This window comes from Sciurus carolinensis, chromosome 11, assembly GCF_902686445.1.
Source record: "Sciurus carolinensis chromosome 11, mSciCar1.2, whole genome shotgun sequence".
In the NCBI taxonomy this organism is placed as follows: domain Eukaryota; kingdom Metazoa; phylum Chordata; class Mammalia; order Rodentia; family Sciuridae; genus Sciurus; species Sciurus carolinensis.
This window is the reverse complement of record NC_062223.1, coordinates 118,575,835-118,647,211: the sequence shown is the minus strand read 5'-3', so window position 1 is coordinate 118,647,211 and position 71,377 is coordinate 118,575,835. Positions and strand designations below refer to the sequence as shown.

The window sequence follows — 71,377 nt, the reverse complement described above, 5'->3', positions numbered from 1 at the left end:
TGGCCAGCACGCCCAGCCCTCTGGGTCCTAGAGCCAGTGGAAAGCAGAGGGGAGGGAGCCAGGAGCTGGCAGGCTAAGCAAGATGAAATATTGATGCTCGTGTCCTGGTAAAGCGGAGAACGCTGCTTGTCCATGAATAAAAGATAAGTCGGAGGAGCAGCCTGGGCAGCAGATTAATTAATCTAAGTGAGCGCGCGCTCGCGCCGTGGGGGAGGGGCGCGGCTGGAGCAGACAGACTGTCCCAGCCCAAGGACCCAGATGCAGAAAAGCCAGCAGAGTCTTCAGTGCCAGGCAGACAGCTGGGGAAGGCTGTGGGCAGGGCAACGGGGAGAGGGACAGAGGTGGCCAGCCTTCCAGGACCAGCCTGGGCCACTGCCCAGTGCCTGAGGGGACCACCCAAGATGACAGCATCCCTGGCAGATGGGGACCACAGAGGCCAGCTGCTCTGGGAATGATCCTTGCCAGGGCCAGAGTCCCTCGTCCTTTCCTGATGCGTTGCCTTCCTCAGAGAGCGTGAGAGAACCAGGATAAGAGGGGGACAGTGGGGAGACAGTCGCGGGCAGCAGGTCAAAGATGGGCGTAGAAAGTTGACCCTGAGCCAATCACTGCTCCCGTGTGGACAGGACGCTGGGCTTTGTTCCTGAGGAGCGGAGCGATGGCCACTCGGGCCCTCTCCACGCTCAGCCTGAGGCAACCCAGGACCGACCTGAAGGTCTTGCCTCAGGACAACATGGAAACCCATTGGTGGAGGCGAGCTGGCTGAGGCTTCTTGGAAGCGGTAGTGGAGGTCTCACCAGGAGATGGGTCACTGCCTGTTTATTTGTCATCCACTGGCTGTAGGGGCTTCACAGGTTCTTATGTTTTCTAAGGGTGACATTAGGACAGAGTGACAAGACCTGTCCTCATGCTCCCCATCCACAGGGTCCTGAAGGAGGGCGTCAGCTCCAGGCGCTGCAGTGTCCTGAGCCCCAGGGCGAGAGCCTCCTCCCCAACCACCCTCAGCAGCACCAGGCACCCTCTGCACCCGGGGCACTTCTGCCCTGTGTCCATGGACGTAGACCCACCTCTGCAACTGTTCCCTGGGCCAGGGCCAGGTCAGACTCCAGGTGGCCTCAGCTGGTGCCAGGCACATCCCCAGCCAGATGGCAGGACACCTCCAGCTGGTCCCTTTGCTCCATTCTGAACCACAGTTCATGGTCAGGAGCAGCTTCTGGAAATCAGCCCAAGAGCAGGCCAAGGGAGAAGATGCCGGGCAGTGGGCATCCGCCCAGACTGGTTCCCTCCACAGCCACAGCCATGACCTCAGCCTGCCTCCTGCTCCAGGAAGCCGCCTGCCACGTCCCTGGACCCCACAACCCCTGCTCCTCTGGCCAGCTCTCGGCGTTTCCCGTCTGTCCTGCTCACTGGACCGTTCACCACAAGCAGCCTGCTGACCTCTCTTGTACTTTGTCTCATATTTTTTTATTTCATTTTGTTTCATGTAGGTTAGTCTTGCCTCTTCCGTTAATTCTTAGCTTCTTGAACGCAGGAGCAATCTTTCTGTCCCTACAGTCCCCTGAAGCCCTGCCTGTGGGAGACGTGCTGCACAGATGTCTAAGTAAGCCAGTGAGCGAGAGCAAGACAGGACCCAAGACTGAAGCAGAGGAGGCAGGACTATCCCAGGGTTCCAGGAAAGATTCCAGAATCCTCACTGTCACTTAGACCTGGAGCTGGCCAGGGTGGGAGCTAGGGTGGGTGACCTTCACCAGTCCAGAAGTAATCACAGGTTCTCTGGAGTCTTTCCAGGAGATGAGGAACGGTCAGGAGGCTGACCCGGGAGGCACATACATTGTCACACGCACATCCCAGCCTTTCACCTCCGAAGCAGGAATTTCTACCGGGGTGGATTTCTGAGAAAAGTGGCTGGGAGCCCAGGACCTCTCATTGCTGTAGTCACAGTGCCACCTGCTGGCCATCTGTGGCATAGCCGCGGGGCTGCTCCGCAGCAACTACTGACTTCTGTACATTCATCCAACAAATATTTATTCTGTGCTTACTGAGTAGCAGGCAGCATTTTAAGTGTTGGGTTAACAGTAATGAGCAAAACAGGCTGAGAGCCCTTCCCAGAGCCCCCATTCTAGCAGGGGACACGGTAATAAACAAGGCCAACACTAAAGCACACGGCAGGTCAGAGGCTGAAGCACCAAGGAGAAAAACAAAGCAAGAAGCAGGTGGGGAGTCCTGGCCCAAGCGGTGACTTTTGGGAAACATCTGGAAGGAGATGAGGAGAGAGTCCTGCAGACTTCTGAGCAAGAGCAGCCCAGACAGGGGGAACAGTGAGCTCGAAGACCAAGTCACACCTGGTGTGTCTGGGGACAGAGAGGAGTGCGTGGGGATTACGAGGGAAGGAGCCAGAACCTGCAGCGTGACCCCGAAGCCCATGGCAAGGGTTTTGCCTCCTGACACGGAGCTTTGCTGCCAGGCTCTGAGCAGAGGAACACCATTGACTCGCTGGCCTTTTAAAAGGACCTCTCTGCTCTGTGCTGAGAACAGACTGGAGTCAAGGTAGACACAGGGACACCTCCACAACTCCCCAGCAGAAGGTGGCTTGGCCCCAGGGGAGCGGAGTGGTGGGGGGAAGTGACAGGGCTTTCTGGGTTAGGAGAGAAAGACGAGAGAGAATGACCGCAAGGCCTCAGGCACAGAAAGAATGTGTCCCCTCAGCTGAGACCTGGGACTGGCAACTGGATGGGATTTAGGATTTGTCAGGTCAGAGTCGCCTCTCAGAAGAGCAGGGGAAATGCCCAGGGGCTAGCAGGGTACCGGAGTCTGGAGCTCAGTGGGGAGGCCCTGCCTGGAGCCACACTCTGAGAGTCATTGGCACTTGGGTGACATTTAAAGTCATGAGACTGGCCAGGCACGGTGGCACATATCCGTGATCCCAGCAACTCAGGAGGCTGAGGCAGGAGGATTGCAAATTCAAAGCCAGCTTGGGCAATTTAACGAGAGCCTTTCTCAAAATAAAAAGGGCTGGAGGGGTAGCTCAGTGGGTTCCATCCCCAGCACCAAAAAAATAAAAATAAAAAAATAAAGTTGTGCGCCTGGAGGAGATCCCCAATACCCCAAGGGACCAAGGACAAAACCCTGAAGCTCTCTGACATCTCAAGGTCAGGAAGATGTCAGGAACAGCGAAGGAGAGTGAAAAGAAGGGAGAGGAAGGAGAGGAAGCCAGGACAGTTCCGGACCCCAAGTCAGAGAGAAGGGAGTGATTAACTGCTAATCCTCAGTCAGGCTGAGAAAGGCCTCCTGGGGTTAGCCATGTAGAAGTCACCAACCTTGACCAGTTTGGGTGCCACAGTGGGGATAAAAGCCTGACAGGAGTAAGTTCAAAAGAAAATGAGAGAAGAGAAATTGAAAACCAGCTGAAAAAATTATTTTGTGAAGTTTGCTATAAAAGGGAGGAGGGAGATGGTGAAGGGGGAGGGGCAGAGGGTCAAGGCAGCTCTTTTTCTTTTGTTTCATGGCAGGGGTTGTGGTTTGTTTTAAAGTGGGGAAAATAAGAGCCTCCCAGCATTAGGCAGGGTGACTAGGGGAGGGGAAGCTGCTAGTGGGGAGCAGGGGAGAACACTGAGCCCGCTGTCCTCCAGCCAGAGAGAAGATGGGACCATGTTTCCAGGTAATGCGCACCTCACACCTCAAGGATGGCTACAATGGAAAGCTGGTAATAAGCTGGGCGTCATGGTGCGCACCTGTTATCCCAGCATCTTGGGAGGCTGAGGCAGGAGGACTGCAAGTTTAAGGAGGCCAGCCTCAGTTGCCCTGAGCAACTTAGTAGTGTCTCAAAATTCAAAAATAAATAAATAAATAAAAGAACTAGGGATATAGCTCAGTGGTAGAGCATCCCTGGGTTCCATCCCTAGTCCTAAAATATACATAAATAAATAGGCAGATAATAACAAGCACCGTTGAGGAGGTGGAGAAATCCCAACCTGCCTGCTGGAGGGAATGTAAAAGGTGACAAGCACTTCTGAGGACAGTGGCAGCTCTTCAGACCTGCAGTCACCACAGGGCCCGCAGTTCCGCTCCTGGATACTGACCCGAGAGCAACAAAAACATAAGCCACCAAAAGCAGAAATGGAAGGAAGCCCTGAATAACCCACCTGCTCCCAGTTCTTGGCTGAAGCCTCCAGTTGCGCCATTTCTGCACCTCGCCCACCGGCCTGCTCATAGTTACTTGCTTTTATTTGACTACACCTAACACCTCCGGTGCGGGGGTCCTCCGATCACCTTCCCTCACGCCTGGATCCATAAAAATCCCCAAGCCCCATCCTTGGGGCAGCTGATTAGAGGCTTGGGTCTCGGTCTCCTCACCCTTGGCTGCCTCCTGACAGAACTCTCTTTTGCAGAACTCATGCTTACTGCGATTGGCACACTGTGGGGCAGACAAAACAAGTCTCACTTGGTAACAAAATTGCACACAACTATTTGTCAAAGCACTATTTATAATAGCCAAAAAGTGAAAACAATCCAAATGTCCATCAACCAATGAATGAATAAGCAAAATGCTGTCTATTCCTATTCCTACAGTGGAATATTATGCAGCCATAATAAAGGAGTGGAGTACTGACTCATGCTACAACATGCGTGAGCCTTTGGAACCATATGCCAGTGAAAGAAGTTGGTCACAAGAGACTGCATGTTCTGTGATTTATATGAAATATCCAGAATAGGTGAACCTATAGGGACTAGACTTCTCCATAGAGAGAGTAAATTCATGGTTGCCAGGGACTGGAAGAGGGAGAATGGGGAGTGACTGCTGATGAGAGCGGGGTTTCATTCTGGGTGAATATTTTCTGCAATTTGGGAGTGTCAAAGGTTCCACAACTCTATGAAAATACTAAAAACTACTGGATTGTGCACTTTTTCTTTTTGTTTTTACAATCCTAGCAATTGAACCCAGGGGTGCTCTGCCTCTGAGCTATATCCCCAGCCCTGTTTACTTTTTTATTTTGAGACAGGGTTTCCCTAAGTTGCTGAGGCTGGCCTCGAATTTACAATCCTCTTGCCTCAGCCTCCTGAGTTGCTGAGATTACAGGCATGTGCCGTCACGCCCTGCTGAATTGTACACTCTTGAAGGTAAATTTTATGGAGTGTAAGTTATAACCCTATAATCCATGTTTTTAAAGATTTAATTGTGGACGTAAAGGGGTAGCCCCAGCCCAGAAAGCAGACAGACCGTGGGGTGGGTTCGTGGCAGAACGGTGGACATCCATTCCTGGTAGCTTCCAGGTTCTCAGTGAAATGGGAAGTGAGGTCATCAGCAGGGAGGATGGGGGCTTTAGGGGAGAGCAAAGATGCAAAATGTTATCTAACAGCAAGAGGACATGAAGAGGACTGGGGAGGTTTGCTGGTCCAGCCACGGGAACAAAGGGGAGGGGCGGCTGCCGAATACTAGCGGTTCGCACAGCGCCTGCGCGGACCAGGCATGCTCCTCAACACTTCCCATAAGTGAATCACCAACCCCATGAGTTCTAAACCATTACCGTCCTCGTTTTATAATGCAGTAAAAGCACAAACAAACAGAAGGCACAAAAGGCTCAGTCATTTGCCTGTGATGCTACCGACCATAGATGGAACCGCAGGCCAGGCACAGATCCGCGCTGACTCTGAGCCGCTGCCGGAGGGAGCGGCTCCCTCCCCCAGCTCTGCTCTCTGCAGCTCGGGGTCAGGTGACCTCTGACAGGCCCCTCCAGGGTCAGGCTGTGGCATCCCCAGCCCAGGACCCCAGCCCCAGACATGCCTGGCACCCAGGGAGTGCCCGACACGGACTTGTTAAGTTGACCATTCTGTCACCTCTGCCCCCAACGGCAGTGTCCCCTTGGGCTGTGCTTTCCCCGCTTGGGTTTGGTTTCCACATCTGTGAAATGCAGGGTGCGCTCCAGCATGACTGACAACCATGTCAGGACCAGCACTAATGCGTTGCGGCCGGAGGAACGCAGATCCCCAGGGGGCCTCGGGCAGGGCGGGGCGGGAGAGGCAGGGCGGCTTTCCTCCTGGGCTTTCAGACCCACTGCGAAAGCAGGCCGCCCGCCTCCCCTGACTCCACGCCACAGGCCTTGCCCATGCACTACTCTGGGCTCCACAGTGGATGCCCCTGTCCAGCTGGGTGTCTGGGGGCCTAGGAATCTGCTCCTGTCCCCAAGTCAAAAGTGCTGTCACAGGGACTGTGCAGGTGAGATGAGCATCCACGTGGCTCCAAGAGGCTCCCTGAGGAGCAGCCTGCTAGGTGAGCCTGCCTGTAGGTGAGAGGAGGGGCCAGGAAGGCCCTGGAAGTGTCCCCAGGAGTCCCCATGCCTGGGCCAGACAGAGGGCAGCCCTCCTCTGGTCCTCATTTGCCCAGCCTGGAAACATCCAGGACAGTATGAAGGCAAAGAGTAAGGGGAGGAAGGAGGGGGCGGGGGAAGAAAGGGGGAGGGGAGCAGAGGGCCACCCTGCCCTCCAGAGCTGGCTGCGTGCCAAGCACTTCCACACCCTTGCCTAGCAGGACCCACAAAGTACCATTATCCCTGTTCTTTACAGATGGGGAGACTGAGGCCCAGAGAGGCCAGTGACAGAGCCAAAGGCCACCAGCAAGGACCTGAGCTCACTCCCCAAGCCCACAACCCATGCCCCTCCCCCTGCAGAGAGTCCTGAGCTGGGACTCAGATGAGCCCCCAGCCCTCCTGTCCCCTGCCTGGCTTCCCAGCCACCATCTCAGAGCTGACCCTCAATCCTGAGGCAACAGCCTCCGTTCTGTGATCCCAGGGGTTTGGACCTGGACCCGCTGGCAGGCTCACCGTCAGCTCCTGAGCTTCCACCAACTGGCACGCCCTCCCCGCAAGCAGAGCCCCTTGTCCTTTACAACATGCCCCCACCCCGCCCCATAGTGCCATCATCCACGGTTCAGCCTTAAAAGGAGTCTGCCACCCACAGTAAGGAGGCGGGCGGGGCCTCTTCCCTCCCATGTGCCAGAGGTTACCTTTCGCATCCCATTTCCCCTGGGGACACATTTGTGTCTCTTGGTCGTGAGTTCCTGGGCCTGGACCCCCTAGCAAAGTGCTGGGTATTCCATGGCTCTTGGAACACCTCCTGACCACCAGCAGACCCAGAGCCACCTGAGCAGCTCCGAAGGCTGCCCCCAGCCACTTCAAGACACATGCACCCTCCAAAGAGGGCTCAGGCTACAAGCACCCCCAAACCCAGCCCCCACTCCTCAGGCCCGGGCTGCCAGCACGGGACAGACAGAAAAGATGATGAGCAGACAGTCCTTCCCCCTCGGCCTCCTGGGGCCTGTCCCTGGGCCAGAGGCCAGGCAGAGAATTTTCCAGGAACTTATAGGGCCTCTGGCACAAAGATGCTGAGAAACCAGGGAGAGGGGAGATCAGGAAAGGAATGGGGGGGCGGGTGGGGGGGTGGCCTGACCCACGTCTCACTGACAACTCCCAGCCCACCCCTCACCCCTGGCCCCTGAAAGCCACCCAGATTCCAAAGCCTGACTCAGTTCTGTCCCTCAGAGCCTCCTGGGCCCACCACAGATGAACAGGGACCTCCCCTCACTTCTACAGCCATCCTGGGCTTCAAAGCCCGGCATTGAGCTGCTGGCTGGTTCTTTACTTGGGTGTGGGTCAGATGTGGGTGCAGGGTCCCCAGCCCATTCTGTCTCCTTTAATTCACTCCCAACTTTCCCAACAAAGGCACAGATCAGTCAGGGAACACAAGGAGTCACATTGTGGGGAGGGCGTGTGTGCATCTGTGCGCGCGCATGGGAGAGTGTAAGCCCCTGTGCTTCTATATGTGCCTGTTTGAAAGTGCATGTGAGTGCATTTGAGAGTGACGCCATATAAGTGTATACTATGTGTTCATGCATGTGTGCAAATGTTTGTGAATGTGTGTGTGTGTGTACGTGTGTGTGCGTGTGTGTGCACACGCACACTCGGGGGTGGGCAGGTCACTGTCCCCTCAGTGCAGGCCTAACAGGTAGGACAGTTGCCAGGGGACTCTTGGGTACTGAGAGGAAGCAATCCCTGGGGACAGAACCCCTGAGCTCTTGCTTCTGCAGGATCCAGCCCCCTGCCCTGACCCACCCACCCTGGCTGTCCCGGCCCAGCTGCTGGGAAGGGTTTGCGTTGGGAGCGGGGCTTCTGCCCTGCAGTGGGCTGGACTTCAGTTTTTAGCCTTGCGACTGCCCCACCCCTCTCCCAGTGTCTTGGATTCTGCAATTTTTATTTCAGTGCTGGGGATTGAACCCAGGAGTGCTCTGTCAGTGAGTTACGTCCCCTGTCCTTTTTATTTTACCTTACTATGTTGCCTCGGCTGACCTCAAACTTGTCTTCCTCCTGCCTCAGCCTCCCTAGTCCTGGGATTACCCAAGCGCACCATCGCACCTGGCTTAAGTCTGACCCATGACCGGTCCCTGTGGCAGGGAACCCGTTTCCCCTTCCCCAGCTTACCCACTGCCAGCCATCTTGGACACAGATGGGCTTGCATTCCATGAAGCACAAGGTCTCCAAGGCTGGCCCTTCGGTCCATCACCTTATCTTCAGGGACCCCCAGCTTCTTGTATTCCCAAGTCCCCTGATGGTCAACATAGGTTCAAGTTTTTACACTGAAGCCCTCTGATCATTTTCAGAGTCTAGAGCAGAAAAACATCTCCACCAACCAGCAAGAGAGCTCACCCAGCCAGCTCAGGCAATGCTACAGTCTTCCTGACCCACCCTGGGACTCCCACGGGACAGATGTTTCAGAAAGGCAGATTTCCATCTACGAATTTATCCATACATACAACAAATGAACATTACCCATACGCTGGGCCCTGGGGATCCTGAGATGGATACACCATGCTCGCTCTGAGGATAGGAAAGGATCTGAGGAATGGAATGTTTCCCAAAGATTGTTGTAAGATAGAACTGATGGATGGAACTTGTGATGAAGCTGATGTCCTGTGTCCGCACTGTTCACTAGAGCCATAGTCACCAACCACCTGGGACATTGAGCATCTGAAATGCAGCTTGTGTGACTGAGGAACAGTTCCTGTAAATCAGGGAAGACTTCCTAAAAGAGGGACTTTTTAAGGTGAGGCATCAGGAGGAAAACTGTTCCAGGAAGGAAATGTGTATATGCAAAGGCCCTGAGGCAACAGAAGGCCCAGTAAGGACCCAGGAGAGTAAAAAGGCCAAGCCCTATCCACAAGCAGTAACTACAACAGCCCAGTCCCCTCCCAGCTGGTGGCTGCTGAGCCCTCCCCAGAGGAGGCAGGACAGGCAGCTTGGGGCCTACAGTACAGCACAACCCAGGGGACAGCCAGTCTGCTCATTCTTCTCCCCTGACACCCACTGGAATGCCTCTGCTAGTCCCATAAACATAATTTGGAAAATCTTCCCAGTCCCCAGCTCTGCGGAATCCTCTGCCCCGTGCACCCTCTCTAAGGTCACTGCTGGGTGGAACCCAAGCCCTCATCCCTCCAGGAGCTCCTGACTCATTCTGGAATGAGCAGTAAAGCCCGTCTTTCTCAAGAACGAGATCCAACACTGGGGGAGGGCAAATGTAACCCCTGCTCAGGGACACTGGGACAGGGAGTGGGGCAGGGAGCAAGTCAGACAGACAGAAAAACAGAAATAGAGAACCAGGCACAGTGAGGTGGAGACTGACGAGGAGAGGCAGGAGACAGCCAAGCCAGCAGGACAGATGGACGGATTCACCAGGGAGAACAGCTAACACCAGCCAGAAACAAAGGCACACGCCCAGGTACACACAGCTGCGGCAGGCTGACAGGTAGCCAAGGACAGCTCTGGACACGCAGGACCTGGAAAACAGACGACTGAAAGGCAACCTGAGACACCACCTCTATCCCGGGCAGAGGTGGGGTGGGGTCCCCCAGGGCAGCTCTCAGCTGTGGGGCTCATCCACCGACTGCACTTGCAGAAAGGAACACAAGGGGGCGGCATTACTCCAACCAACGCCGCGAGCCAGGAGTCGTTTCCCAAAGAGGATGGAGCTGGACTCTCCTCACTGGCAGCAGACATGGTCTCATTGAAAGGTGTAAGAGACTTGAATGGTGGCCCCGGAGCTTCCACAGTCCCTCTCTCCTGATTCCAAGATCTCAGATTTTTCCCTTCCCTCCACATCCCCAATCCCAGACTTGTTCCCTTTCCTGATGCCCACCTGGGACCCCAGAGCACTGCCTGACCTTAATTCCCAAATTAAGTCACAGATCTTTCTCCTGGCTTCCAAACCCTCCATCCGCCTGCCTTCTCCTGATTTCCATTTCCATGCCTATTCATGATCTTCCCACCAAGGAAAATGCCGGGAGGGACCACAGCAGGCCCGGGGTACCTCAGCTTCAGCACTCCCAACCCGGTCACCTCCTCATCCTGTCCCCTCTGCCTGCACCAGGGACCTCACCTCCCAGCCTTACTCTTCAGCCCACCCCCTCTCCCCAGGCCATGCCACCACCATCCTTCACCTCTACCGATGACAAACTCTCCTGTTGCTGCTGATGTCCGGGACACCACCACCGGAGTTGTCTTTCCAAAACATAAATGTGATTGTGCCATCCCCTGCCTAGACCTTCTGGCAGCTTTGTATTGCTCCTGGGACAAAACCGAAGGTCCTCGCTGTGGCCTCTGCAGCCTGGTAACCAGCTTCCTGCTTCACTTAGCTTCCTGCCTTCTGCCACCTGCCAAGAAACCTCTTTAAGAATTTATCAGCAGGCTGGGGATGTAGCTCAGTGGCAGAGGGTTTGCCCAGCATGTGTGAGGCCCTGGTTCCACCCCCATTAAAAGAAGCATATATACACATATGGGGGATCATTGAAAAGGAGAACAGTGAATAAAGTTCCATTTGGATGCTTTAGGGCTTTTCTCTCTCACACTGGATCTTGATTTCAGTGGAGTGTCTCTGGTGGGGCCCCTAAAAAGCAACACCTCATCTGGTTTATGAAATGACTTGAATAATAAAATAAGAATTAAAAAAAAAAAAAAAAAAAAAAAAAAAAAAACACCAAGATATAACAACAGGAACCTGTCCTAACAGAAGAGGGCCCGGAGACCTTGTGTTGCTGCTGGAGCCAGGGAGGAGTCCAGGGGAACAGCCGAAGGAGGCCAGCCTTCAGGCGGGCCTCTGTAACATCCTTCATGGGCCCATCTGACGTCTGAGGTACTTGTCCTTTGGGACCTCCAAAGTGAAGCTCCATTCCAGGGACCGGAGAGTTGGAGAAAGGCGACTTCAGCCTCAGCTGGAGAGGAAGCTGTCCTTGAACCTGGCACCAGGCTGCTTTGTGCCACTTTCTGTGTTTACTTCCCTTTGTCATCCTGAACGTATTTTGTTAAACACCTCATTCTTGATTCAGCTGTGTTTAGGGAAACCAAGGCCATGATCCTCGTCCAGCCACCTGAAGCCAGCGGGGAGTGGACCCAGGGCTCTGTGGGGAGACAGCCAAGGGAGCCATGTCCAAGCTGAAGAGGACAGTGCCCGCCCTGGGAAACTGGGATGGGGCTGGACTCTGAGTCAGCAGCTCCTGTGCAGGGAGCCTCCAAAGTCCCCGTCTGCTCCCTGGCTTCCCCCCAAGAGGGCTCCCAAAGGCCATGTCACTCACAGCCTCCTTCCTTCCAAACTCCCAGTGGAGGCAGGCACTCTGCCCGCCCCCAATTCCATTGTCAGGAAAATCCTCCCTTCCTCCCTCCAACTCCGCGCCGCACTGTGCCCGGGAGCCAGCCTGCGGTCAGCCATACAGGACCATAAATGAATGCATTCCTCTCCCAAAGCTTTCCCACCCTGGAATGGGCTTGTGCCCAAAAGGTTCTATGGGGAGTGTGAACTGGATTTTCCAGCTGACTTCCATCAGGCAGGCAGAGATGTGCTTCTCTCCAAGAGAGGAGGGCAGAGGAGCAGAGTCTGGCAGTGGGAAAAAGGAAGCGAGCTCTGTGAAGATCTCATTCCCCCAGGATGTGGTTTTAATTCCGTCCTTCCCTTCACAGCCTCTACCCCACCCTTTTTGTGAAAGGCACCAAATTAAAAACACAAGATGCAATGGCAACATGGAGAGAGGCTCAGACTCAGTATCCAGAGACTGTCGGGGATAAAAAACAACATAGACAACCGGGCACAGTGGTGCACGCCTGTAATCCCAGAAGCTCGGGAGGCTGAGGCAGGAGGATCGAGAGTTCGAAGCCAGCCTCAGCAACTTAGTGAGGCCCTAAGCAACTCGGGGAGACCCTGCCTCTAAATAAGAATGTAAAAAAGGGCTGGGGATGTGCTCAGTGGTTAAGGGTCGCTGGGTTCAATCCCCAATACCAACCAACCAACCAACAAACCAGGGCACAAATCCAGGAGGAAAGAAGCAGAGTCAGTGCCCCTCAGTGCCTCTTTGAACAACTCAGTCCCTGCCTCCTGAAACCTCCCTGCCTCTCTCCAGCCCACAGAGCCACCAGCAGCCCCAGGTGCAGGGCCGTTCATGAGCTTCCTCCTTCACTGCACGGAAGTCCTGCGCTGCCGGGTTGTCTCTCTGCAACTCAGTCTCTCTTCTTCTAAGGAAAGACTTTCCTCTTCCTGATGGACCGCCAGGCCCAGGCCCAGGCCCACCTCGACACCTTTGCTCCGGATTCTCCTTCCTCATCCTGATCCAGACGCCCTCCAGCCCATCTGTTTGATACTCTGCTCTCCCTCAGCACGTCAGGCCCTGCGACACCTCAGGAGCGCCCTCTGAGCCCTCACGCTGTCTTCTGCTCCCGGCTCCGCCTCCTCTTGCCCCACTTCCACGAAGCCGCTTTCAGACCAAAGGCTCTGTCCCCTCTGCATGGAACCCGCACACCCCGAACCTGCTCAACAACCTACCCAGCATCCTCCAGGCCCTTCCTTCCCCAGCTGCACTGTGAAGAGCACCTTGACCTTCCGGTATCTGGTCCCCGGCACCCTCAGCACCACCTTGCCACTCCCTCTTGACTTCATGAAGTGGCCTCTGGTCTCCTGCTTCTCTCCACATTCCTTCTCTGACTTCCTTTCAGACTTTCTCCTCAGTCAATCCCTCAAATATGTTGTTCTCCAGAAATCTGTCCTAGACCCTCTTGCCTTCTATGCCCCAGGTCTCCCAGGGTGGCCTGGAATCCACGCCTGCTCCCCCATCACCCACATGCTGGCCCAAACTTCCACATCCCCCACCTGCCTGATGCACCAGTCCTCACCCCACAGAGCCCCCAACCTCCATCCACCTCATTCCCTTTATCCAGGCCTGGAAAGACGGCCATGCTCCTGCTCCTGCCCAGAGATCCTCCCATTTCCCCTCACTCTGCCCACCTCCTGCTACAGTAGGAGGGTCACTGGCCACCAAGCACTGTGCCAAGAACTTTCTCGTATGCCACCCCTTTTAATCTTCCAATGACCCTGTATGTTAGATACTGTTACACCCTTTTTATTATTTTTTTTAAATTTATTCGGTACCGGGAATTGAACCCAGGGGTGTTTAGCCACTGAGCCAAATCCCTATCCCTTTTATTTTTTATTCTGAGACAAGTTTCACTGTTACTTAGGGCCTTGCTATGCCTTCTGAGTCACTGGGACTACAGACATGTGCCACCATGCGTGGCTATACCCAATTTATTTTATGGGCCTCAGATGAGGCTCAGAGATCATAAGCAAACTACCCAAGTTTCAAAGTTGTTAGGAGCAAAGCCTACTGCGTTTGGAGCCTGCGTCAGCCTGATTTCTAAGCATTAACCCTATTCATTTCCTACTTGCTCCCCCAAAATGCAGACCTATCACACCAGTTCTGCACCTCCATTGTTCTCCAAGCAAAATGTGAGCTCATCAGCTCAGCACCCAAGATTCCCTGCACCCTGCCCCAGCTCACTTCCTCCCCTAGCCAGATGGCATGGCCACACTGGACTCCGCAGACTAGATCTTCCGGCCTGGTCATTTGCACAGCAGCCTCCTCTGCCTGGATAGTTTGGTCCCTCTCTTCTCCTTGCTCCTTAAAGTCAGCCAAGAGTTGCCTTCCCAGGGAGACCTCTAGTCTCCGGAGCTCCCAGGACACCCCATGCCTGCAGGGTTGGCATTCAGCACCCTGCCTTGCAACCACTTGCGCAATCTTTTAAGTGTCCCTTTTAGTTTGCAGCTTCCAGGGCCAACACAGGTCCCATGTGTATCAAGAGAGGCCTCAGGAAAAGCCCACCTATGGAACAAGGACTTCAGGCAGCAGGTCCCCAGGCCAGCAGTGGCAGAAGACAGCTCAAACCTGTCTTGGAGTCAGACTCTGAGGGTGAGCCCAGGGCTCTATACTTCAAATAAGTTAAGAGATCATCTCACCCTTTGACACTGGAGGAACTGCTGTGGACCAGGGGCCCTGACCTTGACAAGGACAGCCTGTGGGATGAGTCACTCAGCTGCTGCTATCTGATTATAGACTCTCAGGACAGTATTCCTCAGATTTATTTTATTTTATTTTATTTTTTGGTATCTATAATATAATATAAAGTTGCTCCCCTGCCCTTGACACTACAGCCATTTCTCCGCCTCCCAACTTACAACTTAGCTTGTCAGTCTGAGAACATCCTAGCTAGCTATTGGTTCATCAGTCAGCTTGCAAGTATCCTTCTCTGTTATTGGTCCCCTGTTAGCCCGCGGATTTCCACTGCTTAAGCATGGCTCCCCCACCATTTTCTCTCTCTCTCCTCCTGGTTTTCACTCTCTCTTACGTTCTCTCTCTCTCTCTCTCTCTCTGTCTCTCTCTCTCTCTCTCATTTTCTCTCTTACCCTGCAGGGAGACACTCTGCCTGTTTGCTTAATAAAGTCTCTTGCGTGAGTTCCCGCGTCCAGAGTGGTTTCTGGGTTCTTGCAGTATGAAGACATGCATAGAAAACACTTCAGGTCATTGTGGGATAAACAGACAGGGTGCTCAGAGCTGGAGGTAAAGTATCGAAGCTCACACAGCTGCAGGCTCCACCAGGGTGGGCGATCAGTACTGAGATGTACCCTGTCCTGACACCCTGCTTGTGAAGCTGATTACTAAGAGCTACCAGCAAGCTCCAGAGGCCAGACATGGCTGCCTGGTGCTCACGAGGTGCTGGGGGTAGGGAGCTCTGCTGAAGCCCAGTGAACACCAGCCTCTTCCAGGCAGGACTGAAACAACAGTGTGGCCTTCCTTGGCCTGAAACCATGTCTGCTTCAGGACGCTGGCTTGGGGTCTCCCAGACCTGAGAACACATGTCCAAGAAAGCTAATGTGAGAGCGGTGAGTGTGCCCTGCCGGGCTGGAACCCCGGGCCCAGCTACAGGCCTGACTCTGCCTCTCCTCCCTGGAGGTGGGCCAAGGAGCCGGTAGCATCTGTGAGCAGAGTGCTGAGCCTTCCCTGCAGTGGAATAAAGCTCTTCCAAAACCTTCTCATTCAGTTAATTGCTTAATGGAATCAATGGAAGGAGGGGCTGGCGAGACCAGCCCGGAGCTTGCAGCTGCTGTGAATGCTGAAATCATCTCCGAAGTGTTGCTTTTGCCAGGTAGGGTACATTCAGTGGGCCCACAACACCCACTGAACTTTCTGGAGAGTCTGAAAATGTGGAAAGTTTGTCCATATAAAATATTAAGGAGAAATTGTAAGCGGGAAGGGTCCTTAACTCATTGCTACTTTAGCTAAGAGGCTGATGCTGCTAGGAGTGCTCTGCTCCCAGTTGAGAGAGATGCATGTTGGCCATTAACAAAAGAGCTATGGGGATGTGCCAAGTGACAAAAATTCCTGCTCCCCTCCCAGGAGCTAACCAGTTAGCAGGAGAATTCGTATTCTATGGAGAGCTCCGGAGCACTGAACAAAGGGACCATTGCTGGCAGGGCCCCTGTTACCTAGCAGTATGAAATATGAAATGACGTTCAAATCTTTATAAACTAGTAGTTGAATGGGTACTAGGACAAATAGATGCACGTATGCATGGACAAATGAACAGATGAATGAATAGATGGATGGACAGATGGAAATGTAGGGGAAATTTTTATGATTTTTGTAAATGTACCATATATGCCCAGAAAAAAAAAATGTATCCTCTAAGTATTAGATACCAAATTTCATATACGTTCATTAGAACAAACTTGCTAGATGTGTTTTTTAATTCATTACATCATTACTGATGTATTTTTGTTGACTTGAATATGATCAAAATCAAGAGATGTGTCTTAAAATTTTCCACTATAATGAGATAGTTGTTAATATTTCTTTATTATATTATTAACAATAAGTAAATAAGGAAATATTAAAGTCCCTCACTCTTTCTTTTCTCTTCTTCTGGGCTTTAGACATATGTCTTAATCTGTTTTCTGTTGCTGTAACAAAATACCTGAGAATAAGTACTTTATAAAGAAAGAAGTTTATAGTTTATCTTTGACTACAGTTCTGGAGGCTGGAAAGTTCAAGAGCACAGAATGAGGAAAGGCCTTGCATTGCTCTAATCTATGGCAGAAAGTGGAAGAGCAAGCAGGTGACTATGGAAGAGAAACACAAGAGTGCAGCCTCACTTTATAACAACCCACTCTCATAGCAGCTAATCCAGTCCCACAAGACCAAGAACTCACCTCCTCAAGTAAAACACTAATCCTTCTAAATGACCTAATCATTTCTTAAAGTTCCTACTCTCTTTCAACATCAATACATAGGAAATAAAATTTCAACATGAGTTTTGGGGGAGACAAATCAAACCCAAGTCATAGCAATATCTATTAGACCATTTCTTTTTATGTTCTGTCTTTTTAACCTCTCATATTTCCATCTCCTTTTTTCTCAAGCATAAATTCTTCATGTCTACCTTTCCATTTGCTGATTCTCTCTTTAACTGTGTCTAAACTGTTTTCAATATATCCATTGACTTTTAATTTGAACAGTTATATTTTTCATTTATAGGAATTGTATTTTTAAAAATATTGACATTTACATAACATGAACTCAACCATTTTTAAATGAACAATTTAGTGGTAATTAGTGCATTCATATTTGCCTTTCTTCTTTTTTAAAGGTCTCTTTATTCCCAATAATTTCCAGTTTTATATTTATTTTTGTAATAATATTTCTTTAAGCACTGAATTTTTATACATTAAGTTTTTACATTTCTGATGTAACTATTCTATATTTAATATGTGACCATCCATAATTTGCAGTCCTCAGAATCTGATGTTATTGTCCATTGATTCTTGCTGACTTTCTGGCACAGTGGTATAATTTCTCGGGAGTTTTATCATCTTTATTGTGAGCTAATCACTTGATCATAACCTGTGAGGGTTCTTTGATTTGAGAAACTCTTGCAGAGAATGTTTGATAAAGAAAGATACCTGCAATGAAGACCATCTCAGCCCCCATTGAGAGTTTGGCTCAGAAAATAAATCCAGCATTTGTCTCAAAGCTAGTCCATGAGTTAGTAAACATGTGACAGTGTTGCTACGTGGTGCAACCTCAGGCTCTTTCCCCATGTCTGCTGATTCACACTAACTCCCACCTCTTCAGCTTCCCTCTGCTTCATTCCACTTCCTGCTCCCAGTCACACCAGCCACTCGGAGCAGCAGAGAGCTCATTGCACAACTCTTAGCCATTAAATCCCAGTTTCTACCTGGCACAATGGGGCCCTCAGACACTCTAGCACCAGATCATATTTACTGGAGGGTTGGTTGATCAGTTTGGTTTTGGAGAGAGGATCCCTAAAGACCGCTACTTTGTGAGGCCAGTGACACCTCAAAGATGGAATCCTATTCAGGGTCAAGTCATGGTGGAGCAGAAGCATCTCTCAGAGCCCCTGGTTGTCATGGCTCTGGTCTACTTCAGCAGCTTCCCATAACTACGGAGATAATTTTATCTCTGCCCTGTGTCTCTGCCTCTCAATGGGCTATGAATTCAGGAAAGGAAAGGAATATCATTTATTGGGCCCATTAAACTGCCGAAAGAACTCAGCTGGGAAGGATTGAGAAGCCCAGCAGGACTACCCTCCGATCCTCTGAGACTGTTATCCTCTAAAGTAATCCTACCTGCACTGACTACTTCTAGGATTGTTGTAGAATTAAAGGAGAAGAGAGAAGTGAAATCTTTGAAGGCTAGAAAGAACTCAAATTTATAGGAAAGTATTGCTAATATCATTTATTACTAAAATGACCACAGACGCAGAAAAGATGGAAAATCAAACTCTTTACCTGGTCCTGGAGTTTCCTGCTCTGGCAATGGTGTGGAGACATAATGGTGGCCAATTGCTCAAGTGCAATTTTACAGTTTTATTTCATAACCTTGGGCACGTACTACTGCAAATATTTATTACTTCCAGATAAAGCTTTTGGACTGTAATCCCCCAAGGAAAGACTAATGGGTTTGTTCCTTTGAGCATAAAGTGCCCCCTTCTGTCTCTTCCCTTGAATAGATGCACTCCACTTGTTGAATTTACTCCCTTATGGGAGAAGCAACAGAAGTTGCAATTTCATCCTGATGAGTAGGGGAAGTCAAGTTTTTCAACATTTTTTTACTGCAACTCATAGTAACATGTACCATTTACACAGCACCCCAGTCCAAATAGACCCACAAAACCATTTTCACAAAATGATCCCTACCTCACTACATATAATGCACATTCACATTTTTTCAATTCTATCCTATATTATGCAATTATAATCTTTTTAAAAGTTTATGGCCACAATTATGAATTGATTTATACCTTGAAACACTTAGAGAAGTGACAAAAGGAGTGACTTGCTTGCCTTCCTCAAGATCCTGAAGAAAGAGATAAACTCCTCTCTTACCCCAGTCTGCATGTGTTATATATAGTTTAGCCCAGATCCAAGGGATGGCCAGGAAACTGTCCCTTGATTCCTCTTTCTGTCTGAAGAAGTGATGCTTATCTTTCTTCCTTTCTTCCTTCCTTCAAAAAATATGTATTGAGCACCTACTGTTTGCTAGACATTGTGCTGGGTGCTGGGAACACATAGATAAATGACATTGTGGAACAACCCAGAGGGTTCACACACACCCTCCAATGATGAGGTTAAGCCTCATCATGAATAAAAGAAACCAAGGGACCAAGGGGCCAGGCTTCTTCCCCTGTCCTTCCCTGTGAAAGGGGTCCCACAACTCTACTCTCCTCACCCTTCTCTGCCCTCCCAAATACCCCGCTCCAAAGAGGTAAAGGAACTTGTCTGATTGGAAATTTTAGAAGGAAAACTGGTACATGTGACATTGACTTTTCCACTTCCTTTAACCTACAATCAAACTGCTTCCCCATGCACATCTCTAACTCCATGATCAAAGTTGTACACAAGATTGCTCTGGTGCTGCCTAGGACAAGATGAGCAGATCTGTTTCAATTTGGAGTTCAGCTTCATCAAGCCTGCATTAAAAATCACCGTCTCCAATAACAGCTCCTCTATGACGTCAGTGCTTCATCCCCAACTGCCCAACACCGTAGCCTAATTTCCCATTTTCCCTGCTTTAGGCAAAGAAGAGGGGCATGTGTAGAGGGCCTTCTTTATAGGCCGACCTCTCCGTGGGTGCATCTCGCCCTTCCCAAGTTGTGTCCCCATCCTGGGTTCTCTCTGTCTCTTTATCCCCTGACCAGTTTTTTGCTTCACAAAATTCCAGGAGCCAATCTGGGGGCAACAATCATCCCCCAGAGAGCAGGATAGGGGAGCTCTTCAGAAAAAGTCAGTGTTGTCTTTACTGAGCAGAGGAGGGCACGAGATGTGAGCTCAGGTCCACTGAGAACATCTGAATCCTCAACACATTTTGAAAGCCCAGGGCCAGGCATGCCATCCTTGCTGAAAACCTCCCATTGCTTCCTGATGGAACTTCTTCTCTTTGCAGGGGAACCTACTCCTCTCTTCTGCTGGCAGACCTGGTTCTCCTGGGAGAAGATTCCAGATGTGAAATTCACACACACACACACACACACACACACACACACACACAGAGCTTTGTAATTCATGTTAGATTTGACTGAAGGTTTGTAGGAGTTATGTTCCAGAACCCAGATCATTTAAAATCCAGTATCAGGCATCCTGTTCTGAGAACTCTGCCAATTCACTCTCTACCTTCCCACTGAAGGCTCCGCCTTCCCTGTTGCCCTCCATGATGTCTGATTCCTGCATGTTTCCTAAATAGATTCAGGGACCTGGCTCTCCTAGCTCAGAATCCTGCCAGTCCTCCTTCCCCGGTGCCTACCCTCCCTCACCGCATGACACATCAGGAAGCTTTTCTACACACAGGTTCTTCCCAAGAACAATTCCAATGAAAGCTAGAATTCTAAGAATTTTCACCCACTTGGATTTTGTCATGTGGTATTGTCACGGCTTGTTGTGAAGTGTTGTTCTCTGGAAATGGGAAGGCTTTGGCAGCGAACTGAGAGTAGAGGCTACGCAGCTCTTACTCTTCTTGCTCTTCCTGGAGGTCGTTTTTGAGCTGTTAGTGGGTGACAGTCTTCTCACCATCTTCTCTTCTCCTCTTCCTCCATTCCAGCAAATTGACAATTCCCACTCGTTCTTGTTTCTAGGGGGCAGAGACTGCTGGTGTTTCCCGATACTCACCGTCTTCTTATTTTTGTGGTATTTGAACCTCCACGTTTTAGTTGAACACATAGAGAGCCAAAGTAAGGACCACATTTCCTGACCTACCCCCACCCGTGGTTAGATGTGTCTATGGAACCTGATTTAGTCCATGAATGTGTGAGCAGAGTGATGGGCCTACCTTTCAGATCTTGACCTTAAAAGAAACGTACCCTCCCTTCCCTTCGCCTTTTCCCCTGTTCCGCTGGTCAGATGTGGACCCAGGAACATCACATGGGGCGCTCTATAGGTTCACAAGGTTAAGAGCAAAATCCCAAGGGAAGGTAGAACAGCAAGTCAGAAGTGTGACTCCCTAGACCCGCATCAGCCCCAAGGGCTACAGTCAGACTAACGCAGGAGATAAAAATTAACTTCTATTTTTTTTTTAAAGGCACTGTATTTCTGGTTCTTTTGTTCCAGCTGCCAAATGTGAACCCCAACTATATTGGTTTTCTAGGGTCATATTGTGGTTTGAATGTGGTTTGTTCCCACCAAAACTCACAGTGAGGCTTAATTCTCAGTGCGCAGTGTTGGGAAGACGGGTCTAGAGGGAGGCATTTGAGAGGTGAAGGAAGGAAGCCCGTTCTCCTGGAACTCCTGCTCTCATAGGATTCCGGGCTTTGCAATGAGTGCAGGTTACTATAAAGCGTGTTCAGCTTCCTCAGCCTTTTCATGCTTCCTCTCTTACCACATGACCTCTCTTCTGCATGTGCCCACTTGCCATTCTGCTTTCCAGCACCAGTTGAAGCCACACAAGGCCCTTGCTGGAAGTCAAGAAGATGTCAGCACCATGTTCTTGGACTTCCCAGCCTCCAAAATCATAAGCCAAAACAAACCTCTTTTCTTAATAAATTTTCCAGTCTCAAGTATTCTGTTATAGCAACAGAAAACAGACAGGACAGGTTGCCATAACAAAATACCATAGACTGAGTGGTGTGAACAACAGAAATTTATTCTCTTACAGTTCTGGAGGCTGAAAATCTGAGATCTGGATCTCAGCAGAATTGGTTTCTTCTAAGGCTTCTCTTCTTGACTTGTAGATAGCCATCTTCACATGGTCTTTGCCCTGTGCACACACACATCTGGGTCTAAATCTCTTCTTATAGAGACACCAACCATACTGGATTAGAGCCCACCTAAACACCTCATTAAAATTTAATTGCCTCTTTAAAACCTTTTTCTCCAAATATAGCTACACCGTGAGATAGCAGGGCATAGGGCGTCAACATACAAACTGGGACTGAGGGGCACAATACAGGCATAACACTAATCATATGTTTTGTTTTGCTTTGTTTTTCTGGCTTCTGGTTTTCCCTTAGTGAACAAGGTAGGTGTCCTTAAAAGACTTCCTTGGAGCTAGGGGCAGAGAGATGTATGCGTATAAACCCTGCGGCTCAGGAGGCTGAGGCTGGAGGATGGAGAGTTCAAAGCCAACCTCAGCAATGGCAAGATGCTAAGCAACTCAGTGAGACCCTGTCTGTAAACAAAATACAAAGTAGGGCTGGGGATGTGGCTCAGTGGTCGCGAGCCCCTGAGTTCAATCCCTAGTACCTCCCCCCCAAAAAAAAACTTGCTTGGAAACATGGGACGACAGAGACTCTCTGGCACTGAAAGGAGATTCTCCTGAGCCAGAGAGGCAAAGAGGAGGAGGCCAACAGTGGAGCCCCCAGCCCAGTCTGACACCTGTCCCGCCCCAAGTCTGAGCCCTGAAGAGCCAGGCAGAGTAGCCTAAGGGATCCTCAGCAGCACAAAGGGCAACCTGAGGGCGGCCAATAGGCACAGCCTCCCACAGCCCTCCCGCAACCTGGAACTTTGTACTACCTGGGGCTGGGGGCTCCAGGAGAGGCATTTCCCACTGCCACGATTTGAATGTTCCCTCCAAAACTTGGGACCAACTGCCATTCTAACCGTGTGGAGAGGTGGGACCTCTACGTTCTCTACGACCTCATGAGTGGATTAATGTCATTATTGCTGAAGCGGGTTAGTTACTGTGGGTTAGTTATTGGCTCCTGTGTAAGTTCAGCCCCGTTTTCTCTCTGTCCTGTGCATGCTCACTTGTCCTTCCGCCATGTTATGATGCAGCACAAAAGCCCCGACCAGATGCTAGTGCATCCAGAGCTGTGAGCCAGATGAACTTCTTTTGTTTATAAATTACCTAGTCTGTGACCTTCTGTTAAAGCAGCAGGAAATGAACTCATACACTCACCCACCCAGCAAGATGACTTGGTCTCTAAATCTAAATCTAAATGCGGTTGCCTTAAAGAAAATAAAGAAATGCATTGTTTCTAGCATCTCTAAGTTATTAACTAAAATCAGCACATTCGTGTGCCCCAGTGTCTAACACCGTTGCGAGTACAGGAGAGCATGTTTGAGAAACATTAACAGAGGAAAGGGAAATGAGAACAAAAGGTGATAAACACGGAAAAGCTGGCGCCAGTACCTCTTCACGGAGCCCCTCTCCATGTTCCCAGCTGGCCTGGCTTTCCCTCCGCTGAGCTCCAACTGGCATTGATCTTATCACGCATGCATCACCTCCCTTTGTTTGTGTGTTCTGTGCTTTAAAATCCCTACAGAGGCTGAGCAGCCTCCAGTGAAGAGCCAAGCCTTACCCATCCCCCGCCTCCGACCCAGCCCATCCCAGTCAGGGCTCAGTTGGTGTTTTCAAAAGTGGAACAAAGTGGGCACCGAGTCAAGACAAAAAACAAACAGAAACTCAGAGCTGCTCAGGGGTGGAGGCAGGTGGGGAGAGTTCCCCTCAGCAGAGCAGCTGGGCCAGCTCTGGGGAGAGGAAGAAGATGTGGTTTGGCGCCGAGCGGAGGGAGGGGCCAGCACAGGAGCAGCGCAGTCCCCAGCCTTTCAGGAACCCGCTCCAGGCCTTCAGAGAAGTCATCACTGTGCTGTTTCTCCCCGGTCATGATTTATTCAACTAAGCTGTGTCTGAAAATACCCTGGCCGGCACTTTGCTCTCTGTCGGCCCAGCATGTGGGGGACCCGGAGGGCAGCTCCAGATACAGCTCCTCACTGCACAGTGACTCCCAGCCCACTACAGAGGACGACGCCGAGGTCTCAGAGTCCACAGACTTCACCCAGGGTCACCCAGGGCCAAGAGCTGCTGCAGGAGAAGGGAGGGCAGCAGAACGACCCTCGTAGGAGAAAGCATTTGTCCTCTGAGCTAAGGAGACACAACGTTTGTAGTGCCCTAAGTGCCATGGCCCCACCTCCACCCGCTGCCCCAGCTTTCTGAGGGGGTATAGGTGTTGGGGGAGGAAATCCAGGCCCAGGCTGGAAGGAAGCATCTGCATCTGGAGGAAATGGGAGAAAATCAGGCAGGAACCCAGGCTCTGGAGTCCTCTCGTCACCCCTGGCATGCTGAGGAGCCAGGGAGCAAAGCTAGACCATGTGTGCTACCACGTCCCCACCTCTTCACATGGGGCCAGTAGCTTAGCTATGTTTCTGCTACACAAAGCCAACATGGTATTTTGGCCCTGGGGTCAGAAACAGTCAGAAAACATGAGCTGGAATCCATGCCTCACTCCTACATGACCTGGCAAGCCTTTGAACGCCATCGGACTCAGTTTCCTCATCCGTCTAATGGGGATACTATGCCTACTGGAAGGCTGCTCAAAGGATGGGATGAGATGAAATGGAGAAGACAGAGACAGGAACAGTCTGGGCCTCGGAGTTTTAGAGACTTTACCCTTGCCTAGCTCCGTGCACACAGACTTCCCCGCCTCATTCCAGGCCAGCGCCCTTTAAATGAAAGATTCAGCTGGGAAAAGGTACATAAATCATAGATAATGAACAAGAATAGACTTCAAAGCACAGTGGTATCTGTCAAAGAGGCTGCTCGAAAGCACACTGACAAAAAAGGCTGCAGGGACAGCACTGTACCCGGAACAGGACGCTTCAAGGAAGCCTTCACCATGAACCAGACACCTGAGCTGAGCCACAGGATGGGCAGGAGGTCACCAGGGGGAGGAGGAGAGGAGAGGAGAGGCAAGCCTGCAGGAGAGGGTGACGAAGGTTCCATGCAAGGAGACACGTGGACAGCAAGGGACAGTGTGGCCCAGCACCCAGCAAGGGGAGCTCCCCAATATTCTTTGAAGATAAAAATCCTTTTAAAATTTTTGACTTTATTTTATACAGCAATTTTAAATTCACAGCAAAATGGAGCAGAAAGCACAGAAAGTTCCCATCAGCTCCCTGCCCCCACTCGCTGCCTCCCCACCGTCCCCACGCCCATCAGAGCATGCCCTTCTTACAGATGGTGAACTCACACGACGCGCCATTATCTCCCGAAGTCCCTGGCTTCCATCAGGGCTTGCCACGGAGGTCTGTGGGTTTTCACAAATATATGACAAGCATCTACCTTTGCAATATCACACAGAATGACTGCACTGGTCTAAAAGTCTCTCCCTGCTCTGCCTGTTCATCCCTCCCTCCTCTCATCCCCTGCTAACCACTGATTTTTTTTAACATGCCCACAATTTTGCCTTTTCTATGTGGTTGGAATCGAATTGCGTGTCGCCTTTCTGGTTAGCTTCTTTCACGTACAAAAAATTCCATCTATGGTTTCTCTGTGTCTTCTCATCGTAATACAGAGTGTGGAGTCTAGAGGGTTAATGAGATTCACGGGCAGCAGTGGGTGAAAGCCAAGAATAAGAATTTATTAAAGCAAAGTGAAGCAACGCTCTCACAGCTGGGAGGGAGGGGACCTGAGAGGGTCGCCAGGGGATGGCTATTGTCTAGGGGTTGACATGGATCTGGGGGTTTAGGAAGTCAGCCCCAAGCCCAGTCCTGGGTAAGGCATTCATGCAGTCTTTCATCCAATCAAAATATCGATCGGATCAGGTGTTTTTCCTTCTTTGGAGAGGCTGTGGACTCCAGATCACATATGTACCCATTTCCTATGAACTCGAGGTCACGCATGTCCCAATTTAAAAACAACCTTTTAGCAAGTTTTTCAGCAAAACTTCTGCAGCTGCTTGTTTGTGCTCTGGTGCTTAGGAAGTCACCCAGGGGCCCATTCCTTATCTACCCAGCCTTATCGCTTCCTCCTGACTTCATCATGACTGATGACTGTTTCTTTTTGGTGTTGAATAAAATTCCATCGTCTGAATAAGAATCCCTTTTTAATATCAAAATAATTTCAATATCTCACTAACGTAGCAATCACATTTTTAGAATCCACAGATTAAAACTATGATGAATCCAGCGATGCTTTTCGTAGGGTTTATTAGTTACAATGATCTCTACATAAATTATTCACATCCCATATTTTGGGTGCTAAATAAAGGCCAAAGTGACACTGTTTGGTGCATCCATGAATTCACAGATCCCAAGGGTGGGTGACCGAAAATGAGGAATGTTGCAAGAATTGGACAGCTATCTAAGGATCTTCTGTTGGGCACAAGACTTGTCATGTTTGCATTTTAAAAAGATCACTCTGGCTAGCTGTATCCTAGGATGAATGCCAGGACTCTCTTCCAACATCCCCAGGACAACTCTCCAAACAAGATTATAGCTAGACACAGTTGCACCAAATTCACAGAGGATCCATTGAAAAGCCTTGTTGATCTATTCAACCAAAACCTTACCCAGGTTATGCTTCCAAACAAAACCTTGCTTTAGAAAGCAACACTGAAGAGTCTAAAATCCCAAATTTAGTTTCTCGGTCAAGCAGCTGAGCACCTACTCTAGAGAAGACCAGGCCCTATTGAGGCCTTAGAGCCAGGCCAAGACCACAGGCAAAATCACCTTTGAAGAGAAGATTCAAAGGAGAGAAGCCAGACGGTGTCATATGGCACCCACCTTCTCCCAATTACACACCCTCCTCAAGGTCTCTAGGAACAACCTGTGTTTTAGGATTGTTCCCAAGGGACAACTTGCTCAAGAAAGCGGGTTTCTGGAACCAACGCTCAATTTTGGTCAGAATTGAAGATCTAGATTCCTGGTTGTGATGGTTAATCTTTGTTGTCAACTTGACTGGATTGGGAAACACCTTAAATATCAGCAAAGCACACTTCTGGGTGGCTGGGAGGGTGTTTCCAGAGACCACTGGCATGTGGATCAGCAAACTGAGTGCCCTGAATGCAGGCGACACCATCCCACAGGCTGGGAGCCCAGGTGGAGCAAAAGGCGGAGGAAGCCGGAAGCTCAGAGTTCACAAGCAAGTGGGACTCTTCTCAAGTGGGTGCGTATTTTGCTGCTGCCTTTACACCACAGACACACGTCTCCAGATTCTTCAGCCTTTGAGTGCAAATTCACACCAGGCACTCTCCAGGAGTGTCAGACTGGAGCTACATCATTGGACTCTTGTTCTGAGGTTCTTAGCTTCTTGGACTGAGCAGCTGCTGGTTTCCCTGGTTCTCCAGCCTTCAGACTGTCCTTGTCGAACTATCCAGACTTGGATCATGGAAGCCAATCTAATAAATTCCATACATGCAATTACATACACATTCTGTTGGTTCTGTCCCTCTAGAGAACCCTAATAGACCAGCACAGAGAAAAAGAGAACCTGTTGAGGCCTTCCCACAAAGATAGGACTGGGGACACGAGAGGGTTCAGGTGCAGAAACTGTCCAAAATGGCCCCCGCCTCACCCACAGCCATCTGGAGTCAAGAATGGAGCCTAGAGACAAGTTCTGTGGCTCTGATGTTGTCACCCGGGACCTAAATCTCTCTTTCACTCTTCCTGAGTCTTCAGTATTGTTCTGGAACTACGGTGGAGCCTTCTGGAGGTGCAGGCCAGATGTCAGGAGCCAGAGACAGGGAGGAGCACCACCAGGCACTTCACAGCTTCCCTGAGCCAGTCTGCTCTGGAGTCAAAGGAACTCAAGGACAATGCAGAGACAATGAAACAAGCCATCTTGCCCTTGTCACGGGAATTGAGTGAGACAAAAATCACTCATAGATGTTAAAAGTTGTTAAGTGAATGAACTCTGATGAATAACGAGACAAGCATTACCTCAGAGAGTCCCCCCCAGAGTACTTATTCATCAAAGGAACACTGATCATCGTGCCGTTGAGACCCCACCTTCACCAGGTGACCAAACGCCCCTTGGTGGGTAACAACACAAGCTGACAGGAAGTGCCTGCGGTGGGATAGGCTGAGGGCACAGTCATCTCTGTGGTATCGACTGCCTCTAAAGCACAAGCTGAGCGTGATCATGAGGACGTGTCAGTCACCACCCACTGAGTGACAGTCTACAAAGTGACGTTCCTACACTCTTAAAAAGTGGAGTGAAGAATGACAATGGCCGGAGAGGCAGTAAGCTCACTGGGGAACATTCAGGAAGTAAACCTTCTATCTGTAGCCTGAGGTACCGTTGCTACGGGGGTCCCCATCAGAGGACTGCCAATGCCGAATGTCTCCCAGGAGTGCGCTGGCTGTCTCAGCACTGCTTGTCCCATAAATCTCCCCATCCCACTTGAATTTTTTTTTTTTTTTCGGTGCTGGGGATCGAACCCAGGACCTCGTTGCTTGCAAGGCAAGCACTCTACCGACTGAGCTATCTCCCCAGTCCCCCACTTGAATTTTTAAAGTCATTTAAATGTGTCATTTAATTAAAGATTTTGTGTGTGTGTGTGTGTGTGTGTGTGTGTGTGTGTGGTGCTGGGGATCGAACCCAGGGCCTTGTGCTTGCAAGGCAAGCACTCTACCGACTGAGCTATCTCCCCAGCCCCAATTAAAGATTTTTTTTAAACTTAATTTTAAAAGGTAGCTCTCAAGCACAATATTAAGTGGAAGAAGGCAGCACAGGAGTACATATCATGGGATTCCATTGATACAAATTGCTCAGTGAGGCAAATTGATCTATGATATGAAAGTCAGACCAAGAGACTGTCATGAGCCAATCTCAAAGCTGGCTTCAAAGCCACAGTAACCAAAACAGTGCGGTTCTAGCCCAGGACAGACAGTCATGCAGACCAGTTCCACAGTGAACCCATATGTCTATGACCACCTAATCTTCAACAAGGGTGCCAAGACCATCCAATGGGGAAAATGGTCTCCAACAAATGGTGCTGGGTCAACTGGATATCCACACACAAAAGAATGAAGTGGACCCCTATGTCACAGCAGGCATAAAAATTAACTCAAAATGGATCAACAACCTAAATGTAAGAGCTAAGACTATAAAGTTTTTAGAAGATGGACGTAATGGCACACTACTGTACTCTCAGCTACTCAGGAGGCTGAGGCAGGAGGATCACAAGTTCAAATCCAGCCTAGGAAACTTAGTAAGTTCCTGTCTCAAAATAAAATAAAAAGGGCTGTGGGTGTAGCTCAGTGGTAGAGTGCTTGCCTAGCTTGCGAGGTCTTGAGTTCAATCCTCAATACCACAAAAGCAATTTTAAAATTAAACATCTTTTGGAAGAAAACATAAAAATAAATCTTCAGCAAGGCACGGTGGCACATGCCTGTAACCCCAGAAGCTCAGGAGGCTGAGACAGGAGGACTGAGTTCAAAGTCGACCTCAGCAATTTATCAAGGCCCTAAGCAACTCAGTGAGACCCTGTCTCTAAATAAAATTTAAAAATGGGCCAGAGATGTTATTCAGTAGTTAAGTGCCCCTGAGTTCAATCCCTGGTACAAAATAAAATAAAATAAATTTTCATGACCTTTGATCTGGCAATGGATTCTTAGATATGACACTAAAAGCATAAGCAACTGTGGAAAAGTAGGTAAACTAGACTAAACTAAAAACTTTGGTGCCTTAAAGGACACCATGCTAAAAAATAAAAAGATAGCTCTAATGTATTGAATGTGTGTATAGGTTCAAATTCATGTTAAAGATCTACGAGACAGGCTATATGGCCTGCTTATGTTAAAGATCTAAACCCTAATGCAGCAGTATATGGTGACAAGGGCTCTAAGGAAGTAATCTAGGTTGGATGAGGTCATAAAAATAAGTCTCAGCTCTGATGAGATTAGTGTCCTTATAAGAAGAGATGAGAGATGCAAGAGAGTTCTCTGCTCCCAACCCACCCCCAGGTGAGGAAAGGCCACATGAGGACACGGGGAAAGACAGCAATCTAAAAGCTGCTCACCAGAAACCAAGTTGGTCAGAGCTCTGATCATGGATTTCCAGCCTCCAGAAGTATAAGAAAATGAATTTCCATTAAGCCATCCAGTCCATGGTATTTCATTATGGTAGCTTGAGTAGACGAAGACAATAACTTACAGAATTGAGAAAATATTTGTGAGTCCTGTATTTGAAAAGTGTCTAGTATCCATCAAATATAAAGAACTCTTGCAACTCAACAACAAAAAGACAAACAACCCAATTTTTTAAATGGGCAAAAATTTGAACAGACATTTCTCCAAAGAAAATGTGCAAATGGAGCACCAGGCCTGGTGGCACACACCTATAATCCTTGTGACTCAGGAGGCTAAAGAAGAAGGGTCACAAGTTCAAGGTCGGCCTCAGCAACTTAGCAAGACCCTGTCTCAAAATTTAAAATTAAAAAAGATCTGGGGCTCCCTCAGTGCTGAAGCACCCTTGGGTTCTAGCCCCAATACCACAAAACACAAAGAAAAATATATATACACAAATGGCCCGGCTGGGGTTGTGGCTCAGTGGTAGAGCACTTCCTAGCACATGTGAGGCACAGGGTTCGATCCTCAGCACCACATAAAAATAAATAAATAAAATAAACGTATTGTGTTCATCTACAATTAAAAAAAAAACATTTTTTAAATGAACAATATTACTCAGCTGCAAAAAGGAATCAAATGCTGACACGTGCTACAAATGGACTAACCCTGAAAACATTACACTATTCTAAAGAAGTAGAGGCAAAAGATGATTCCATTTATGTGAAATATGCAGAACCGGTAAATCCCTAGAGACAAAACGGGTTACCAGGAGCCAGAGGCGGGGAGAATACAAAGCGTGTGTTGGATGGGAACAGAGTTGCGGTTTTTGTTTTGTTTTTATTTTTTAGGTACTGGCGACTGAACCCAGAGGCACTTTACCATGAAACCACACCCTCAGCTCTTTATTTTTAAGAAAATGTGTCACCAAATTGCTGAGGCTGGTCCCAAACTTGCGACCCTCCTGCCTCAGCCTCCTGAGTTGCTGGGATTAAAGGCGTGGGCCACCATGCCTGATTTCTCTCCCTCTTCTTATAGAGTCACCAGGATTCAGTGGTGGAGGTTCCAAGCTGATGACCTTATCTAATCCTAATCACTTTCCAAGGCCCCACCTCTAAACACCACAGACAAATGAAGTTCCCACTCTCACCATGGGGCTGAAACTTCAACACAAGAAGCCTTTGGGGACTCTAAGCCATATCCAAACCACAGAAGGCACCCTTCAATTCTGTACCCCAGACAAGTGCATCATTCCCCTCCTATGTCTGACAGTTTTCCGTCTCTGTGACAAAATATCTGAGACAATTTTAAAGGAGGAAAGGGGTTTCAGAGGTTTCAGTCCGTGGTCACTTGGCCCTACCACTCTGAGCCCGAGGTGAGACAGATCACAGGCCGGGAGAGCATGGTGGGGCAGGGCTGCTGACCTCCTCTCATACAGGAAGCAGAGGAAGGGGCGGTGGAAAGAGAGAAAGAGGAAGGGACCAGAGGCAAAGACACACCTCAGGGGCACCCCGCCAACTTCCTCCAACGAGGCCCCACCCCCAGCTATTTGACCCAGCTATCCCACTCCTCGGCCTATACACAAAGGACTTAAAATCAGCATACTACAGTGACACAGCCACATCAATGTTCATAGCTGCTCAATTCACAATAGCCAGATTGTGGAACCAACCTAGATGCCCTTCAACAGATGAAAGGATAAAGAAAATGTGGCACATATACAGAATGGAATATTGCTCAGCCTTAAAGATGAAATTATGGCATTTACAGGTAAATGGATGGAACTAGAGAATATCCACCCCCGCCCCCAGTGGCCCATAAGTCAGGGACCCCTCAGCGAATGAACTCGGGAAGGGGCTTGCTAGAGCTCCTGAGCCAAGCCCCCCTGCTGCACGGGGGCTGAGCCTTCAACACACGAGCTTTTGGGGACCATCCCAGATTCAAACCTGGCCCTTAATTTTTACTGGGAAAATGAGCACAGGCAGTGTGAGCAGCCATGGGGACAGGGAGTGGCCTGCTGCCCTCGTCTTCCTCCCAGTGGCTCCAAGCCCACAGATGACAGAAACAGATGCATGGGGCAACTTCTGCAGCGTGAGCGGCTTTCTGCAGTGCCTGTCTCGGCCCTGGGTGGCACATCAACACCCCCGACCTTCTTCCTGACACTCCATTCAGCCTGCAAACCCTTGGCCTCCTGGCCCGAGTGGGACTGTGTCCCTCAGAGCCCAGCCCAGGGCTCCACCTAACAGCTAAGGAGCTGGATAAAGGGAGCGGTCTGAGCTCAGAAGGGGGAGTCTCCGGAGAACCCGGAGGGGAGGGCGCACTCCACTCCCGTCACCCCTAGCAACGCCCACTTCCCCGGAGAAATTCTCCCCTTGTTTTCCAAAGGATAAAGGTAAGTGCAGAACTGAACAGATGCTTCACAGAAGAAATAAATCCATCAACAAACATAGGAAAAGATGCTCAACAATCTCTCTAGCAATTAGAGAAATGCAAATCAAAATGACAGATTCCATCTCACTCCTGTCAGAATGGCGATTATCAAGAATACAAGCAATAGTAAGTGTTGGCGAGGATGTGGGGAAAGGCACACTCATACATTGCTGGTGGGACTGCAGATTGGTGCAGCCACTCTGGAAAGCAGTGTGGAGATTCCTCATAAAGCTTGGAATGGAACCACCATTTGACCCAGCTATCCCACTCCTCGGCCTATACCCAAAGGACTTAAAATCAGCATACTATAGTGACACAGCCACATCAATGTTCATAGCTGCTCAATTCACAATAGCCAGATTGTGGAACCAACCTAGATGCCCTTCAATAGATGAATGGATAAAGAAAATGTGGCACATATACAGAATGGAATATTGCTCAGCCTTAAAGAAGAATGAAATTATGGCATTTACAGGTAAATGGATGGAACTAGAGAATATCATGCTAAGTGAAATAAGCCAATCCCAAAAACCAAAGGCCGAATGTTTTCTCTAATAAGCGGACGCTGATCTATAGTAGGGGGTGAGGGGAGTAGGGAAGAATGAAGGAACTCTGGATTGTACAGAGGGGAGTGGGGGAGTGGGGTGGGGCGGTGGGGATGGGAAGGACGACAGTAGGATGAGACAGACATTATCACCCTGTATACATGTATGATTACACTACTGCTGTGACTCAGCACCATGTACAGCCAGAGGAAGGAGAAGTTGTGCTCCATTTGTGTACAATGTCAAAATGCCTTCTACTGTCATGTATATCCAATTAGAACAAATTTAAAAATTAATTTAAAAATCTTAAAAGAAAAAAATTTTTAAAGGTAGGTGCAGCCCCTCCAGCCCACGGCAAGGACCCTGGGGGTGCTCCTCTTCTGTGGTGCTCCCGGAGGACTCCACCAGGGAGCCGGACCCTGCGTCATAAAGGACGAGTCTAAGACTGTGTCGATTTCCCTTGGATGAAACACGAACGCTTCAGAGAAATAGTTTTCATGAAGCAGGGTGTTTCCCGTGCTGGGGATCAAGCCCAGGGCCTTGTGGTGTTAGGCGAGTGCTCCACCACTAAGCTGCCTCGCCAGCCCAGTGTATATTTTGAATGGAAGGACTTCTCCAAAGAAGGTGGTCATTTTTACCATGTAACAATATAACACTTCCCGTCTGCTTAATAGAGATGTATTCCATAAAGAGAAAAAAGAATTTAAAAAAAAATCTATAACATTACAGCAAATAGAAACCTACACGATATGTCTACATCTCTATGAACATATATATGATATATGTACTTTTTTTTTTGTCCTAGGAATTAAACCCAGGGGTGCTTTGCCACTGAGCTACATCCCTGCTCCTTTTCAGTCCTTTTCATGTTTTATTTTGAGACAGGGCCTCATTAAGTTGCTGAAGCTGGCCTCAAACTTGCAATCCTCCTGCCTCAGCCTCCTGAGTGACTGGGATTACAGGTGTATGTCACCACACCTGACTTCTGTTTTATATTAAATGGAACCATTTCTAGAACGACACTGTCCAAGAGAAAGTTCTGCAGTGATGGAAATATCATATATCCTCCCTGTCCATACCATGACATTAGCCACAACTGCCTATTGAGCATTTGAAGTGTAGCTAGCGTGTCTAAGTAACTGAATTTAATTTTATTTCATTTTAATTAGTTTACATTTGAATGTATTTAAATAATTCCATGTGGTTAATGACTCTAGTACTAAATTCTGAAGATCTAGGAAGCATTATGCAAACACTTCATTCACTCAACGTTAATTGGCAACGTCTTTCCAGTTCCATAGACGTACTTCTCAAACTCTCGTACCGATTTCACCGATCACATTGGTAGGTTAGAAAGTATGACTAGATCACAATCAAAGTAGAATCAAAAATATATTATTAGGATAAATTTCTAAACATGATAAATGACGCAAATAAGCTCACTATGGGTTTTGTTTTGAATGAAGTTGAGAACCAGTGGCCTGGGCTGGGGATGTGGCTCGGTGCTTGCTTAGCACGCCTGAGGCCCCGGGTTCAATCTCCAGCACCAAAACCAAAACAAAACAAACCTGTGATAAGAAACAGCAGCCTAAGCATCAAACCCAGAAAACTAGGATGAAAAAGAAAAGAGAAATCAAAAGTACTAATAATTAGGAAAATGATGGAGTTAAGTTGGGTGGGCCTGAGACCCACTCTCCTTTCAATAGAAAGTCAGGACGACATTTCTGTGGAGGTGAGATTTTTCAGCCAACAGCTACAGTATGAACATGAATGAACTGTGTAAAGATAAAGGGAAGTGATTTCCAGACAGGGTTTATCCGCTGTCGATCAGGACGTTGGGCCAGTTAATCCTTTGCTGTGGAGATTGTCCTGTGCATTGCAGGACATCTAGTAGCATCCATGGCCTCTCCCCACTAGATGCCAAGAGCACCCCACCAAGCCCCCAGCTGTGACAACCAAAAATGTCTCTGAATGTGACCAAATGAGGGAAGGGAAAGGGAGAGGAGAGAAGGAAGGAGAATATCCTACTCGAGAACTACTGTTCCAGACAAAGTACATTCAAGGGCCCTGGGGTACCAAAGGGTCAAAATATACAACACCAAGTGTGACACCGGTGGGGAAGACAGTGGCAGAGAGGGACACAGGCCTACACATGCTGTCCCTTGTAGGAACGTGAGTTTCATCTAAGAAAAATGAGGGAATGTTGAGCCACTGAAGGGTTTCAAGAGGAATCAGGGGAGTTGAAGAAATAGCTCATTTGGAGAGCGCTCGCCTAGCATGCGGAGTGGCCGCTGTTCAGGGCGGCAGTTCGAGGCCCCGGTGCCTCAGAGGAGGGAGGAAAAAAACAAAAAACCTCTATGTGCAAACAGAGAAACAAAATGTACCCCATTTGTTTACAATAAAAATTTTAAAAGAAAGAGAGAGAAATTAGGACAGGGTGAGCCTGATGTCGGAGACTGGCCTGCACAGAGCGCCATGGAAACAGGGTTCATTTAGGAGGTTCGTGGGACAGGGACCAGAGTTGAAGAGCTCAGCCCCTACCAGTGGATGGACCTCTGTGACCCCATTTGCTTGTTTGTAACATGGGATAACAAGAGCACACCTTCCCTGAGGGTCACCGTGAAAATTCCCACGCTTAGAAGAGTGCCTGGCACAGAGCGAGGACTTTGAAGCCATTCCCTCTTATTGCGACTGCATCGGTCCAGATGAAAAATGCTGGAGCCTCCAGTGAGGTAGCGAGGTCATCCTGCGGAGGGCTGCAGCTCCCGGGGCTGTGGAATGGAAAGGTTTACTGAAGATGCAAAAGCCTGGAGCCAAGCGGACCCGAAAGAGAACTGGATGGGAGCGGGGCCGCGGAGGAAGCGCGGGGCGCTCAGTGAGCGGTCAGGAAACCGAGACATCACAGACAGCTGCAGGGTTTGGGCTGCAGCGCAGATTAGGGTCCTATTTCTGGGATGGGAAAGGCTGAAGGTCTCCTTAGGACATGGCAGATTCCAGCGATCCTTGTGGATACGCTAAGTAATAGCTGATTGGCTGGTCAGAGCTCAGGGAAGAGTTCTAAACTGAAGATATAAACCTGACCTTTATGTTGTGCAGAGGAACTATTTAACAATGTAATTGGAACCAGATATTTAATAATACTATTTTAAAACATACAAATTCTAAGAAATTGGTTCTGCAAATAGAACAAATATGTGTAAAATTACATTTGTGCCAATGATTCATTGAAGCATTGCCTGTAAGACCATAGTTTGTCCAGCACCTAGAGACTGATTAAATACATTGTAATAGGTCCATAAATGGAATATACAACTGATAAGATGATAAAGCAATTTAATATGCCCTGATCCAGCACTACCCACAAGAGACACTAAAAAAAAAAAGAGCAGGGTATATAACAAAGTGTATAACGGCTACATTCTTGTGCTCCCCATAGGATTTGCTAACACTGTTACATGCATGGAGTATTTCTGGAAGGATATGCAGTTGCTAACAACTGTAGTAATGGCTAAAGGATGAGAGTTGAAATGTTTGACTTTTTACTCTTTGTTCTTTCACACGATTGTATTTGGAACCACAGGCATGTATTACAAATTTTTTAATTTGTTCTTTTTAGGTATGCATGATAGTAGAGTGGCATAGAATACATACAGGGAGTGTAACTTATTCTAATTGGACCCCATTCAGTGGAGTTGCACTGGTCGTATATTCGTATGTGAACATAGGAAAGTTATGTCTGACTCATTCTACTGTCTCTCCTGTTCCCATCCCCTCCCTTTTTTTTTTCTTTTAATTATTTTATTTGTTCTAATTAGTTTTACATGATAGATGATACATAAATGAAATGTAATCTGTTTTCTGGCTATACATATTGTAGGATCACATCGGTCATGCAGTCATATATATGCATGAGGTAATGTGTTTCACTCTACTATCATTCCTTCCCCCATCCCTCCCCTCCCTTCACTCCCATCTACCTAATATAATGTAACTCTGTACTTCCCTATCCATCCCATTGTGAATTAGCATCCGCACATCAGAGAAAACATTCAGACTTTGATTTTGGGGGGTTTGGCTTATTTCACTTAGAATGATGTTCTCTAACTCCATCCATTTACCAGCAAATGCCAGAATTTCATTCTTCTTTAAAGCTGAGTAATATTCCTTCCTGTTCCCTCCTTTTTAAGTAGAGTCAGTCCTCCATACCTATGGCTTCTGTGTGCATGGATTCAACTATCTTCCAAATGAAAGTGTTTGGGGGAAAAACTATGCCTATACTTACCATGTACAGAATTTTCTCGTCATTACTCTGCAAACAATACAATCCAACAACCATTTACATAGTATTTATATTGCATTAGGTTGTATAAGTAATCTAGAGAGGGCTTAAAGTATACAGGAAGATATCCATAGGTTATATGCAAATACTACACCATTTTATGTAAGAGACATTAGCATTTACAGATTTTGGTATTCACAGGAGTCCGGGAACAAATTCGCACTGGATACTGAAGGACAAGCGTATACAATTTTTTTTTTTTTTTAACTAGGATCTTATTATGTTGCCCAAACTAACCTTGAACACCTGGCATCAGGCAATCCTCCTGTCTCGGCCTCCCAAGTATCTGGAACTATGTGGAACTATAGGCAGGCACCATACCCAGCTTCAATTAAAAGAAAAAAAAAAATAGTGATTTGGAAAAAAAGTTCCTCTGGTAGCAATGTGGAAGGAGAGACTAGAGACTAGGGTGGTGACATCTGGAAGGCTACTGCAATAGTCCATGTAAAAAAGAAGATGAGTGCACCTGTAATACCGGCAACATGGGAGGTTGAGGGAGGACAATCATGAGTTCAAGGCCAGCTTTGGCAACATAGCAAGAGTCTGTCTCAAAATTTAAAAATTAAAAGGGCTGAGGATGTAGCCCCTGGGATCAATTCCCAATATTGAGGAAGAAAAGGAAGGAAAGAAAGAGACTACAGCTAGGGCTGTGTCATTTAAGTTGGAAAGACTCCAAAGAGCATCTAGCAGACAGAATTCAAACTAGGATGAGTAAATGGATGAGTAAGTGGAGATAAGAAAGGATGACTCCAGGATTCTAGATGAGGAAGATTTCGTGCTTGAGGTGAGTGACTTGGATCTGTCCCTTCCTCCAGTGAAGGACCAAGATCTGCCTAGGTGAACTGAAGAGAGAGGTGTCAAGGGCTGAGGGTATACCTGCGTGAGCAGAGTCTGATCAGTGACCCCCCCCACCTGGTCTCCATCTCCCTCTCTCTCTCTCTCTCTCTCTCTCTCTCTCTCTCTCTCACACACACACACACACACACACTCACCGTCATGTGGACCCATGGACTGTTCCTCAAGCCTTCACTCAGATAAACTAAAACTATAAGCTCTCCTGCACTGTACACTTTCATTAATATTATTCTCCCTGCCAATGAGCAGCAGAAATGCCAACAACATAAGGAAAATACCTTGGATTTTTCTCCTCTTCCCTGAGAGTCGAACGGCCCCTCCCTTTGGCACGGCCCGGCCAGAGTAGCTGCAGGATGGTGCATCTGCATGCTGCAAGGCCACGGGCTGATGCCAGCTGGCGAGGGGTGCCGGGTAACCCTCGGTCAGCCTCTACACAAGGAGTTAGAGACCGTGAGCATGTAGATCAGGAGGAGCAGCTTGCTTACAAAGCAGTTCTGCCAGAGATGGACCCTGACTGTGGAAAGTGCAGGTGGAGGTAGCTTCTAATAGACCTTCATTTTCCCCCAAAGCAAATTTTTTTTAAAAAATTTAAGTTACTCTGCTCTGCTCACATTCCACAAGGATGAGTCTCGTTCATTCCTGGGCATAGTTATCCCTGCCAAAAACCCTGCTAATTTATTTTCCTTTAACTGGAGAGACTGAGTCAGGACTTGGGCAGCTGTTCTCAGCCCTTGGGCAGCCCTTTCTGGCCCTCCCCAGCTTGGTGCAGACAGACCAGCTGAGCTCAGCCAAATCAAAGCCCTTAGGTCGAGGCTGATGGTCCCAGCAGCCCCACAGACCATGTTCTGGAGGATCTTTGCCAGGAGCTGTAGCCCAGCAGACAGGCCCACAGAAGATCTTACCAGAAGCAGGTCTTGGCCTTCCCCAAAGACTCGAACCGTCTCTCAGTTCCTGCACTGTGGTAGCCAGCAACCCACCTCCCCCCACCCAACCACTCTTAACAGAAGGGGTCTGGGGGCCTCTACCAGCAGCCCCTCCCGGACAAGGTTCCTCTTTGCTTTACACCTTCAATCCTGTCTCCCTGCCCACCCCTCCATCTTCAACCACATTAGCCACATCTCTGTGTTCTGATGCTCCGACATCTGGCGTGGACTACCTCTGCCAGGTCTAGCCAATTCCTAAACAGGAAATTTCCCATCTCAACCAATCCAGGGCACAAACCCCAATCACATCCTTTCTTGGGGGTCCCATACTCTGGGCCATTGTGACCAACCCTTCTCACCTCAGGGCCAGCTACCAGACTACCAGGGACCACTCCTATGTCCCAGAGTCCACTGAAGTGATTCAAACCGGCCAATCCCCAACCTGTCCACAACGCCACGCCCACTTCTTTCCCAGAGAGCACACTAAGGGCTCTGGCCCGTTTCCTCCTCCTGGCGGGTCTCCTGCTGGACCTGTTGCTTCCCAGAGTGGTCCCACCGGAAGGCCTGCGCCTCCTCTGGAATCTGTGAGTATAACACGTTATTTTTCAGTGGTGGCCACCTCTCATCTGTTGGCCTTGCCAATTCCAAATAATAATAAATTTATAAGAAGAAGAATTTATTATTTATTATAATGTTATATTATTCATAATAATATATAATGAATAATAAATGATACTTACATTATAAGGAAATTATAATAAATGATTTTGAAACAACGACCTCAGATTTCAGCTCCAGTCCTTTCTTGAAACCATCCTCACCAGATTGCCAAACCTCCCTGTTGCCAAATCTGGGGGATGCACTGGGGTCCTTACATCACAGCTCGCCCCACTTCCTCGCTGAAACGCTCCTGTGTCTGTGGAGTCCGTCTCTGGGTTCTATCCCTCTAGCCATTCCTTCAAAGACTCTTCTGCCAGGCGGGCACTCCCTTGAATATGGGGACTTGACCTGAGTTCGGTTTTCTTCTAGTCCACGTGTGCACTCTGGGGGCTCATTACCAACTACACCAACCACCCCTGGACACCCACTCCCTCCTCTGCTCCACCCGCACCTCCCGAGGGCACCTCAAGCTCAACACCACCAACACTGAAGTCATGATCTTTTGCCCCAAAGTTGTCTCCTTTCTTTTCACTCCTCAGAGCAGCCACACCAGGGATCTGGGAGCCCACCTGGCTGATGGTCCAAGCACCAGGGAGTGTCAAGGTGGTGTGCATCTTCTGCTCCCTCACCTCCACTTCCACTGTGGCTGCCCCATGTCAAACCCTCACCTTTCAACAGGACTCCAACCCTGACTCTGATTTCTCTGCACCTGCTCCTGTGCAGCCCTCCAGCCCCACCCTGTTACCACTTCCTCATACATCTCCACTTCTTTAGAGCCCTGCACGGCTCCCCACTGCTAACTGGAGAGTCTAAGCTCTTCAGACTGGTAAAGCCAGTCTTTTTTTTTTGGTTGTACCAGGCATTGAACCCAGGGGTGTTTAACCACTGAACCACACCCCCAGCCCTTTTATTTTTTATTTAAGACAGGGTCTCGCTGAGTTTTTTAGGACATCACTAAGTTCCTGAGGCTGGCTTTGAACTCTCAATCCTCCTGCCTCAGCCTCCTGAGCCGCTGGCGCTGGGATTACAGCGGTGCGCCACCACCTCTGGTAAATCCAGTCTTTGATAACTGGTTCCTCCCCACCTGCAGCTCAGGTCCTGTCCTTTCCCCCACCCCACGCTGCAGCCACACTGACCAGCACGCATACCACAGCAACCCAGGCACCCTTCACACCTCCATCCCTTTGCGTCTGAGGATCCCTCAGTTGGGAACACTTTTCTTCCCCATCCGGAAATCACCACTATTCTCCCCAAACCTCCTTCGAAGTCCCTGCCTTTGCCTCATGTGCAGCACCTACAACACTTGTCTGCTCTTATTTCTTATGATATGCATTCAAAAATATTCCTTGAGAATCTACTTTGTGCCAAGACCTGGAACCCCTGGAGATTCAGCAGTAACCAAGATAGACATGGACCCTAACCTCAGGGAACAGTCTATCATGCCATCCTCCTCCCCAGAACACACCTTCTGCCTCCCCACCTCTCATCTGAAGAGCAAAGAACCACCTGGGCAGGAGAGGGTGCAGCAGGTCCTGCAGTCGCCTTCCACACGGCTGCCAGAGCCACCTTCCGAAGGGTATGTCTCTCTGGCCATTTCACACCCTCCCCATACACCTTCATGACTCCCCGTTACCCAGTCCAAACAGGCAGGGCTTCCTTGGCGGGATCGTCCCCATTTCTCCAAGGTTTCCTCTCAGCCCAGACAGAGCGCATTTCCCATCTCTGCTTTGCTTTGCTTTGTCTCTATGCCTTTGCTCCTTCTGTCGCCTCTGTCTTAAATTCCCTTCCCTCTCCTGCCTGGTTATCTATTGCTGTTTGTTTGTTGTTGTTGTTGTTTTAATTTTTTAGTTGTAGATGGTCTTTTTTTTATTTTTTTTTATTTATTTTTATGTGGTGCTGAGGACCAAACCCAGGGCCTCACACATGCTGGGCAAGCGCTCTACCTCTGAACCACAGCCACAGCCCCAACCAAGAACCAAAGGCAATGATTCTATGGGTCAGCAGTTTGGTCAGAGATCAGCTGGGACAGCTCGTCTCTGCTTCCTATGGGTTGGTTGGGCTACTCATGTATCTGTGGTCAGCTGACAGGTGGGCTGGGGTTGGGTGATCCTAGAGGGTCTCCCTAGCAATCTATCTGGCAGTTGGCAGGGCTGTTGGCTACAGTACTAGCTCGTGTCTGTCCATGTGGTTAGCTGGGGCTTCCTCACATGGTAACCAGTTTCGGAGAAGCAAGTCCTAGTAGGCGGGCACTCATGAAGGCTCTACTTCCATCATATTATCTGGAGTCCCACCATGACCAAGCCCACAGTCAATGTGCAGGAGGCATGACTCCTTGGGGGCCATCAGTATAGCAATCTACCACAGTCTACCTGCTCCTCCTGAAGATGCGCAGCCCTCCTACGTGTGACATACCCCACCCTTCCCAAAACACCCATAATTATCGAAGCATGACATTGGGCTCCAAGTCCAGGAGCTCATAATGTGAAGCCGGTCAGGACATGGCTGAGTCTTCTTGAGCACACCCCTCAGCTGTGCCTCCTCTTGACTCATAAACCCCTGAACTAAGCCAAGCTCTCTGCCCCACGTGCCTGCTGTTCGACAGAGAAGTGAGAGCAGCAAGCGTCCAACAGAAGCTCCAGTCCAAAGGGAAGAAATGGGAGGCATGTAGCAAACACGGACCCAAAGCCATTCTGCACCACAGCCAGACCATGTAATCGGCACCGCTACTCTAGAGGCAGGGCGTGTTACTCAAAGAGGGTCCGGTTCTGCTTGGTTTTTAGTTATACCTTCTGGAGTCTCACTCCTGTCCTCTGAGAGGCCCATCTTTTCCCTAAGAAAAAAACCCATGTGTACATGGACCTTCCTGCCCAGAGGAAGCAGGGGGCCCAGAGGCTCATTTTCATTTAAAACTGTCTCAGCACCTTTCAGTCCAACTTCTGGAGTTTTTGCCAATACAATATTCTTTAAAACCTTATGGGTTTTCTGTGAATGTTATGGGTCCACTTTCTGTGTGAGATGCCACATACCTGGTTAATTTCAGGAAGACAGTACTTCAGCTGTGGCACAATATCCTTAATATTTTTAGAAACACTTTTGTTTAGTTAAGAAGGTCTAATAGGTATTACTTAAATCTACCAGACATCTCAACAAAGGTTCTACAGTCATACCCTTGATTTGCTCTTTCTCTTTAGGCCAATTCTAACTTGGAGAATTCACTGCCTGCTGGACAGACTGGAAATGAGGACTGGTTTTCTTTTCCAAACCAAGAAAATAAACAAGTCCCATTTAGCTCATGTCTCTTTTATTATACTTTATCGTGCCACCTATAAGCATCCAAATAGCATTTCATCTCTAGATTCCTTTAGCCAAGTTCACACATTTATCAGGTGCTATCTCAATCCATTCTGTGTTGCTATAACAAAATACCTGAGGCTGGATAATTCATGAAAAAAAAAAAACAGGTTTATTTAGCTTACAGTTTTGGGAGGCTGCAGATCCAAGATTAGTGACCCCATCTGGTCAGCATCTGGTGAGGGTCTTGTGGCTGTGTCACAATGTGGTAGATAGCATCACATGACAGGAATGTATAGAAGAGAGATCATATGATGAGAAAGGAAGCAAGGGTGCAATGAGACTAACCCAGTCCCAGGAAATCTGACCTACTCCCTCCAGACAGCATTAATCCACTCATGAGGATGGAGTCCTTTGACCTAATTATCCTTCACTAGGCCCCACCTCTTAAAAGTCCCACCACCTTTAAAGAGTGTTCTGCTGGGAACCAAGCATCTGGCACACAGACTTTTGGGAGACTCACTCAAACCATATCAGGCATATTTTCTATCATCTAAGTTACCATGGGCAATATTCTTATCAATTGTTCCACCACCACATAACACAAATTGCCCTTGTCCCAACTGCTAAGCAGTTTTCTTCCTTGAGAAGAGCATGGAACCATGCGTGGTAGCTAAGAGTAGTCAGGAGTTTTCTCTGCTGGCTCCAGGAGGAAGTGCTCCAGCAAACAAGGTCAAAGCTGCATGACCTTCTAAGACCTACATGCAGAGGTCACTCGGCATCACTCTGCCCTACTCTATTAGCTGAAGCATTCAGAGTCACTGAGATTCAAGAAGAGGGGATACAGACTTTACTTCCTGATGAAAGAATATCAAAGAATGTGTGTCACGGTTTTAGAACCCAGACAGGTTGACCCGGCGTGATTCATTTCTGTTCTGTGTGGCATCAGTCGGAATCACACGTGCTTCTGTGATCATATAGCAAGTCACCTGGGAGCTGGCTGATCCCAAATGGTGACTGATGTAAACTGGGACACCTCAGTTGTCCACATGGCTAGCTCAGACTTCCTCACACGGCAACTGTATTCCAAGAAGGCAAGTCCCAATGTACAAACACGACTTAGGCCTCTGTTTGCATCACATTTGCTGGTGGCCTAAAGGTCAAGGCAAGGCCCATGGCCACACCCAGAATCTGTGTGGAAGGGAATCACATGAAGGGGTGGATTCCAGGAGGCATGATGTGACAATCTGAGACACCTGGGTCACTCCCATTCATCCTTGAAGAGTCAATCCATGCCTCGTCTCCTCCAAGAAGCCCTCTCTGACAGACTAGGCCACCAGTTGTCCTTCCTTGGGACTCCCATAGTACCATAGCCCCATCTCTACCTCGGTGCTTTTCCTGTGGCTCTCTGATTATCCACAGAACTTATCTACCCCTGTGTCTCTCACTTTGGAACAAGCCTTTGAGGGCAGTTTGTGTTCTTTTGACCTTCATATTCCTAGAGTTGAGACCTGTCCTGCAACATTGTTGGTGCCAATGTCTTTTAATTATTTGATGATGTAGACATCCACGAATCAAATTTTTAAATAACTGTTGAAAATTAAGTTATATCTCCATTTCTCCATTGGTGTGTCCTCCTCTCAACTTCTGTCCTGCATTCTAAGAAATAATCTTTATTTTTTATTTGTTCTATTCTCAAACCGAATAACCAGTTTTTTGGGGAGCTGACCTCATCTAGGATTAGAAGGCCACAGAGTGGAGAGCGGCAGTTCCAAGAGTTTTTAATTACATAGGCTCTATTTCCAGGGAAAGTTGAATATCAAGCAAAAGTGGCTCATTTTCTTTCTTCCCACCCCCACATAAGGACAATAAAAATGCACATAAATATACACCATCTGCCACTGCCACTTCAGAAAAATGGAAGATGCAACCTTGGAATAAATGTACAGAAAGGGCAGGTGTGGCCAGGAGCAGTGGTTCACACCTATAATCCCAGGGCCAGGGAGGCTGAGGCAGGAGGATCCCAGCCTCAGGAACTTAGTAAGGCCCTAAGCAACTTAGCAAGACCTCGACTCAAAAAGGAAATAAAAAGGGCTGGGGATGTGTCTCAGTGGTTAAGTACTCCTAGGTTCGATCCCTGGTTCCAAAAAAAAGAAAGAAAGAGAGAGAGAGAGAGAGAGAGAGAGAGAGAGAGAGAGAACAAGCGAGCGAGCAGGTGTGTGGTGTCAATTAACCCAAAATTGGGGCTCAATATTCCATGTGGCCTTGACATCTAATAAAATCAGGAGAGCCTTAAATGTTTTCACATCTGATAAAATCAGAAGCAGAGGGCTGGGGAGATAGCTCAGTTGGTAGAGTGCTTGCCTTGCAAGCACAAGGCCCTGGGTTCAATCCCCAGCACCGCAAAAAATAATAATAATAATAATTAGAAGGGAACTGCAAGTTCCCCTCCCCTTCTGTTGACAAGACCCTGGTCAAACAATCCTCTTTATTAAGAGGTCCAGGCACAGCTCCTGCTTATCCTTGAACAGTGGGCTTCATTTTTCTACCTGCCCTCAGAATTATTGAGACTGCCAATCACACCTCCAAGAGGAAATGGGGGGCATCCTAACCTTTTGATACTACAAAGCCTGCCTCCTGCACATCCTGTTTCTGGGTGCAAGTCCTATGTGATAATTCATGGTCTGATGTCCTCCTGTGCACTGAGAATATATGAAACATAACCTGCTATTGATCTCATCTGTCCAGTGTAGTGTCATGCATTCAGATACCCCCATAATCCTAGGGTGGGACCTTTCCCCCATGAATAGGCTAAAGAGGAGGGGATCCAAACAAGGTGACAACTTGACAGCCATGCCCAGAGTGCCCCCCATTTTCATATTGGACCAGTGAAATCAGTCTAGTAAGGGTGTGAGGCCCACCCTCGGAGCCCTTGAGGAGCACTAAACGTAGAGTCAGGAGATGAGATCCACGGGCCTGGCTGTTTCCTGAAGTATCTGTCTGACTTCTGACAAATCATTTCCCTTCTTGGGCCTCAGATCCCCTCTATAAAACAATGAGGAGACTCTAACTCCTCCATGATCCACAAGGACATTCTATGAAGCCAGTGAAAATGAAAAAGGAATGACTGGTCGTCCTTTGGTTGCCCTACAGAAATCTAGCTGGGGCAGCAGGAACTGGTGGGAGAAGGGAAGGCTAAGGAGCCAGCAGGGCAGCCCCAGTGCCAGGGTCCAGCCCTAGCAGCGGTCGGGGGTCCTAGGTGGATGGGAGGTGTAGGCGCAGTGGAGAAACAGCACACAGAGACACCAAGTGTTCTGAGGCTGAGTCTGAATCTTTATTGTCCACAGAATCTTTTTGTATGTTTTTCATGGTTAATACAAGGAAATGTTAAGTAAAAAATCTTTGAGAGTATAATCAATGATCTTATTCAAAAAACATGTTCTTACTGTATGATAGCTTAAATAAATACATAAATAAAAACAGTTCCCAGCAAGGTAGAGGGCACCATGCTCTGTTTAGTTTTAATTTCCCTGAAAGAATATGTCATTAAGTTTCAATAGAAGTTACCCTTTCCAAGAACTCTAATGTTAGTTAATAACAGTAGAAAGATGTTGTTATTACTAACAGAGAATAGAGGAATCAGCTTATAGTTAATATTTATTCTATTTCATGTACTCAATGGTACACTAAAACTATTCTGCTCTTTAAAGAACTAGACAAAGGAAGAATACAAATTGTACTTATGATTAACCGATTTATTTTTTATTAAGTGGGAAAAATATCCTTAAACTTAATCATAAACACTAAGAAAGCAATGAAGACCAAACACCACATCAAAGCTCAGAGGAATACATTCTCATATACCTATATATAACTTTTGGAGAATTTGTAAACTAAAGAAATCACAGGCTCCTTACAAATTTGAGCAAATCATAATTACTTATTCATGATTTCATCTAAGTATCAATATTAAACTTTATTGTATGTTATTTTGTGTCCCATCACCATGAAATCTCCCCACTATTCTCTATAACCTGAATCTAAGGATATATTATTAGTATTAAAAGCAACTGTACATGGAAACATGCCACACCTATAGTGTGTAGAGGGAGGATGATCTTTCAACAGAACCGTGTCAAGTGTTGAATCCTGTGCTCCGACAGAACAGAGTCAAGTGTTGGAGTGGTAGGAAAGAGATGCAGCACCCCAGGGTGGCAAGAACGGTCCCTTCGGCTGGATTCCCCTTGCTTTCAGCACTCTGACCCTATCCATTAGGAAGTGGGAGTTTTAAAATCTCCTCCCCTTTATCACCCTGGGTCTGTCCCCAGGCCCCGTCTCACTTGAGCCTTTCACTCCATCCCACTGGAGACCTTGGTCTAGCAGACACACAATTGCACGCCCTGACAGGCCACTCCCCCACCCCTTCCTGAAGACAAAATGCCTAGGGACCCTGAAAATAGGCCAGGTTCTTGCAACTTTATCAAAGTAGCACAGCAAGGCCTTCCACCCAGCAACACTCAGAGACAAGGCAGCAGAGTGGGAGATGGAGCACCCAGGGCTTTGGCCAGCCAGAGTCCTGACTGGCTGGACCTCTGGGTATGGTTACGAGACCTCTGGATATTCCCATGTCCTACCAAAAAAAAGAAAAAGAAAAATAGGGAGCCATCTCCAGCTCCTAGCTGTGGTGTGGAATTGTGTGTGTGTGTGTGTGTGTGTGTGTGTGTGTGCATGTACACACATGCATGTGCAAGAGAGAGAAAACAAAAGAAGGGTTAGGTCCCAAGCTAAAGCAATTGTGTTCTAACAGGAAAAATTCCTAGTCGAAGAATCAGAAAACTGTCAAGCAAAAGGAAACACCCTGCCATGGAAAGACAGAGGAGGCCAGCAGTCTGGAATGCGGCAGGAAGATGAACGGGAAAGATGGGGTAGTAGAGGTCAGCAGCCAGAGGCCAGGACATCCAGGGCCTTAAAAATTTCCCTGCGAACAATGAGAAGCCAGCTGGGTTCATCCTTGCAGAGGGTGGTCTTACCAGACCAGCGCTTCATAGTCTGAGACCCTGTAAGGCTTGGGAAAAATGCAGACTGAGAACTACAGTGAGTGGGGCCTAGGGAGGTGGGCAGCGGCCATCTTCATTAAGTGCCCCAGGACTTCCTGTGGTTTAACAAAGTGAAATCACCCCTTTGGACTGACTCTCTGCAAGGCTCGTTGTAGTTAGAGCAGTTCACCATTGTAAGTGCTGGAAGATCACCTCACTCTCCAAGGGACGGAGAAGAAAATGAAACTCCCATTTGTGTATCCAGGGATAGAGTCCAACGGTGCTGTTACAGCACTGTAATGCCAGCTGACTTCTGTGAAGAAATAGGAGAATGGGCAGGCAGAGGGCTGGAAGGCAGGGTCAGCCTACAATATATCCTGCCCAGCATTCACAGAGGAGAGAAGGATCAAATCAATCAAATAAATCCTTGTTTTAAAAAAAAAAAAAGTGTATTGGCATACTTGTGGGTAGGTGGGCAAGTCATCAGCACCAGATGTGAAAAAGGGACTCCTTCTGATGACACCAGATTGATGGGGTAGCCAGGCCTGGTGGTGCACACCTGTAATCCCAGCTACTCCATAGGCTGAGTTTGAGGACAGCCTGAGCAACTTAGTGAGACCCTGTCTCAAAATAAAAAGGGTTGGGGATGCACCTGCGTGGTGAAGTACCTCTGGGTTCAATCCCCAGTACCGGGGAAAAAAACTGATGAAGAGATACTCCAGGAAATCAGAAGCTAGGTTTGAAGCCTATTCTTTTTTCCAGACTTTTCATAGTCTCCGCCCCTTTCCCAGAGTTCCCCCTTTTTCTCTCCCACAGGCTGCCTGCAGCAGAGTGGAGTGGCTCAGCACTGAAGGCTTGGGTTCCAAGGCCAGACAACAGGTCAACCCAGAAGTGAGATGGAGGGGTAGAATGTGACAAACACAGCTGGTTGTTGTGGGACAATGTGACCATTGATGTAATGTGCCCAGCGCTACTTGGTCTAAAGACCAGACAGTACTCACAAAAGTGAGAACATACCAGTCCTTTGGGTGGGGAGGTGCCAGCCCAGGAGCTGAGGAAGACAGGAGTACCCACTAGCAGAAATCATCTGCAGGCTTCACTAAAGGTCTAGGCTACTCTGGAGGTAGGGTAAGGCAGGGCCCTGGCCAGGCCAGGCCAGGCCTGGCTGGGCTGGGAACCTGGAAAGGACCAGTTGGGTACAACCCCTGCCTTCTTCCAACGGGCTGTCCAACCCGCTTCCTTGGGAGAAACTGGGACTTTCCCACACAGAAACCTCTCACCGGAGGCTCGGGAGGAAGACAGCTCCAGCCCAGAAGTCAAGGAGGAAGTGTGCCGACCTCCCTCCTGCACTCCTTACCTTTTGGTTTTCCCACAGATTTCTGAAGACCAGGTCAGAAGAAGGGGTTACAGGCTTAAAAGGAGAGGATCATTGCGGGGGCTCTGGGAGGCGGCTAATGTTCTTTAGACTGCCCCACCCTAATTTCAGGGACCAAAACCCTCCCGTCCCTGGCCAAGCCGGCCAGTCACAGAGCTGAGGTCCCCCTTCTGCAGCAGCCTGCCACCTTCCCACACCAAGACCCAACCGCCTCCTCCTCCCCTTCTCCTCCCGCCCCCTCCATCCTTTCCCCTCAGCCTCTGATTGGCTGAGCCCTGGGGCCCTCCCTGCTCCCCCTTTCTCCCACCCCTGGTGAAAACTGCGGGCTCCTTGCAGGGTGCAGCAACTGGAGGCGGCGGTGCATCCAGAGGAGGCTGCAGCAGCAGAGCCCAGATCCCAGGTGAGAGCTGGAGCCAGGAGGGACCTGGGTCTCAGGGAGAACCACCAGGTACCCGTGCAAGCCTTCCCAGTCCAGCTCTTCGGGAAACGATCTGAGGGCGCCCGGGAAGGACCAGCGCAGAGCTTGGGGAGGGACCTGCTTCTCAGGCCGGGGCGAGAGTGGGACGCTCTGCAGGGTAGGGTAGCTGCCACGCCGCAGCCAGCTCTTTGCGGAAGGCGCTCGGTAGCTTTCGCCCGCTGGCTGACGATCATCTGGGGCTGGGGCACTGGAGAAGAACCGAGAGGAAGGACACTGAAGACAGCCTTTGGTTCTGTTCTCCACCCAGACGTCCCCGAGCCCAGCTCGTAAAGGTGGGAGCGGGGAGAACATCGGGAAGAAGAAGACAGAGGGTGGCAAGCTATAGGGTATCTGTGCCGGGCGACCTCGCCACGGGCTGGGTGTGGGGCACCAGAGGTAGGGAAACCGCAGTGCCGCGGGCGGGGACTGGGTGGAAGGCGGGCAGGCGGGGGAGGGGAGAACTGAAAAGGGTGAGAGAGGGGGAAGGGGAACCTCAATTGGAAAAGGAGAGGAATGGAATACAGAAAGGAAATAAGGGTGGGGCTAGCCGAGCGGGGGCTGGAGAGGAAGGCAGCGCAGAGCTTCTCTGGGTCTGGGATGCGGGGACACCGGCAGAGAAAAAAATTAGATTGCGCCTCCTCAACCACTCTGTGCCCCTCCCTTTGGCTTTATATCCCCGAGCCCCGGCCCCATTTCTTCCCTTTCTAGCTCTGGCCACCGCTCCCCATTTTTTAAACCCTGAGCCCGCTCCCCTCCCTCAATAATCCAGTGTCCTCAAATCAAAGACCTATAGCCTAGTCTCCTCCGCTGCAGAGCCCCAGGATCCGGCTCCGGGAGGTAGCTGTCCCCGGGAAGGAAAGGGCATTCACCGTAGCCACAGAGCTGCGGGACCCTAGCTCGCCAGCCCAGAGGCTGAGCACCCGGGCACAGGCAATCAACGCGGGCCCACGCGCTCTCCGGCGCACGCCCCTCTGGAGACCACTCCCAAGCCCTGCTGCGGACAGTCTAGACTACCCATTCCTTGTCACCTCGCCAAGGTGTTGGTCCAGTCTAGGCTGAAAAAAAGAAAAAAAAATTTTTAACTTTAAAAGATAAGGCAGGAAGCTTGTTAAAGCCAGACTAGAAAACTGCAGCTCCTGAAATCCCAGAAAGCTTGACGTTTGGAAGCATTTTTTTTTTTTTTTTTTTGCTCATGTACATAGATTACTGTAGCTTTCCCTTCCACACATCCGAAAACACCTTAACTGAGCACCCAGTAGAAGCCTATCTGGGAACGCCTTGACCAGACAAACCTGACATCATCCCTGGGCATTAACCTTTCAGGATCATTTACCTTGAGCAGTCGAACTGCCAAATGCTTGTCATTTTTCCTAATCCTGACTATACCCTCTGGGTATCTAAGGCTCAGAGAGCCTCATTCCTTCACTTATTCAATAACTATCTTTTCCCGGGAGTGGTGGCTCACACCTGTAATCCCAGCGGCTCAGGAGGCTGAGGCAGGAGGATCACAAGTTCAAAGCCAGCCTCAGCAATTTAGCAAAGCCCTAAACAACTCAGCAAGATCCTCTCTCAAAAGTATTTTAAAAGGGCTGCAGATGTGGCTGAGTGGTTAAGCACCCTTGGGTTCAATCCCTGATGCCAAATAAATAAATAAATAAATATCTTTTGAACATCTGTTACTATACCAGAAAATATTCTAGGTATTGGTAAATTTTTTTGAACAAGAAATAAGTCCCTGAGTGAGAAAAATTTAACTGCTCATTACAGTTTTCATTTTGAAAGAAAAAATAAGTTTAAAAAAAAAAAAAACGAAGTTCTGGAGATTGTTACCCAGCAGTAAGAATGTACTAAATTTGACTGAACTGTACCCTTCAAAAAAAAAATGGTTAAGAGGACTGGGGATGCAGCTCAGGAGTAGGGTGCTTGCCCACCAGGCTTGAGTCCCTGAGTTCAATCCTAGGCACCACAAAAAGAAAAACAGTGACTAAGAGCCTGGCAGCACGGTGTGCACCTTTAATCCCAACAACTCAGGTGCTGAGGCAGGAAGATCACAGGTTGGAGACCACAGGCAACTTAGTTAGACCGTCTCAAAATTAAAAAAAAAAAAAAAAAAAAAAGACTGGGGATATAGTTCCATGGTAAAACTCTCCTGGGTCAATCCCTAGTATACCACTTCCAAAAATGGTTAAAATAGTAAATGTTATATGTATTTTATCAAATTAAACTTTTAAAAATTAAATAGTAAGTCCTGTCCTCATAGGTCTTACATTCCTGAAAATAAAAAAAAAAGAGTGGTAAATATAAAGTCACCTAGCTGGGTGTGGTGTAATCTCAGCGACTCTAGGTTGAGGCAGGGGGCAACTTAGTGGGATCTTGTTTCAAAATAAAAATTTAAAAAGGGCAGGGGCTGGGCACAGTGGCACTCACCTGTAATGCCAGAGCCTGGGGAGGCTGAGGCAGGAGGATCTCAAGTCCAAAGCCAGCCTCAGCAACTTATCAAGACCCTGTCTCAAAATAAAATATAAGAAGTGGATAAGAGCCCCTGAGTTCAATCTCTGGTGTCAAAAGTGTGGGGGGTCCAGGGGATTAGCTCAGAGGTAAAGTGCCCCTGGTTAAATTCCCAGTACCACAAAATCAAGTAATAGTTAAAAGTCAAAGAAGGAAGCTCAACTAGGAAGCTGAGAAGTGTTCGATGACCAAGCACAGACAAACACCATTCCAGCGTGTGTCCCTCCTCCCTTGCTGTCCATGAAGGGGAAAGAATTGTGGTAGTGCCACTTTAGGAGAGAAATGGGGAGAGGAGGAGGGATGAAGGGAGGGGCTTAGATGTGCACCATGTTCCCCAGGAGCCCATGTCCTGGCAGTAAGTGTGGGCACATCTGCCCCATCTCTTGGCTGATTTCCATCTCTTCCCACCCCATATCCAGGACTGAGCTCTTGGCACCATGAACCCGGCCATCGGTATCGCTGTCCTGCTGGCAGGTACTGGGCAGGGGGCAGGGCTTGCGTTCTAGGCATCCTGGCTTCCTATCCTTCAGAGAAGCTAGTATCTTCTTTGCAGTCTCAGAAAGTGCAGGTGACTGAAGAAGAGAGGGCTTTTTTTCATCCCCAAGTTAGCTACTCAACCTAGTGACCTGCTGACTATGGGAGGTTGTCTTTAGAAACATTCATTGAGCCCTGTCCCTTACTAGTGAATTGGAATCTCCAATGGAGACTAAGACCCTCACCAGCCCAAGACCTCCTGTCCTTGAAACACACAGACAAGACCCAGGGCTGAGGCAGACTAGAGAGGGAGGCTGGGGTCTGGCAGGATGGACTGCCCCACTTGGGACCCCTGGTTTGGGAAGAGTCACTCACTGAGCAGACCCATACGTTCTGCTTAACCTGGCCCATGTCTACTCTTAATGCGGGTGGGAGGCCCCCTGCTCTGTCAGCTTCCCCCCAATTCGAAGGGGGCACTGCTGGTGCCAGTCTTGCAGGTGTCCCGAGGGCAGAAGGTGACCAGCCTAACGGCCTGCCTGGTGAACCAGAGCCTTCGTCTGGACTGCCGCCATGAGAATGCCACCACCATGCCCATCCAGTATGAGTTCAGCCTGACCCGTGAGAAAAAGAAGCACGTGCTCTATGGCACCGTGGGGGTGCCCGAGCACTCATACCGCTCCCGGACCAACTTCACCAGCAAGTACAACATCAAGGTCCTCTACTTAGCCGACTTCACCAACAAGGATGAGGGGACCTACACGTGCGAACTCCGCCTCTCCGGTCAGCCTCCCACCGTCTCCCACCAGAACGTCTCTGTGCTCAGAGGTGAGACAAGTCCCCTGGTGAGCCAGGCTGGGAACAACCAAGCTAGTGAGGACAGCAGTTAGTGCCCTTAGCTAGGCTGGAAGGACAAGGAGCCCCATAACTCCCTTACCCTCTCCCTACTGCCTGGTCCCCTGGGGAGCCACAGCCTTCAGTGTGAACGGGGAAGGGGAAGAGCGGCCAGTCAGACAGGCAGAGCAGCGGAGTAGCCACTTCTACTGTGACTACAGACACGTGGCCTCCCATGACATTACCTCCCTCACCCAGTTTTCTTTTGATTACCAAGATATTGATAAGATATGTGTTCAAGGGGCTCAGAAATCTGCAAATGGGAAGTATGGTTGATTCTTTTAGACCAAGTTGGTCTAGTGAAGACATCATGGCACTATTCCCCTGAAGGGGACACACACTTGCTTTGGGCCTTTGCCTGCCTGAGTCCTGGTCCCTCCCCCACCCCATTCTCTCTTCACAGACAAGCTGGTCAAGTGTGAGGGCATAAGCCTGCTGGCTCAGAATACCTCATGGCTGCTGCTGCTCCTGCTCTCACTCTCCCTCCTCCAGGCCACGGATTTCATTTCCCTGTGACTGGTTGGGCCCACAGAGGATACAGGAAGCCTCAAGGCCCAGTGCAGAGAAGATCCTGCTTCTCTGAGTTGGCTGACCCCCTCCCCCCAGTCCTTCTCACACCTTGGGGAGAAACGGGGACCCCACCCCTTATAAGGAATCCCAGTGCTGCATGCCATCATCTACCCACCCACCCACTGCCACTTCACCCTCTCCGCACGCCACTGGCTGTCTTTTTGTACTCTTTGTTCCAGAGCTGCTTCTGTCTGGTTTATTTAGGGTTTATCCTTCCTTTTCTTTGGGAGTTTGTGACAAGGGAAGCCAGGGTGGGAGACCTGATGGAGAGTGAGGGCATGTGACGGGTAGAGGGTTCCAGTCTCTGGGTGGGTCCATCCAGGCCCACCAGAACCACAGGCCTGGGAGAGACCTGGGCAGGGAGCAGGTAGGGGGTGTCTGGGTCTGGCAGACACGCTCTGTCCTGAGACCTGGCACCCCAAGACCCAGGTGTGAGCACACCGCCCAGCTCGTGTAGCCATGATATGAGGGTGAGAACTAAGCATCTCCAGGAACATTCTCAGCCACAGCAAAAAAGCCACCCTCTTGCCACTGCAGAAGTCCCCCTAGGGACGTTGGGCCAGAGGCCTAATCCAGTGGAGATGCAGTCAGCCAGGGAGCAGCAGCACCAGACGGAGGGGTAGAGAAGCCCGTAGAAGGTGAGGGTGCGGCACCCCTCCACAATGAAAGAAGATAAAAATGTGAGACTGCTGTCATTCACTGCTACAACCAGCGTTGTGAGGGTGACAAGGAGGACAAGCCCTCTCCTGGGCTGTCCCAAGCTCCCAAGAGCTTCCACATCACTAACCTGCAGGCTCTGCAGGGAGGAGAGAGGAGGGAGGAGGGAGATAGAGTCCCAGAGCCTCATGGAGTTTGGCCCAAGTTCCTAAGGGGGGCTCTTCCCCTCGCCTACAAGGCCAGCCCCTGCTGACTGGGCCCTGAGCCCCCAGATAGCCCCTGCCCCGCAGGCTTGCCTCCTCAAGGACCTAGGGGGGGCCCAAGGCAGGCCATGGAATGAGACCCCAGAGTGGCACACTCCTCAGGAGACGGCTTTTCCCAACACCCAGCTCCCCACCCGGCAGCTCTGCCTGTCCTGTGACTGTGTATAGTGCCACCACAGCTTAATGGCATCTCATTGAGGAAAAAGCAAACTGCACAATAAAACCAAGCCTCTGGAGTCTGTCCTCGTGTCCATCTCTGCTCTTGCAGTCCCCAGGCTGCCTCTGCCCTTGGCTGGGGGTCTCCATGGCCTAGAGTCTGAGGAGACCCTGGGGGACATAAGCCCTTCCTCTGTCCTTGTCTTCTCCCCTCCCACTCTGCAACCCCCATCCTCAGGGACATGCCACTGCATGCTGGACTTCTTTTCAGAATAATCTAATATGACATATTTGCCCAAATAAATGGAAGTTCCCTCTTTGCTGACTCACCTGGCTGCAATAAGGGACCCACCTGCCAATGTGTAGGCTGAGCCACGAGACTCTGGCTCTGCAAGCAGCTTTGCGTGAGCAAGCACTGAGGCATGCAGTCTGCTTATTCTTCTCACCTTGGTTGTTCAGAAACACCCACTCGAGTCCCATTTACCATTGAGAGGGCAAGCACTGGAGCACAGGAGGGAGGTTTGGTGGGAGACGTCCATGCCATCCAGGAGGAATGAGTTCTCCAATCCAAAAGCCATAACCAAAGAAAGGATGGACTGGGCACAGTGGTACATGCCTGTAATCCCAGCAGCTCAGGAGGCTGAGGCAAGAGAATCACCAGTTCAAAGCCAGCCTCAGCAACTTAGTGAGGTCCTAAGCAACTCAGTAAGACCCTGTCTCTAAATAAAATTTTAAAAAGGGATTGGGATGTGGTTCAGTGGTTAAGTGCCCCTGGGTTCAATCCCCAGCACCAAAAAGAAAAAGAAAGGTTGGGAGACAAATACTGTCCCCATTGAAGTGGAGAGAGAACAAGGCCTCACCCCTGTCTCCCTCCCCTGCAAGTAATGAGTAGAATGTGAACAAGTGTCGGGTTGTGCTGGGACTGGGGCTCCATCAGGACTCCAGCGTGGCTGTGAGCCCCATGGCTGTGAGTTATGGAGGCAGCCTCTCCAGCCTGTCCCGCTCTGCCGGGGAACGTGGGGGAGGAGGCTGACTCATTTGGTCTCTAGCACTGGATAGGATGGTTATCTGAGCATTTTTCTTAAAGGCTCACCTCTAACTTCATGCCACTCACTCCCACTCTTCTGCTACCTCCTACCCAAGCGTCTGCCCTGCAGTGGCCCCTCTGGTGACCATGTCCAAAAGAAAGCAGAAACTTCCCGTCACAGACCATGAGGCTGCAGGCCAATCAGTTGGTACAGCCAGCCCTGAGCTCTCTGGGAGAGGGACACCCTTGTGACCCTGGTTCTTGCCTAGAACCCCTAGAGCCTCACAACTCCTGTGGCAAGGAAAGAAGACTTGGCGAGAAGAGGCTTCATGGGGGAATGGAGTTCAGATGCCAAGTTCAGGGTGATGAAAGGGCAAGTCAAAAGGTCTTTCTGGAAAAAATTGGGAGGCCAGGTGTAAAGCCTCAGCTGAGAGGCCAGTGTGTGACCCTGGCACCTGCATGATGCCTCCTCTATGCCCTTTGTCACACCTGACACTGTCACCCTGACAGCTTAGCAGCTACACTCTTAGACAGGTGCCCAGGGGATGGATTGCCCACTGCCATCCTCTTAGGGGAGCAGACCCTGAGGCCTGGAGCAGGTAGGAAGGAGGCCGGAGGCCAGCATGGGACTATGGGAAGGCAGGAAGGGAGAAGGAAGAGGTCTTCAGATCTCATAACACAAACCGACCCAGAAAGACCAGGCCATGAGTAGGGGGGCCACAGGCTCTCAGTGGCAGGTCTCTCTGAGCAGGTCTCATGAAGGTTGTGGGACATTCATGGTGACGGTATTTATAAAGGGCATGAAAATTTCAAACTCGGGGAGGAGAGGGACATCATTCCAAGGAAGCAGGAGGATGTACGTCACAGGTCCCCTGATGCTGTGCACATTTCTTGGCTGGCCAATGAAAATCCCCATGTCTCATGGAGACGGATACTTGCCCCAGACACAGTCCCCATCCACCTTTTTGCTGCTCCTCACTCTTTACCATCTGGCTCCTCAGTCACACTATTTCCTACCTTATAACCTAGAATTCTTGCCCAGGAGTATCAGAAGCCCCTCTGAGCTCCCAGTTCTGGATTGGACAATTACACAAGGTGCCAGGGTAGCTTTCTCTGACTTCCAGGAACTCCCTCAGGAAGGGAAAGGCATCTCTATGAGACATTTCATGCTGGAGAGGACATATGTGTCTTTACATATGAAAGAAGCAAATCCCAAGTTAACTCCTTTCCTCTTTCATTGGTGAGAAAACACTGAGTCTGGTTTCCTCCAGATTCCTGGCAAGGTGTAAGAGCTGTTGGCTCTCTTCTACTCAGTCCAGGAGGGCTTCAGAACAAAGGTGGGACAAATTTCCTGTTCAGGTTCTTGGCCTCAGGAGACTATCAGGCCCAGAACGACCCCCACCCCTCAAGGGGAAACAGCTTGTATAGACTTGGGCGCAGTTTTCTCTCCCGCAAAGAGAAAGCCTGCAGGCAGGAGGAGGCATGGAAGTGGATGCAGACTATGGAGGCAGCATGGGACCAATGGCAGAGTTCCACGAAGGCCACATGTGGCTCCAAGGAAGAGCCTGCCCAGCAGTGGGGGCAGGGAGTGCCTGGAGTGGGCGTGGCCTGGTGGAACCCACCACCAGTTATCAGTGAAGCAGTTTCCTTAATTCAGCAGAACTTGGACTAGACGACCCTAGATGATCTAGTCACTACTCTTCAGGGCTTCCTTTCAATAATTCTTAAAATAAGACAGTTGGGCTCGAATCATTTATTTGTGCAACCCAAAATGCACCTGTCTCTGTACTCAAGAATAAAAGACAGGCCCTGGCTGAAGGAGTCCAAACTCCAGGAAGCGAGGAATTGCTTTCAGTGGGTGACCAGTGCCATGAGCAGGGAAGAAGTGGCGAACACTGGGGCGGGCAGCGGAGGGGGAGTCCCCAGCATGCCTTCTCTTCTTTCTCAGCAGTAGCCTACAAATTTAAACTGCAATATGTGGCCCAGAATGAAGACCACATCTCCCAACTTTCTTGCTGTGGATGGGCCTATATTGCTAGGTTCTGTTCAATGGCACATAAGCACAAAATAAGTGTAATTTCTGTGAAGTGTGCCTTTCTTCCCCTTTCATGTTCCTGTCAACTGGAATGTGGAGCTAATGGCTCGAACTGGAGCAGCCATCGTGAACTATGAGATGGCAAGCTGTGTGTTACAAATGACAAAGCAAAACAGGAGCCTGGTTTCTTGGAGACAATGGGACAGTGAGACATTTTATTTAAGCTACTATTATTTGAGGTTTTTCACACTCACAGCTAAACCTAAAAACACCTTTAAAAGAAGCCACTACTTAACACCACTGAACTGAACATTTAAGCTGGGTGTAGTTCAGTGGTAGAGTGCCTGGCTAGCATGAATGAGGCCCTGGGTTCCATCTCTGGTAGTGGGGGGAAAAATAGCTACCTAAACTTAAAAGTGGGAAAGATAGCAAATTTTGATTTAAAATAAAAGAAGCCTAAAGTCAGATTCCTGGAGACAAAATGCGAGAATGAAGGTTGCCAGGGGTTAGGGTGGAGAGGAAATGGGGAGTTACTGGGTTTGGGTTCTAGAGTTGTAGTTCTGCAAGAAGAAGAGGGATGAGGTATGTGGTAATGGTAACACAACAGTGTGAACATACCTAACACCACTGTACTTTCCTTTTTATTTTTTTTTGGTACTGGGGATTGAACTCGGGGCACTCGACCACAGAGCCACATCCCCAGCCCTATTTTGTATTTTATTTAGAGACAGGCTCTCACTGAGTTGCTTAGTGCCTCGCTGTTGCTGAGGCTAGCTTTGAACACGTGATCCTCCTGTCTAAGCCTTCCAAGCCACTGGAATTACAGGCAAGTGCCACCATGCCCAGTTGTACTTTACTCTTGAAGAGGGTTGAGAAGGAAAAATTTTTGTTAAGTGTAGTTTACACAATTAAAAAGAAGCAGCTAGCTGGATGTGGTGGTGCATGCCGGTAACCCCAGCAACTCAGGAGGCTGAGGCAGGAGGATTGCAAGTTCAAAGCCAGCCTCAGCAACTTAGTGAGGCCCTAAGCAACTTAGCAAGACCCTGTCTCAAAAGAAAAAATAAAAAGGGCTTGAAGGGGAGCAGGAACGGGCTGCAGTTGTGGCTGAGTGGTTGAGCACTTGTCTAGCATGTATGAGGTATTGGGTTCAATCCTCAACACCATATAAAAATAAATACATTAATTAATTAAACATATTTTTAAAAAGGGCTGGGGATGTGACTCAGTGGTTAAGGGCCCCTGGATTCAATCCCTAGTACCCAAAAAAAAAGGAAAAACTTGTCAGACTATATACTTAAAATGGGTAACTGTAAATTATACTTTGGTAAAGTGCTATGATGCATGTATAGGACTTGTTCGGCAGACCAAAAGGTTCCCAGAGGAGGAGTCATAAATAGTAGTTAGTGCAAAAAGTAGGCTCTCTTTTATTTTGTAAGCTGAATACATGGAACAAAATTTTATTTTATTTCTTCTATATCCTGCAAAGTTAGTGATAGAATAGTGAATGGTGCAGAAATTCCCCTGCCCCTGACTATGGTTTGGATATGTGTCCCCCAAAGGCCCATGTGTTAAAGACTTGGTCCCCAGTCTGTAGTGCTATCAGGTGGTAGAACTTTAGGAGGTGGGGCCTAGTGGATGAGGCTGGGTCATTGGGAGCATGCCCTTGAATAGGATAGGGAACTCTGGTCGCTTTCTTGTCTCTTTGTCTCCTGGCCACCATGAGGTAAACAGTTCCCTCAGTCACATGTTCCTGCCATGATGTGCTACCTCACCACAGGCCCAAAAAGCAACAGAGCCAACTGACCACAGACTGAAACCGCTGAAACCATGAGCTAAAATAAATTATCCCCATGTAAGCTGTTTATCATATTTTGTTATCTTATTTTGTCACAGTGATGAAAAGCTGATAACACACCCAATAAACTTATTTTCTAGCTAAGTATGGTGATGTACGCTGTAATCCCAGCTACTCAAGAGGCTGAGGCAAAAGGATCTCAAGTTTAAGGCCAGCCTGGGAAACTTAGTGAGACCTTGTCTCAAAATAAAAATCTCTTTTTTAAAGAGCTGGGGATGGGGCTCAGTGGTAAAGTACTTGCCTAGCATGCACAAGGCCCTGGGTTCCAGGCCCAGCATCTAAAAAAAAAAAAAAAAAAAAAGTGAGGGTGGGGGAATCTTAGACTCTAGACTGGGAAATGGACATTAAACAAGAAAACAAATCCACTACTTATGGATTGGGACCATTTATATGTATATGTATGCTTTTTTGTGATATGAATTTTTAAAGACCACTTTGGCTGTTGTGTGGAGAAAGTGCTGTAGGGAACGTAAGAAAGGACATCAGCTGGATTACCGCAGCAGCCCAGGCCAGAAATGATGAGAGCCTAGGCTAGGGCTGAGAGCTGGTAATTGACAGGCCATGATGCAATCCAGTTTTGAATATATTTTGGAATAGAACCAACAGGACTAAGAGATTTGATGTTGAAAAAATAGATGACACTATAGTTAGGCTAATGAGAGAGAGCCTGAGGGGCTGGCCTTTGGTCTGAGACCTGAAAAGGGAGAAAAAGCCAGTCACTGGGAGAACTGCTAGAGGCACAAGGCAGAGGGAACAGTGAGGGTACACTCAAGGGCTGAAGACAAGGAGTGGTCTGAGATGTCAGTAAAGAAGTAGACATTGCTGGGTGCTGTGGCGCATACCTATAGTCCCAACTACTCAGGAGGCTGAGACAGGAGGATGGCAAGTTCAAAGCCAGCCTCAGCAACAGCGAGGCGCTAAGCAGCTCAGAGAGACTCTGTCTCTAAATAAAATACGAAATAGGGTTGGGGATGTGGCTCAGTGGTTGAGTGCCCCTGAGTTCAATGCCTGGAACGAAAGAAAGACAGACAGCGGGGACAAGAAAGAAAAGAAAAGAAAGAAGTAAACATGCCGGAGGTCACGATGAAGAGTTTAAATTGTATTCGAAGAGCAACGGGAATGTGTTAAAGGATTTGATCTACTCCTATGATTAGAAGCTCCTCCTTGCTGCTTCATGGAAACACACTGGAGGATAGCAAGAAATCAGGAGAATATTGCACTAGTCCTAAAAGAGATGTGGCAGCTCAAAACAAAGTTGTAAAAATAAAAGGAAAATAAAATAATAAAAGTAAAAATAAAAGGAAGTGGTAGCTTTGAGAGACCCAGAGCTGAAAAAGAGGCCTGACGAAATCTGAGGCAGGTCCGTGTATTTTACCAGTATCAGTTTCCCATCAGAGCTAGTGGACTGCAGTTGATCAAGATGTTACCACTAGAGAAACTGGGTGAGGGATACATGAGGCCTTGAAACTCTGTCCAAAGGTACAAACAGGACTTCTTGTACTATTTTTGTAATTTCTTATAAATCTGTAATTATTTTAAACTTTAAAAAATGTAATTCTTAACAAAATCCCCCCAAAATGGAAAATATTCACTCCATAGGGCAGAAAAAAGATAACCATAGCCCATTACATGGTTTAGCTGTGAATAATATTTATATAATCATATTAATAGGAAAACTTGCTAGAGTTCCAATGTTTGTATCCTTCCAAAATTCCTACGTTGAAATCCTTAACCCAAGATGATAGAGGATTTGAAGAGGGGACCCTTGGGAAGTATTTGAATGTGCCCCCAAAAAGCAAGTGTTGGAAACTTAATCCCCAATGCAACCGTGTTGGGGGTGGGGCCTAGTGGGAGGTGTTCAGGTCCTGAGGGCTCCATCCTCCTGAGTGGGGACAAGCCGATTATAGAAGGGCTTGAGGGTGCAAGTTTGCTCTCCTGCTCTTACAGGCACACCTCCCTCTCTCTCTCTCTCACCATGTGATGGCTTCTGCCATGTCACCACAGAGCAAGAAGCCCTCACCAGAAGTGGGCCCTCCATCTTCGACATCCCAGCCTCCAGACCACAAGAAACAAACTTCTGTTGTTTATAAGCCACCCTGTTCACAGTGCTTTACAATAGCAGCCTGAATGGCCTAAGACAGCATTAAATAATGATGTTACCAAAATTTATGATAAAGCTATATGGGAAGGAAAGGAAAAGGATAAGTGAATATATTTGGTTGGGGAAGAAATGGGCATATAAAAGAGCTAATACCATATTTTCCATAACTGAAAGTCATTAGATAATACTTAACACTGGAAAATCAAGAAAAAAAAATATATATAAGAAAACTTTAAAACTTTAAATATAGAAAGTAGAAGAAATACCTTAATAACTGGAAGTTTGCTTTGGCAGGTGAAAATGTAAGATGTCAGAGATCACTTTTATATTCTTTTTTACCTTTTTTTGGGCAGGGGGTACTAAACCCAGGGGTGTGTAAAACAGTCCTTTTTAAATTTTTTTTTTTTTTTTTTTTTTTTTTTTTTTTACTTTTGAGACAGGGTCTTGCTAAGTTGCTTAGGGCCTCCCTAAAATGCTAAGGCTGGGTTTGAACTTGTGATCTTCTTGCCTCAGCAATCCAAGTTGCTGGGGTTACAGGCGTGCACCACCATGTCCAGCTAAATGTATTAATTTTCTAAACAATCTAAATCAAATATATTTAAAGAAATATATTAATGTCCTCTCCTCCCAAAAAAATAAAAACAGAGGACTTGGTTATTGGCAGTGATTTGGATGTTGGGGGAAGAGGGTCAAGAGAAGTGAGAAGGAATCTAGGAGGGTATCCCCTGGGCGTTTGCTTGAACATGAGTAAGTAATGATGCAGCTGTTGAGAGAGGAAGGCTAGCGGGTGTGGAAGTGGAGAGCTGCATGTATTAAATGTGCAATGCCACTAGACATCTACATGGAGCTATCAAGAAGACAGTGGGGCTGGGGATGCCGCTCAGTGGCAGAGCACTTGCATGGCATGTGCAAGGTCCTGGGTTCAATCCCCAGCACTGCAAAAAGAAAAACAAACAAAAAACAAAAACAAAAACAACCCTAGAGGATAACCAAGCACAGTGGTATATGGCTTACACCTGTAATTCCAGCCACTCAGGAGGCTGAGGTAGGAGGAAAGTTCAAGGCCAACCTCAGCAACTTAGCAAGAGCCTGTCTTTAAAAAAAAGAAAAAGAAACAAAAAGTCAGGGATATAGCGCAGTGGTAGCACACCTCTGGATTCAATCCCCAGTACCTCCCTCCAAAAAAGAAGATAGCTGGATGCAACCAATATGAATAATAATAACAGAAGGGAGATCAGTAGAATAGAGCGAGTAGATGAGAAGGAGGAGGAGGGGAGGAGATGAATAGTACTGGGAATGAAAAAAAACAGAACATACACACAGGATATATACTTATTTGCCAATCAGTACTTATGGTTATTGGTTCATATGTGGTCATATATTTTGTATTTTTAAAAAAATGATTTCTACTGCCCCAAAAAGAACAGCCTATATCCCAATCCTAAGCGCAGGTCAGAGATCAAAATTAGAGATAAAATCTGGCAGAAGACAGCATTTGGACAGTAGGCATTGACCACAGGACTAGGAAGATCATGCAGGGAGACACTTGAGAAAAATAATTCTACAAATAATTCTAGAATCCTAGGCCTAGAATTTGAAGTCATCAAATTTTTAGGTTTTGGCAAGAGAAGGAAAGGAGATGAAAGCACGTCAGTGAGCAAAGAGGAAAACCAGGGGCCTACAGAGTCAGAGAAGGGAATATTTGAAAAAAAAAAAAAAAAAATGTTCAACCATGTCAGCTACTATTAACTCAAGTAAGATGAGTACTAGGGGCTGGGGTTGTGGCTCAGGGGTAGAGTACTTGCCCAGCATGTGTGAGGTACTGGGTTCGATTCTCAGCACCACATATAAATAAATGAATAAAATAAACATTCATCATGCCTAAAAAAATATTTTTAAAAAATAATTTAAAAAAAAAGATGAGGGTAAAGTTGTTGGTGACTTGGTAGCAAGTCTCAAAAGATGGTCCCCTAAATCAACTACACCCTTGTATAATCTCTTCCCATTGAATCTCGTGTGGACTCTGTCTTGCTTATGCCCACGAGTTTGTGAAGAAGTCATGCTGAGTGATTAGATGATTGGGATTCGATGAGGTCATGAGGTGGGACCCCAGGATGGCATACTCTCTCACCAGGTGAGGGTCCCTGTCGTGTCATGATACAGCAAGAAGGCTCTCACCAGACAACAATACTAGCTCTTGAGAAGCCTTGCTTCCAGTGGGTTCCCCAGGAATGCCCTGGGACACTCCCTCTTAGAACCCGCTGCCATTCTGAGAAGACTAAGTCACACAGAGTACACATGGAGGTCCTCCAGTCACCAGCACCAGCTAAACTCCCAGCCAATAGCCATGGTCAACTGCCAGCTGTGTGTGAATTGCCTTGGACGTCCAGCCAGGCTGAGCCTTCAGATGACTCCAGTTCCAGCCGCTGATTGAAACCTCATGAGAAAGAGGCCCAAGTGAGAATTTCCCAGCTGAGCCCAGCCAACCACAGAAGCATGAGACACAATAATAAGTTGTTTTTTAAAGACACTAAATTTATGCTGGGATGATAACTAACAGAGCAACTTTGTCAAGAGCAGTTCAATGGAGTGGTGGTGAAAGAAGCCAGATTGGAGAGGGTGCATGACAGTGAATGACCAGTGTAGACTTTTTTTCAGAAAGTGTGGCTCTGGCTGGTGTGGGAGGTAGAGTCCAGGAGCATTTGTTTCTTTTTTTCTTTTTTAATTTGAGACAGGGCCTCACTAAGTTGCCCAGGCTGGCTTAACCTGTGATCCTCCTGCCTCAGCCTCCTGAGTAATTGGGATTATAGGAGTGCACCACTGCACACAGCTTGGTTGTTTCTAAGACAGGCGATACTAGAGCATGGTGTTATGTTGATGCTGAGATTGCTGGAGACAGGGGAATGCTGAGAAAGGAGAAAGAGAAGAACATGAAAAAAGGGAGTCATTGGGAAGGCAAGAGGGGAGGGATCTAGAGCCAGAAAAAAAAAGACCAGCTAAGTGTGAAAGTGGGAAGTCTGTGAACTCAAAGTTTCAGGGCTTATTATAGTTTGAATGTGTCTCAGCAAAAGTTCATGTATTGTAAACTTAATCCCCAAATATGTTCATGGTAATTGAAGGCGGGGACTCTGTAGGTAATTAGGATTAGATGAGATCATGAGGGTGGGACCCCATGATGGCATTGGTGGCTTTATAAGAAGTCACACTTGCTCTCTCACCATGCGAGGGCCTCTGTCATACAGCCAGAAGGCCCTCCCCAGATGTCAAGCAGATGCACTTGGGTCTCCCAGCCTCCAGAACCTTGAGCCAAATCAATTTTTTTATTACCCAGTTTCCAGAATTAAGTCATAGCAGCAGAAAACAGAACAGGACAGAGCTTATAAGAAGAGAGGCCACCATCTTCTCAAGGAAGTACATGCCAGGTCACAGTTAAATAAGAGGCTGAAGAGATGAAGGGGAGGTGGGGGCAGTTTGAAAAAAGAAAATAATACTCCAAGCAGCATGGACAGAAAGCTTAAATGCTGGTTTCCAGGAGTCAGAGAAACCTAGCTTCAAATCCTGGGTAAGTTACCTTAACCTCTTAAGGTTCAATGCTCTTAAATTTTTTTAAAGGAAATAACAGAAAATCATCATATCAGAAAGTAGTAGTGGTAGCAGAATTCTAAAAATAGCCTCCCATGATCACATACTCCCTAAACCCTGGAATCTGGGAATGAGATGAGATCCTACCCCCATGCCCAGTGTTTATGGCATAGTTGATCTTAAAAGAAGGAGATTATCTGGGTAGGCCTCATCCAATCACATGAGCCCTTAAAATCTGAGCCCTTTCTTTGACCAGTGGTCTAAGAGAGATCAAAGCACAAAGGTGATTCAATGTGCCACAGCTGGCCACACAAAGAGAAATACTAGCAGCCACTAGGAGCAGAGGAGAGACCCAGCTGGAAACAGGGCTGCCACACCTGAAACCCTGAGGAACCAGGTTCTGCCAACTACCTGGACAAGGGTGGAAGTGGATTCTTGCCCTGAGCCTCCAGACAGGACCCAGCCCAGCTGGTACCTTGATTTTGGCCTTGTGAGCACCTACCCAGAGAACCAGCAGAGCCCACCTGGATTTCTGACCTACAGACCATGAGGCAACAAGTATTGTTTTAAGCCACTACACCTTTCTGGGTATGTGATATGTGGCAAAAGAAAGCTACTTCAGTGGGGAAATAATTATAGCAGCCAAACATGATGGAAACACTGGGCAGCGCTGTGTCCATCTGAGGTCTGTTATCATAAATGTAGACCTGTCTCAAACTTTAAAAAATAAAATATAAAGGGCTAGGGTATAGTATCCCTGGATTCAATCCCCAATACTGAAGGTAGGGGGGAATTCTCTTAGAGTCCAGACTCAGTAAGGATGTGAAAATGTTCATGGGAGGGCAGATGACACACAGTGAGAAAGGGGGTGGGGGAGTCAGGAGGTTCACAGGCTGAAAGGGAGAGACTGAAATCACTGAGAATGATGAGGAACAAGAGTGGTGAGATACTACATGCCCTGGGGCCAGCAGTTGATAGCCATGAATAAGGCTGGTGGTAGCATGACCAGATGCCAGAAGCCTCAGAGAGCATGGGGGCTTAAAAAAGGAGAGGAACTGCGTGTGGTGGCTCCTGTCTGTAATTTCAGCAATTTGGGAGGCTGAGGCAGGAGGATCTCAAGTTCAAGGCCAGCATCAGCAACTTGGCAAGACCCTGTCTCAAAAATTAAAAAATAAAAAGGGCTAAGGATGTAGCTGTGATAAGCACAGGTTCAATTCAGTACCAAAAAAAAAAAAAAAAAAAAAAGAAGCCACTTCTGGCTTTTAAATTCCAATTGCCTAGGCCCTTCAGGGTCTTCAGAAAACAGGCAGGATTTCCACCTAGACAAAAGATATGGAGAAAATATCTTGGGTGAACCAAGACCTCACATTGATATTAGCACCACAGACAGGAGCCAGACTTGGGAAAGCAGCGGCAGCACATGAGGGTCAGTGGCTCTGTCCTTAGGCTCCTGAGCATGAAAAGACAGCAGATCCCCACATAGGTGTTGGAGATCTGACAGAGTCCCAGGCCTGTATCCTGGTTAGAGCCTCAGGAAGGAGACTAGGCCCGGAAAGAGAAAAACTGCAGAAGGCAGCCTAGTTTGAAGGCAGCTAGGGGCCTCCTCATCCCACCCCAGGGCCAAGTAGCAGCAGGATGATTTCCGGGTGTGCAGAAGTGACATAGTGAAGAGATGCCAGACCTAGAGAGGCCACATTAGCAGGATCAGGCAGTAGACACCTCAGTGGACATAAGGTGGTCATTCTAGTAACAGGATCATCTTCCTCTTGTGCTTTGGAAAAAGATATATATATGAGTCATCCTTCTAGAATTAAGGCAATTCCTGGAAAGAGGAGGGAAGATTCCGCCAACTGGCTGAAATGAAGTGTCCACCACTCCAGTAGAAGAGGGACTGATTCAAAATAGAGATGTAGATATATCACAGAAAACAGATAAAATGTTTTCTGCATATCTGAATTATGATAATATCTCTATAAGAATTGGTGGAGTGACTCAGCCCTTTCTATTTTTTATTTAGAGAAAGGGTCTCATTAAGCTGTCCAGGGAGACCTCAAACATGCTATCCTCCTGCCTCAGCCTCCTGAGTTGCTGGGATTACAGGTATGCAGCACCATGCACAGCTTGAAATGTTTTATTTTTTAATGTTGATTTCTACCATGTAATAAAATGTCTCTGGTTATATAATAAGAAAATGTGTAAAATATAATTTATTTAGCAATTAATTCTGATGTACACATTAATGTTACTAAAAGCATTTCACATGACAAGTGTGTTCCCTACCTTTCTATTGTTTACATCTGTTCTAAGTAAACCTCTATTAATTAAAAAAAAAAGAAAGAAAGAAAGAATTAGTGGAGTGAGCTGAATGTGGTGGTACACACCTGTAATCCCAGCAACTGGAGAGGCTGAGGCAGGAGGATCACAAGTTCAAAGACACCCTCAGCAACTTATCGAGAGGAGAGAGAGAGAAGAGAGAGAGGGCGGAGGAGGAAGAAGAGAGAAAATTAGTCAAATGAGAAAAACTAGACACCTAAAAACTATCAAATTTATGGCTAGGGAATGGGATAGATAGTGGCACCTTGAATGGACATGGGGAATAAAGGGAAAAAACAATGCAAAATGACGAGTTTAAGGTTTGAACACATGTTAAGATTGGGATCTTCAAGGGTATGCCAAGGGTATGCCAAGGGTATGCCAAGGGTATGGAACCTTCAAGGGTATGTCAAGACACAGATGGGTAATTATGTCTGGTGCTCAGGAATGAGTCTACCTGAAAATGCAGATTAGGCATCATCAGCCAGGGTAAGTAGAAGCTGGTAGATGGATAGCAAACCAGGGTACCCACTATGTGCCAGGCATTGTTGCACAGTGTTATAAGCTTTTTTTTACCACTGAGCTACATCCCCAGATCTTTTTCTTTTTTATTTTGAGATAAGGTCTTGCTAAGGTGTTTAGGGCCTGGCTAAGTTGCCAAGGCAGGCCTCAAACATGAGGTCCTCCTGTCTCGGCCTCCCAAGCCACATTACAGGCATGTGCCAGTGCACCCTACAAAATTGTTGTTTTTTTAAAGGAGTAAGAATGTGGAGACTGTTATATGTCCAAGGGCAAATCAGTCAAAAACGGGAATTTCAAAGATATAGAACTCCAAGCCTGCCCAAGTAACTGTGGATGAGACGAAAGAGTGCTGATCACAGACACTTTGAAGTCATGATTCTTAACCTTAAACGGGCCCTTGATGCTGCCTGGTGACCGTGCTGCATTTCTACAGTCCATTCACTCTCCCTCTCCAGTTCAGTAATCCCCAAAGCCTCATCCCCAGACCAGCAGTTGCAGCTGTGACCGGAGACTTATTGGAAATGCAAAATCTGCAGGGCACAGTGGTGCACTCGAGTGTCTTAGGAGGCTGAGGTAGGAGGATCTCAAGTTCAAAGCAAGCGTCAGCAACTTAGCCAGGCTCTAAGCAATCTAGCGAGACCCTGTCTCTAAATAAAATACAAAAAAGGGCTGGGGATGTTGCTCAGTGGTTAAGAACCCCTGGATTCAATTCCTGGTACCTCCCCTCAAAAAAGCAAAATCTAAGGCCCACCCCAGACCTCTGGATCTGAACATCTACAGGTGAGAAGGCTTTCACAGGCTCTCCAGGTGATTCTGGTACACCACTGCTCTAGGTAACTATTTTATAACTCCACTCCTTGCAAGCTTCCAGCCTTTCCTCCTCCATCCTCACTCAGCTGACCTGGCTTCCTAATTCACTGGGTGGGAGAACAGAGGCTACCCACAGAGAACCCCCACTAGCTTTCACTATGCCATCCACCTCCCCACACCTGTCCCCAAATTCTATGACTTCTCTTTTCACTTTGGATGAACCACGAATGCCCCTAACCAAAGCAGCCTCTCCGTCTCTATACACAATCCCATCCCTCCTCACCTAATCCAGGAACACAGCTTTGGACTTTTCCTCACTCTCTCCAGTAGCATCAACTTCTTTTTTTGGCACCAGGGATTGAACCCAAGGGCGCTTAACCACTGAGCTACATCCCCAGCCCTTTCTATTTTTTATTTTCAGCAATCTCACTAAGTTGCTTACAGCCTCACTAAATTGCTGAAGCTGGCTTCGAACCTGCGATCCTCCTACTACGGCCTCCCAACCGCTGGGATTACAGGATTGTGCCTCCCCACCCTGCTCAATTTCTGCTTTCTGCTATTCCCCGTCAACATACAACACATAGTTTTATTCCCACTTAAATTTTCTCTTGACCTTACTTCTCCTTTTAGCTCCCACAATTTCTTCCCTTTCTTTACAACAAAATTCCTCCAAAGAGCTGTCTCTGCAGTTTCCTCCTCTCCTCCCAATCTTTCTTGAACTCATCCACAATCAGATTTTCACCCCACCACTCTATCAAGTATTCTTGAGGTCACCAATAACCTTCTAATTCTCAGACTCATCGCGACCTACAGGCAGCATTGGACACATTTGATCTTTTCCTCCTTCCCTTAGCAGCCAGCAGACTGCCGACTCCTGGAATTCTTTTCCCCACTACACTTAATCAACCCTCTCTCTCGCCGATGGTTCCAACTCATCTCTGAAACTACTTAATATTGGAGAGCACCAGGACTCAATCCTTGCATATTTTTCTATCTACACTTATTCCCTTGATAATCTCTTCTAATCATATACTTTTAAATAACACCCATACACTGATGATTCTCAATTTTATTTATTTTTTTTTTTTTTTGGTACTGGGGATTGAACCCATAGACGCTTAACCACTGAGCCATGTCCCCAACACTTTTTATATTTTATTTAGAGAAGTGTCTCACTGAGTTGCTTAGGGCTTCACTGAACTGCTAAGGCTGGGCTGGGTAGGTGCTTGCCTCACATGCACAAGACTCTGGGTTCAATACCCACCACCTCAAGGAAAAAAAATTGCTGAGGCTGTCTTTGAACTTGTGATCTTCCTGAGATTACAGGCATGCACACTGTACCTGGCAATTCTCAATTTTGTATCCCCAGTCTAGACCACACCAAACCTGCACATCCAAATGCTTGCTTGCTTTTTTTTTTTTTTTTTTTTTTTTTTTTTTGATCCTAGGGGCACTCTACCACTGAGCTACATCCCCAGTCCCTTTTTATATTTTGAGACACAGTCTCATTAAGTTGCAGAGGCTGGCCTAGAACAGGTGATCTCCCTGCCTCAGCCTCCAGGTAGCTGGGTGCAGGTGTGCACCACCCCCACGGGCTCCACCTGCTTTCTTGACACCTCCATTGGGATGCCTAATAGACATCTCAAACTGATGCTGTATCAAACCAGGCTCCTGATCTACTTCCTCCTCTCCAACTCACCACCAAAACCCACTCCTTCCACAGCCTTCCCATTCTTAGCTAATGTTGAGAAGAAAAATTCCTCCCTTTCTCTCACACCACCTAACCTAGCAGAAAGCCCTATGGGTTCTATATTCAAATCACATCCAGAATCCCACGTCTGATCACCTTTTCTTCTACCATGATAACCCAGTACCACTATGATTTCTCATCAGATGAATACAGTTGCCTCTTAAATGGCCTCCTGCTACTATTCTGCACCTCTATAAATATATTTTCCATATAGTAGCTAAAGAGATTGTTTTAAAAAAAAAAAATTAGATCCATGCCCCTCCTCCACTCAAAACCTTCCAAAGGTTTCCATATCAGAGT

General features: G+C 48.2%; 1 protein-coding gene across 2 annotated transcripts; it reads left to right on the top strand.

Annotated features, from left to right (window-relative positions):
* The first annotated feature begins 49,102 nt into the window (after window positions 1-49,102).
* Window positions 49,103-55,408, top strand: Thy1 (Thy-1 cell surface antigen). 2 transcript variants are annotated; one of them, XM_047515919.1, is made up of 5 exons: window positions 49,103-49,121; window positions 49,443-49,506; window positions 52,491-52,545; window positions 53,035-53,370; window positions 53,840-55,408. In XM_047515919.1, the coding sequence occupies exons 3-5, from the start codon at window positions 52,509-52,511 to the stop codon at window positions 53,950-53,952; spliced, it is 486 nt and encodes a 161-aa protein (XP_047371875.1). In that variant the 5' UTR covers window positions 49,103-49,121; window positions 49,443-49,506; window positions 52,491-52,508; the 3' UTR covers window positions 53,953-55,408. The 2 variants fall into 2 exon arrangements, with proteins under 2 accessions (XP_047371875.1, XP_047371876.1); XM_047515920.1 differs by lacking the exons at window positions 49,103-49,121; window positions 49,443-49,506 and adding an exon at window positions 49,531-49,554.
* The last annotated feature ends 15,969 nt before the right edge of the window (window positions 55,409-71,377 follow it).

Excerpts from the sequence above, each read along its gene's own strand:
- Thy1 (XM_047515919.1), top strand. The coding sequence starts at position 52,509 with ATGAACCCGGCCATCGGTATCGCTGTCCTGCTGGCAG. Across the intron at positions 52,546-53,034 it reads TATCGCTGTCCTGCTGGCAG|TCTTGCAGGTGTCCCGAGGG; the intron begins GTACTGGGCAGG and ends TGCTGGTGCCAG. Across the intron at positions 53,371-53,839 it reads GAACGTCTCTGTGCTCAGAG|ACAAGCTGGTCAAGTGTGAG; the intron begins GTGAGACAAGTC and ends CTCTCTTCACAG.